At 42.7% G+C, this 57,899-nt stretch overlaps 2 protein-coding genes across 3 annotated transcripts; one reads left to right on the top strand and one right to left on the bottom strand.

The window, feature by feature from the left end:
* Positions 1–13,928: 13,928 nt before the first annotated feature.
* Positions 13,929–17,678, bottom strand: DYDC2 (DPY30 domain containing 2). The gene is given in 3 exon segments (XM_021699953.1): positions 13,929–14,189; positions 17,066–17,188; positions 17,532–17,678. Coding segments are annotated over 3 exon segments (531 nt in total).
* A 7,828-nt stretch (positions 17,679–25,506) lies between these two features.
* Positions 25,507–36,225, top strand: DYDC1 (DPY30 domain containing 1). 2 transcript variants are annotated; one of them, XM_021700079.1, is made up of 6 exons: positions 25,507–25,653; positions 26,330–26,431; positions 31,875–31,967; positions 33,026–33,082; positions 33,556–33,660; positions 36,196–36,225. In XM_021700079.1, exons 1-6 carry the CDS (start codon positions 25,507–25,509, stop codon positions 36,223–36,225), a joined length of 534 nt encoding a protein of 177 aa, XP_021555754.1. The 2 variants fall into 2 exon arrangements, with proteins under 2 accessions (XP_021555754.1, XP_044772438.1); XM_044916503.1 differs by lacking the exon at positions 33,556–33,660.
* The last annotated feature ends 21,674 nt before the right edge of the window (positions 36,226–57,899 follow it).

Genomic DNA, 57,899 nt, shown 5'->3' with positions numbered 1-57,899 from the left:
ACTTGTGGTTGGCAACAATGTGTTGGCACCTTAAAGCAATGTCATTACAGAGAAAATAACTACAATGTTAAGAAATAAAAGTGTCTTCACACTCCACATCTTGGGCGCATCTGTTCTAGGAGATCTCTATAGTTCTTCCCAGCTCTGCCTACCTTTCATCTAATTTTTAGTTATAATTTTAAAAACCATCTCCATTTTCACTGCAGAGGAGGAGGTACTCAGAGCTCCCAGACAAAGAGAGACCTGCCTCGTGAGACAGGTGGTTCCATTCATTAGTGGGCTTCCCAAGATGCTCTCAGTTTCGTTCTAAAAATGCTTAGAGGGAAAAGCATCCCAGAGAGAGTCTAGCTGTGCCTAACACAGTCCACAGTGTCTCTTTTCCTAGTGCCACCTTCAGTATAGCATGTGTCTCAGACAGAAGAACCGTGTTTGGGATGGGGAAAAAAAAAAAAAAAGCATTGTGTCCCAAACCACAGATACCCTGCTTTGGACAATAACACACTGCCACCAGCCAGTCCTTCTGAGAGGAGATGAAAGTCTCCTCCCCGCCTCCAGTCCCCTGGCCGCATGGACTCTTGGCAATCTCTCAAGGTATCAAGAGCACCCCCTCGTTGGCACACTGTCGGGATGCCCAGGGACCTGTTTGGAAGCTCTTTCTGCATCCCAGGGATGTTGGTGAGCTTTCGGGTCAGTGACAGGGGTGGCCAGGGCTACTTCCTGAAAAAGCAAAGGGATGGGTATTCTCCACACTTTCCTCAGCCTCACCGGAAGAAACATCAGCTCAAAGCTTTTGCCTGGCAAGGTCTCCTCTTCAGTAATTCAGTGTCTCCTCCCCCCAGGTGGCCATCAGAGTGGTGCCTGGGCCACCAGTTAGGCAATACCTATTCTCCATCCTTGGCCCTAGGCACTCAGGCCCACAGGGACAGCTGTGGCTTCTCTCTGGTCAGATGCTGTGGACACCCAGGGAGACCTGGAACTGGACTGGCTCCACAGCAGGCTCCTGGCGGGGGTCTCCGCGGGTCCCGAGGCTCTGTTCTGGAGTGCCCACACTTCATGAAAAGGACTTCACACGTCTTTACCTCACGTGCCATCTGTTATTCAGCCATACTGCTGTTCCTACATGTTTCCGAACATTAAGAGATCTTTGCACACATGCTGGGTCTCCAGCCTTGACAGCTTTTCTGCTGTCATACTCCTCTTCATCCTTCAATGCCCAGGGCAGGTATCATCTGCATTATGCTGCTCTTACAGTTGGCCTGAGTTAGTTCCCCTCCTCTGAGCTCCCACGGTTAGTTCCTTCTTCTGCTACCACAGCCCCTCCCTCTCTCTGCCTCCCCCATTGGACTAGCATATGCTCTTCATATCCACATTTCCAGACTGGGGCTTGGGACGGTTATTAAGAAGAATGGCTTGTGAGACAGGAATACCACCCTGAGACAGGAATTCTGATTGTGGAAGTGAACCCAGCCAGGAAAGGTTCAATGGATCAGCCAGGGTTCATGACAGTTTTCTCTAAAGAGAACTCTGTGATTAGTGATTTAAGTTACTTCGCCACTACAACCAGCAGGAACACTTTTGCTAAAGAATTAATCATCTAACAAACCTCCACCATCCCACTGAGTCATTGTGCTGGAGGGGCAGGTTCCAATACTTAGGAACATTCCTGCAAGCCTGATCCTTGGCCAGACCTTTCAACCATGCTACCTGGAAGAGTTTTTTCCTTTCTTTCAAAGGAAAATATATGGATTCGAAGTGTTTTTCCCTGGGGGTACAGTATACATGACTGAATTTGAAGGATGTTTTTCTGCACAACTGGCATAAAATCTTCCATATTTTCCAACAAGTCAATGCATGGCTCATCCAGCAAATGATTTATATTAATAGATACCCATTATCTGCTGAAAGGGTTTCTGGGATAATGTGACTGAAGTTCATAATTAAGCTACAGAATGCCAGGGCTCTCTCTTCAAGGCCCAGATCTAGAACTGTTCTCGTTCCTTTGTGTGGTGCAGCTTTAGGAATTTGTTGAATGTCAGAATATGAGTTTTGAGTGTCCAAATTTCCTAAAATAAACGTGCCCTGCAGCATCTGAAGTGTTCATTTCAATTTGTTCACTCTTCAGGAGGTTCCGTGTTTTTTGGTTTTTGTTTTAAATAAAACAATAATAAAACATGCAAACAAACTCACTGCATCTTAAACCGGGGAGTCAAGCAGGATCTCAGAAAGATATTTGCACACCCACATTTATAGCAGCATATTCTTCGGTCTTAAAATGGGAGGAAATCCTGTCACATACTACAACATGGATGAAACTTGAGGACATTGTACAAAGTGAAATAAGCCAGTCATGGAAAAACAAATATCGTATGACTCCACTTATATGAGGTATGCAAAGCAGTCAGACTTCTAAACAGAAAGTAAAGCGGGGGGCAAGGGAGGGGTGGACGTGGAGAGTTGTTTAATGGGTATGGAGTTTCAGTTGTACACGATGAAAAAGTTCTGAAGATCGGTTGTGCAATGAATGATGTGACTATCCTTAGCATATTGAACTGTATACTTAAAGATGGTTAAGATGGTAAATTTTATGTTTTGCAATTTTTTTTACCACAATAAAAAATGGAATGACAACAACAACAAAATAAACTCTGAAGGCCATTCAGGATCATCTGGTCTGTCCTACTATTTTGCCGATGACACAGAGATCTGCTCAAGATCTTCATCCATTTATTCAAGGTGACCCGACTCACAGCTGGCTACTCGTTGTGCTCCAGTAGCCTGTTTTTCCAGCAGCTCTGTTGAGTTTCCTTTCTCCTCCATTGGGGAAAGGAGGAACCCAAGGTCCTGTGGTGCTCCCAGGGTAGTGGGGAGAGGGCCTGCGAGGCACTAAATTCTCATGGCGATCACCCTGTTTTTTCTTATACCACCATCAGCCTCCTGGGTGGCTCATTTTTACTGGGTACAAGTATAGATAATTATGGAAACAAGTCACGTGCCCCTCTGGGTCCTGAAGATGACAGAAGCCCAGAGTGTTGCCAAAGAACGGCAGAGTGAGCATCCCCAGTACCTGGGAAGCCTTTTCCTGTGCTCTGGATCTGGAGCCACACTCCCAGCAGACACCATCCTATCTCAAACATTGGGTTGTTTGTTGGCTTGAGTCTGCAGGCACCTTTCTATTCAGGCTCAAGGAGACTCCACCGCATCCTTGCAGACCTCCAAAATGTTCTCACTACAGAGCTTTAGCATCACTGAATGTGACACTCTGCTAGGTATTCAAGGCCATACCTGACCTGACCCTAATGTACTTTTCCAGTCATATCTCACTGGAAGCTGACATTGCATAATGACTTTATCTAGGGATTGGGGTCAGGGTTGAATTAACGGTCTTTCTCTCTGAGACCATAGTCACTTATCTCACTAAACCTCTCTTAAAGAACAGAGATGATAGTATCTAGTGTGCGGAAGGTATGATGAGATAATGCATTCCAAACCTGAGCCTAGAGCCCTTAACAATGTAAGCAGTCTTCGAAGAACCTGGAACTGGAGCTCTTGTCAGTGGCACAGACGTCTTCTGCTCCAGCAGATTAGGCTCATTTAGCAGATCTAGACACGATCTGTGCATTCCGACCTCTGCCTCTGTCTTATTTGCTCTTCATCCTTTCTAGAATATCTACCCCAAATCCCACCAAGGCCCCGATGAATGCCACCCCCTTCTTGAAGACTTCACTGACCTTCCCAGGAGCAAAGTATCTGTACTCCTGGTTGACTTGTATGGTTCTGGGCTATAATTAGCCGTAAGGAAACTGTGTCACCCTGTGTGACAGGGTCTTGCTAAATGCAGGAAGTTCCAGTACCTGAGATAAGTGCTTAGTCTTTCTCTCGGCACTTTGGAAAGTTCTCAGAGCAAATTCCACAGTTCCAATCTCTTCAAAGGAATTCTGTGAGACCTCAGGGAGACACCTTTGTGACCCAGTTTGTCAGCTACCCCAAGCCTTAGGGAAGAATGAGGCTTTCTTGAGTATATTGCGTGGAACCTTATAGCAGGCTGCAGGCTGTGTTCTGATTTATTCAGCGAATGGAACCCTGGGTGGTGGGGTTGGCTTCCCTCTGCACCACCTTGTGTACATGGGGCTGCCCCTCCGTTCCCTACCAGTGTTTAGATCCAAAGGTCTAGGCTAATTTTCCTTTCCTACCTTCACAGCAACTTCTCCTGCTTTGGATTCTCTTGGGACTTGGGGTTCCTCTCTTGGGACATGATTCCAGCCAGTTTTGAGTAATTATTATCTGGCATGTGATTTGCTCCTTGATCAGATTAGAAGCTCCTTGGGGGCAAGGATTATGTTGGACCAATTTCTCTATGTGTGCAGAGCCAAGCATGGTACCGGCTCATGCTTGGTACCTAATGGTCTTGTGTTAACTGTTATCACAGTGAAAACAATAGCTACCAATTGCCATATACTCATGACCTGTCTGACCCTGTTCTGCGTTTCACATCCATGACTTTAGGAATCCTCACATCGGTTCTGTAAAGAAAGCATTACTATTCTCTTAGAGAAAAATATTAGGGGCACCTGGGTGGCTCAGTTGGTTAAGTGTCTGCCTTTGGCTCAGGTCATGATCTAAGGGTCCTGGGATTGAGCCCCGTAAAGGGCTCCATGCTTAGCGGGGGGGGTCTGCCTCTCCCTCTGCCACTCCCCCTACTTGTGTTCTCTCTTAAATAAATAAAATCTTTTTTTTTTTAAGACGAGGATTAAAAAGTTTCAATGACTTGGTTAAGGTCATAGTGGTGCAAGGAAAACGTAAAGATGGGGTTATAATTCATCTCCACATGATGGATAGATGCATGGATGGCCAAGTGAAACACAAATACAGACACATCATTGCATTTGCAAAATTTCCACCTCACACCTGAAACCAGCTACGCAAGCCTGAAGACAGCTGGCTTCCCCCAGACAAAGTGGCCCAGCACTGGGACATGGGCTGCCTGTTTGGGGGCTGCCGTTTGTCCAGACCCAGGCTGGGGCTGCCACATTCTCAAGCTGCCACACCTAACAAGACGATCTGCACAGGGGCTCCTGTGCCTTCTCTAGCTTCATCTTCACGGTTGGCCTCAGTTTACTCTGTAAACTCCAGGAGGGCAGGAACTTTCTCCCCTAGCACAGTGCCTGCACCAGCGAGGTGCTCAACAAACAGCCATTATTATTTGCAAGTTGCCCCTTATACCACGTCTACATACATTTTCTGAATGAGAAATACGGAGGCTGAAGCAGGGGTATTTTACACAAAATTAAGTGGTAAGTAAGCTTCTATGAAAGCAAACACAAAAAGGAAACCTGTCTGCCACCCATCAAAGGTCTCTCCCTCGGTGCCTGGTTCTTTGCATAAGCAGACACGTGAGCCTGGGGAGACTCCCCACAGAAAGGCCTTCTCAGAGGACAGTCTGTGAAGTGCTGGTGACACCCTATGGCTGTGAGAGGAAACAGTCCTGGGGCTTTCGTCAGTGTGGAGCGGGGTGGGGGAGGGCTGGGGTGGGGACCCACAGCCACCAACACCACGATTTAAATAACCAGAGGCTGACTTCCAGACAATGAGCCCCCAGACGGACTACACCCCGTCGGAGAGAGTTAGAGGCTTTAGCGAATGGTGGTTCTATTAGTGACCGTAATACTGGTTGTGAGCGATGGATAATGGCCATTGCAAAGGCCGTTCTAATAATTCTCATCTGAAGGGCAGCGTTATGCCAAGAGAACAGTTTCAGTGGGTCCTCCTTCTCCTATTTCAGTGGAGTAATGGTGTATTTCAGGTTAGGGAACCAGCTAAGCTGAAGAAGGTGGTCATGTCTCCCAGCTCCCTCCGCGGGACTGACTTGCCCACAAAAAACTGCAGGTAGAGAAGCCGAAACCCAGAGGAAGAAGACGGGCAGAGCTTCTGACAAGGACCGACAGGTTCTCGAGACCATAGGGGAGGAGACCAAACAGTGTGACCTTGAATGCACTTAGTCTGCCCAGCAGAGAAATAGGACCCCACGATGAGCAGGCATATGACAATCTCAACCACCAGAGAGGTCAGTTTTCCTCCCAGGGGAAGGACTGGTGGAGAAAGCAGTCAGAAGAATTGCTGTCCCATTCTGGAGGCTGGTGCAGAAGAATCCTGTTGAACCAGAAAGACCGGGGAATGAAGCAACCCACCTTGCAGTCAAAACGGAGAAGGCTAAGGCTATAGATGTATATTTCAGAATTCCTAAAGTAAAGAAATTGAGCTGCTTCAACTCATACGGATAAATTTTATTTCCCCAATGGAAACATTGCTTTACTTCTTTTTAATTTTACAGCATTCATGATCATTATAAAGAAGTTTAAGTAATACAGAAAAGTATTAACGACATAAAAATTCAGCAGCGATCCTATCACTCAAATGAGCATCTTTCTATATAGTTCTCTGTGCACAGACACGTGCACACATACATTAACATATGTCCTGAGATAATACATTTGCTACGTCCTCACATATCACTCTACATTATTGCTTTTAACGGCAGCATTATAATCATACCGGAATGTTTTCGTGATGAATTCCAGTAATGCCGCTTGTTCTATCTACCTATCTGAAATACACAAGACTTTAAATACCAAATCAAAGTTCTCTTTTTGTAATCCGCTCTTAAAATCATCAGTCTATGTTTATATGTTTTTGCTTTTGTTCTGTGAAGTTATTCAGGAAATGTTCCTATCTTTGTTTTAAGAAAAGGTCAGATGCTAAGCACAGTGGAACCTGGGATACAATACCGCAAGATTGTGGAGTTCGTTCTGCCAGTTATGTAAAACAAAACCGTTAGAGGAGAACGCGGGCAGGCAGGACTTGGAAAAGTTCCCTAAACCTGGAGCCCCTCCCGTGCACCTCTGTCCCGCTCCTCCAGCCTGTGATACTGCCCCCTGGTGGTGCTAGGGCCCAGCAACCTCCAGTCGTGTCTTTTCCTCCCTTTTCCCTTCACTGGGATACTAAAAGGGCACTACTTAGGGAGGAGGAAGAAATACTATGAGACAGAAAAGCTTTATTTTTAATTATGTGGATTCTGAGTCTTATAAAATAGTTTTGGAATAAGGTAAAAGAACCCGATCCCTTTTATAACATCTTTGCAAACCCCTCATCTTTCTCCCACCTCTCTCTCTCTCTCTCTCACTCACACACACACTCATACACATACACATATCAAAATCATATGATCACTCACACATACTACCACGTTCCCCCTATTTGTGGGCATTCTAATTGCTTTGGGTTTTTCATTACTATAAACATATTTTGCTGTGCAACTTTGTACATACATCTTTATACATCTTGATAAACAACGACTTTCTTGTGCCTCACTTCCTTTGTAGGAGCAAAGGGGCTGCAGGAGGCACAAAGTGGCAAGAGTTTCTTTTCCCTACTTGTACCAGAATGCCCCCAAAGGCTCAGAACTCTGCCTGGGGACTATGGTGAAGCTTCAGCCCTTGGAGGCAGACATGCAGGTGCAAAGGAGCAATGACTGATTGGCCGCAGGCACCTTCAAACCCCTCTTCAGAGAGCAGAGGGAGCAAATTCACTGAGCAGGAGAGACACTACATGGTATTGGATGTGCGCGCAGTGACATATCACTAGGGATGACACAAGTAATCTAGGGAGGAATCTGAACTAATAAGCAGAATAAGGTCACTAAAATATGGTCACTAAAATAATCACTCTTAGTGAATAGTTTTCAGAGGCCATATTGAGCTGGGAAAACATGACAAGTAGCTTCTGTTTATTGAGCACTTATACATGTTACCTCGTGGAAAGCCCAAAACAATTTTACATGGGAAATCCTACAAGTGTGTTAATTTTAGGGGAGGCAGGCATCTGGGGCACAGAGAGGTAAGCAACTTGCTTACAGCCATGTGGCTAGTTAAGTGCTACTTAACTAGCCACATGGATTTGTAAGCAGATCTTGCTGAACCCAAAATTCTTACTCTTAATCATTGTTATGCTTCTTTCCAATTAAAAAACAAATTACTTGGGGCACCTGGGTGGCTTAGTTGTTAAGCGTCTGCCTTCAGCTCAGGTCATGATCCCGGGGTCTTGGGATCGAACCCCGTGTCAGGCTCCCTGCTCGGTGGGAAGCCTGCTTCTCCCTCTCCCCACTCCCCCTGCTTGTGTTCCCTCTCTCACTGTGTCTCTCTGTCAAATAAATAAATAAATAAATTCTTTAAAAAAAAACAAACCAAATTACTTGAGGGGAAAATCAAGTAGAAATTGACCAACCTCATTATCAATTCTTTTTTTGTTTTGTTTTGTCTCCAATCCTCATTGAGCTAAGGGCCTACATGCCTCTCATTTCTTCATTAGGTACCCATATAGTCATTTACTTTTTCTTCTGGAGTTTCTGAAGTATTTGATGCACCTTTAGGCCTGATATTTTGTTACACTTCTTATTGATAATCTATTAAGAAAGTTTCTTAGATGATTTCACCATTATTCTTTTTTCTTTTCTTTCTTTCTTTTTTCTTTTCTTTTTTTTTAAAGATTTTATTTATTTATTTATTTATTTATTTTTTAAGATTTTATTTATTTATTTGAGAGAGAGAGAATGAGAGAGAGCACATGAGAGGGGGGAGGGTCAGAGGGAGAAGCAGACTCCCTGCCAAGCAGGGAGACCGATGCGGGACTCGGTCCAGGGACTCCAGGATCATGACCTGAGCCGAAGGCAGTCGCTTAACCAACTGAGCCACCCAGGCGCCCTAAAGATTTTATTTATTCATGAGAGATAGAGAGAGAGAGGCAGAGGCAGAGGGAGAAGCAGGCTCCCCGCGGAACAAGGAGCCCGATGTGGGACTCGATCCCAGGACCCTGGGATCATGACCTGAGCTGAAGGCAGACGCTTAACCGACTGAGCCACCCAGGCGTCCCTCTTTTTTCTTTTTTTAAGTAGGCTCCACGCCCAACGTGGGGCTTGAACTCACGACCTTGGGATAAAGAGTCAATGCTCTACCAACTGAGTCAGCCATGCGCCCTTCACCATTATTCTTCATGTCTAAGGAATATCACTTAAGCACAGTAGAAAGTTATAGTTACCTATAAAATAACCACTTTTGAGAAGGAATTTGAAGCAGAGTAGGGGGATATGAGGAGCAATTCGGTTTTGATTAACAGCCTCCAAGGAACTTATCTCTCATGATGAAACTTCCTCGTGAAGTGTGGCTGGGTTCTTTCATCTCTTCTCAGTGGTGTCTGTTCCCTGGCCTTACCTCCAACATCTATCTACTTCTGCTGGAGAAGCAATTCAGTAACATCCCCGCTCAGCTGCTGACTTGTTTCTGAAGGCTGTAACACTTTGGGAACTTCGTCTCTTTCTAAAGGGAAGTCTGTAGGAGTCATTCTTTGGGTGCTTCCTTCTGACTGACCTCATTCTATGGCACCATGACTTTCGATTTTGTTTGCTGAGATGTATCGTCTTTGTTAATCTGAGTCTGGAGTTCTCTCTTGTGAAAACTTTTAAAAAAGTTTTTACTTAAGTTCCAGTTAGTTAACATACAGTGTAATATTAGTTTTAGGTGTACAATGTAGTGATTCAATATTTCCATACATCACCCAGTGCTCATCATAGCAAGTGTCCTCCTTAATCCCCATCACCTATTTCACCATCCCTCACCCACCTCCCCTCTGATAACCAACAGTTTGTTCTCTGTAGTTAAGAGTGTTTCTTGGTCTCTCTCTCTCTCTTTCTTTTTTTCCTTTTGCATGTTTGTAATGTTTCTAAATTCCACATATGAGTGAAATTATATGGTATTTGTTTTTCTCTGACTGACTTATTTTCCTTAGCATAATACTCTCTAGCTCCATCCATGTTGTTGCAAATGGCAAGATTTCATTCTTTTTCTACGGCTGAGTAATATTCCATTGTGTGTGCATATCACATCTTCTTTAGCCTTTCATCAGTCAATGGAGAATTGGGCTGTTTCCATAAATTGGCAATTGTAGATCTTGTGAAAACTCTTGAAAAGATTGTCTTTGAAGGACGAAAGGTAAACAAATTAAACTTGAAGTGGAGAAAAACTTCATGCCTTCATGGCCATATAGGAAGGGGTCATAGAATACTGAGGAAGACCTTCCACTAAAGCTTTAGCTTGGGTAACACTGACTATGGAGTTTGCACTACAAGATGACATCTGTGGGAATACATGCCCTGGAACTTTTTTCGGGAGAGGTAATTTCCATGGGAGAGACAATGCTGAGCACTTCCTCCTGATGGGCCCAGGCAGATGGTATTGTAAGCTCAGTGGCAGGTCAGCCTTCCTCCAAACTACTCCCGATTCCTAAGACATTTGTCTTGGCTATCTTTCTCTAAAGATTTTTTTCCTTTGGTTAATGTTTGCCAGTGAACTTGAGTTGGATCCTCTCCATAGATTTGCTGACAGCATATGCTGGGGAGAATTGCCCTGGCTCAAAGTATTCATTACTTGCTCCTCTTCTAAAGAATCACTTGGAAAATTTTTATCCTGACTAATCTTATACCTGAAACTTTTAATCTCCAGATGGCATTATTTGACCAGACTTATATATTACTATTCGTGGTGACATTTGCTGAGAAAGTTGTTCTTTATTTAGGTTTTTTTACTTAGTTGCTTTACCCATGACAACGGTAATTCTTTTGATATTTTGTTTTGAAGGGATCTGGAGATGGACACTAATTTGTTTAAAGTCATGTTCTCTGGGCTATTGTCCTGCAGAACCTCTTGTCCTGCAGAACAACAGGTAAACCTGTTGTTCCTGAAGAGTAATCCCAAGAAACTCTGCCCAGGGGCTTGCCCTTATATGCATTGGTTTAATTCCTCCCCATTTCAAGATTTACTTAGTTTTGTCATTTCTCAGTGATTCAACAAACCATCCCTCAGAGCTGGCCTCTTTTGAGGTTTTGTTCTGAACATCTTGATCTTTGGGCATTATTTTTCTGCATGAATTTTCTGAATGTCTTCTTTTCTGGCCAATCCTATTGGTGGAAGCTTCTTTTTCTAATGCCATTTTCTCTGTAATTATGTCCTAAAGGGAACTCTTCTTTCAGACCAGAATTTTGGGGGGAATTTCCTTCCAGATTTCTGTTAATTGGATTTAATTGCTCCTGAATAGACTCGTGAGAGATCATATCTTTGTCATCATCTTTTCTACATAAGAGCCTCCCCAAGGGAGCAGCTTGGGGAACTGGTCCCCGTCACATTTGCCCACTGATGAGATATCCATTGATGTCACTTAAAGAATGTGCCCCAAGCATGTCTCTTTAAAAAAAATGAACTACACACACACGCACACACACGCACACACACTACTTTAAAAAAATTTTCTTAAGCAGGCTCCATGTCCAACATGGGGCTTGAACTCACGACCCTGAGATCAAGAGTCGCATGCTCTACCAACTGAGCCAACAAGGCACCCCTACATGCACTACTTTTTGAAGAGCCTTGTCTTGAATATGTTTCTCCAAGGATCTCAGGCCTCCAAGAGACCCTCCTGGGCTAATTATTTTCTGGCTAATTTTATTCATAGAATCTCTTTATTCAGAAACTGATTTTTGAGGAGTCCATAAACACTGATTTTACATACTGATTATGACAGTGATGACTATTGAGGAATTTTTCCTGGGCTATCTTTTCTCATAAAATTGGTTTCTATTGGTCATTATTCATGAAGGTTTTTCCTTGGTCAGGCTCATCTGTAGAATTTATCTCCCCTGGTGATAATTCTTGCAAAGTCTCTTCTCAGCTATTTGCATCCATGTAGTTAGTTTCTCCAGACAAATGATCTGGAGATAGTTCATTCTGGCCCATTCTGGTTCTGGAATATGTTCCTAGGAGTGACTTTTTGAGGGGAGGGGTGGGGAATGATTGCAGTCTGGCTGAAATAGCCATGGGTTTCATCATTAGGGGCAATGATTTCTCATGAATTTCTACCTTCTTGGCATTATATGTGGATTTTTCTTTTCTAGTGCCTCTTTTAAGAGCCTCCCTTTTTTTTTAAAGATTTTATTTATTCATTTGAGCCAGAGAGAATGAGAGAGAGAGAGAGAGCACATGAGAGGGGGGAGGGTCAGAGGGAGAAGCAGACTCCCTGCCGAGCAGGGAGCCCGATGCGGGACTCGATCCAGGGACTCCAGGATCATGACCTGAGCCGAAGGCAGTCGCTCAACCAACTGAGCCACCCAGGCGCCCTTCTAGTGCCTCTTATGGAGTAATTTTTGCCCCAACAACCCCTATCTATGAACCGTACATTTCTTGATATTGATATTTTTGATCATTCCATTTCACTTTGCCTAAACTTATCTATACGTGTGATATTTTCAGACAGTGATATCTTTGGACCCTGTCATTTTATTCCTGAAGGTTATCCTTTTGGACAATGGCAACCAAAGAATTGTTTCCTTTTATAATCATTTCTTTGAATGGGTATCTTTTGACCATGACTCTAGAGGACAGCAGACCCAAGAAACCCCATCTGGTCCCAGCATGACTTCTGACCATGGCTTCCAAAGATCTGCTTTCTGGGAATGCTAACTAAAATTTTCGTCTTTCTGTGACATTTGGACTTGCCTTTTGCTGAAGGACATCAGAATAAGTTTCTTCTTGACAAACAGAACTCAAACATGAAAGCAAAAAGACCAAGAGGACTTTCCCTTTACTAATATGAGACATGAAAGATGACTCAGCTGTAAGCCTCCTTGAGGAGTTGTTGGCTCAAGCATTGAACTACCTTCACACAAATCATAAATTTTAATCCTACCATGAAAATCATTCACCAGTTTTTCTTTGTTGACAAGCATCTTCTTAAAGCCACATTGTTGGTTAATATAAGCTATTTCATTTTCATATTCTGAACATATCTGGTTGTGAGAGCATAGCTTTTGTATTTGTTCTTCAAAAGTCATCCTTCTTATTTTCTTTCCAAAGATAGAAAAGGGGTATTTATTTCCCCATAGGATATTATTCCACCTTTTGAAAAATACTTACAATATACAGAAATATAAGAATGACATCAATCAGTACTAATTACCCAAAAGAATATTTTTACTAGAAGATGTTATTCTGTCACTGGGAAAAACTTTAATTTATGGACTTTATGACTTTCATGGTTATAACAGTATCTCAGAAGGATCTAAGATGAAGTTCTGAAGTATCCTGTTTGGGATCACAAATGCTTAGAGCATCAGTTAATTTTGGCTGATAATCAAGACAATAAAATATGCATGAGTGGGCTTAAATGCTTCTGGAGAGCGATGATCATTTGAAAGTTCTTTGAAGATTTCATTTCATCTAAGAGGTAAGAAAAAGACTGTAATTGACTTGGAGCAAAATGTCCATGGACAGGGGAATTAGACTTCCTTTATCAGTAAGCGTGAGGCAACACAGCCTAGCAGTCAAGTGTGTGAGCTCCTGACAGACCCGAATGCCACCTCCCATGACACCCTCCCTTTGAGCTTTACTGTCATCGGAGCTGTTTTTAAATACCTGTTGTCAGTGATGCAGGCACACTCTAGGACATGTGTAAACACTCTAGGCCAGACTGGAAAGTTCACCTAAAGTCAAGACTTGAACACATGATGAGATGGATGTGTTTTCACTGTCTAATACAAAAAAAAAAAAAGATAAATCAAGAGGAAAAAGTCTTTTGGTTACTTATTTGAAATCCTTATGAGTTTATTTTATCCTATCAGTAGTTCAAATGCTTACATGATTAAGGGATTTTCATAGCTACCAGAACAGAACCTCGGCTGGAGAGTCCATCCCCCGAGATACCTCCTTCCACAGCCCCTCCAATCTTGGTTTAATTCACATAGTTACCATCTTGAGGTCAGGGCCCTAGCTGGCCATTTTCTCAGTTTGTAGCTTTGAGAGAAGCGTCATGAGAATCATCCACCTTTTGATAACTTAAGAAGGAGATTTGGAGCCAGGATGCATTTGAGGAGCAATTTCATGCTGAAAAGCCTAGGAATTTATTTCTTGGGGAGTTTCGACACAGCAGTCAGTCTGGCCAGAAGACTCTCGAGAAGGAATCTACTGAGGCATTCCTGGAATCATATTGGAAGTACCTGGCAGAGATTCCTGCTTCAAGGCATCCTTCTCAAGGGGTTTTGTGTTCTCTTGTATGAATGCGGTCTTCTTTGTGGAACTAGCTAGAGATACCAGTGGCTAAACAAAACAAAAAAGCAAAAGTCATTAGCAGAGACTGAAACACACTCAGTATGCCAAGAACACAACACTGCCATTTTTGTGCCCAAGACTAATAACAAAATTGTAACAGATCTGCTCTAGCAAAGTATAAAACAAATCAAGGATTAAGGATCAAGATGATTCACCAATAATTCTACTGCCTGCCAGAACAGAACTCAACACCATCTAAAGGAAAGCTACATAATCTAGATTCCCTACAAAGTATCATCTACAATGTTTGGCACACAAGTAATAATTACTAGACATGCAAAACATATTCTAGAAAAAAAGTATTTAATAGAGACCCCAAAATGACAATGATCATGGAATCGGCGACAAGGACTTAAAATAGCTATGACAAATATTTTCAAACATTTAAAGGAGAAAAAATGGGCATAATGAGTGAAAAGTTAGGGTAGATAAGCAGAGAAAATGGAAATTATAGAAAGAAACCAGATAGAAATTATAAAATTGAAAAGTACAATATCTAAAATGAAAAAATTCACTGACTCCCTAAATAGCATGCTGGGCATTGTAGGAGAAGAGGTCAGTACACTTGAAGGCAGATCAATAGAAATGATCCTAACTAAAACAGAGAAAAAAGATTGAAAAAATAAATTCGGTCTCAGTGAGCTATAAGAGGATATCCCATAGTCTACATCTATGTGATTGCAGTCCCTGGTTAGGGAGGAATCTCTGGAGCTTAAGCTCTCCCAGCCACTTCTACTTCCATTTTGTGCACTGTCCAGTGGATACTATGTACAATGGATCCTGTGGGGCACTGCAGAGAGGTCTGTGAAATATTTGTCCATGTGATCTGTAAGACCCTTCTAACTATATGCAGCAAATCTATGTATTGACCCCATAAAAATGTATTTATAAAAATTTGTATGGCTACATCTTTGTAAACAAAGGGACTGTTTTCAAACTTAGAATCATGGCTGACTTACTCAAAACTGCCTCAGCTTAATAAAGAGAAACCAATACAAAGGCAACTTTCGCTAGCTTTCTCCTAGGTCTGACTCAAACGTTATCTCCTCTTCTTGAGTGCTATAATTGGATGTGATTTCTACCACACATAGAGCAGTTTCTACTCCTCTTTTTGACACATCCACTGGGGTACTGAAAGGCTTTCTAAGGTATATGCAAGCAATGATGGTTTTAAGATATGAAGGGAAATTTTGCAAAGCTTTGCATATGTGCATAAAAACCCATCAGCAGGCTGGCTGAAATCTTATGCAACCCATCCTGGGCCTATTTGAGACCAGGTTTCATAGCACTAGTGACTCAAAATCTGAAAATGACCAGGAGCAAGGAACAGTTTGCAATTTGCCTTGAGCCAAGGAGAAATGAAAACTTAGAATCTCATCTGATTTGAGGGATCTTCACTTCTTTGCCCTCTACCCAGTTCTTTCCATTTTCACTATGAGAGTAGCTCTCCCTGGTAAGTTTGTTTTAAGATCCCTGTTGGGCCTCTCTGTTTCCTTCTAACAAAGGGCATCAACTTCCATAATCACATTTTGTGGATGAGTTCTTTCTTAAAAGGGAGAACTTGTTCTTAGTCCAGGCATCCTGCTGGCTCTCATTCCCAACTTCCCTGACAATGGCCTTTGTCTCACACTTGGCGAAAGAACAGCATACCTTTTACTCATCTAAATCTTGCAAAGGAATATTGCTACAGGGTGTAAAACCTCCAGGGTGCACCTCAGTGGGACAATTCCAAACATTAATGTGAGCAAAGGTTTCTTTAATAAAGGCATCATGAAACCAGGGTGGAGTTTTGGAAGTCTTTCCCTGACTTATATATATTGATATTTCTGTTAACAGGGAAGCATGGTGTTAGGAAGGGGCAACAAGGGGATGACAACTTCCACGTCATGACCTCCCCTTTATCGTCTCCCGGCACCTGTTCAAAGAATGAACTATTCCTGAGTGAGAATTCCTTTAGACTAGTGACAAACAGTAGTATGAAACTACCTTTCTTTTGACTTAATTTACCCATAAAACATCCAGACTTGGAAAATAAGTGTATGAATTTTTGAGGAGAGTCGAGCATATTAGCGTGAGTATACATAAGCTAAGTGGTTTCATGTCTCTTCATCAGAGGCGGCTTTGGAAACTAGCAAAAACTAGTGAATTGTACGAAACTGCACTGAAGATTTTAATGCATAGAATATAGTGATAGTCGGAAAAATGTCAGATATCAAGCCCCCTGAGTCGATTCCCTGTCTGGTATCATGCGCTTTGTAGAAAGCACAACATCGGCATGAGGTGCTTTTCAGAAGATGGTGGCAAAAGTCGTGGGAGATAAAAGATACGCTTGTCAGGCTAATGAACACACAGCTGTTTCCAACTACAAGAAGGTAATAATTTACAGCCAGTATTACAGCATCACAGAGAAGACACAATCTGTGGCTTGATACATAAATAAATAGCACACAGTAACTAAAACACTGAGGTATATAGTAGATAATAAAATAATATACTTGAATTATACACTGATAACCATATTTGGTTTCTGAAATACTGAATAAGTTTTGAAAAGGGTTCAAAGGATCTTCCAAGGAAATATATTAGTTCCAAGTGACTTACGAGTTTTTAAAAATCTGATTTTTTTAAATGAGTAACATCTAAGGTATTTCCTGAAATCTAAAATGGAATTGCCTTTCGACATTTCCTTTTTTCCTTGACCAGGATTGTCAATAAGATTGGGGACATATAAACATAAGAAGACGGAGAGAAGCAAGCTCTGGAGCCTCAGTCCGCTGGGTGCTGCAGCCTCACTGGCCTGTGGATTTCCTGGTATCCAGCTCTGGGCTGTGCACCTGCCCGCTGCTGGGTTCCTTCCTCCCTACCTTGTGGCACTTTGCATACTGCTGTTGAATCTGACACTCTTCTTGCTTCAGCATTTCTGTCATTTTGGTTTCTTTGAGGCTATTGTCGTGTTCTTCCTTCAGCTGGATCATCTCTTGGCTCTCCTGAGGTGAGAGGGGAGCTGAGTCAAGTCGGCCCCTGGGAAGCCTGTACAAATGGGCTTGCTCTCACTGGCACAGACCACAGGCCTGGGGCCCTGTTTGCTCCTATGACCAGCTTTTGCCTGCTAGTAGCTCCAAACCTACCAATCCCTCAACTCCTCTGAGTTGGAGTCCTTCTTCAGCCCCCAGACTCCCCACTCTTCAGGAATATCTGGGCCTAAGGGATCTCGCAAGTCGAACAAACCAAGAAACTTTCTGGGCTAGCTCTGGAATCTTGCTTTGGATTTCAAATTACCGTGAGAAAGCTGGAAAGCCCTCCCCAAGATGGCTCTGAGCACACACACACCTCTTCTTTTGCTTTAGTGGTTTTCCTGTAATGATAAAGCCAGTGAGCCAGGTACTCGACGGGGTCACTGGGCCGAACTTTCCCCACCTCTGCCAGTGCCTGGCTCAGGCAATTGCCAAAGCACCTCTTCAGGTAGTCCGTTTCCATCCTGTGGGCCTGGCAAACAGCACAGCGGGGTCACACTATAAATCGAATCTGATTTTTAAAATAGACACATGCTAGTCAATTCGGATTCATTTCAGGATACATATGAGATACTTCTGGATGCCACCCTTCCCAAAAGAAACAGTAAATATATACTTGCCAATTGCTCTTACATTTAAATGGACTTTTTTTTTTTTAAAGCTCTCCGACTGTCTTAGGTCAGATAATAAATAGGTCCTGGGGGTCATGAGGCCAGAGGGGAGCTTGATATAGTTGTGGTTAGGGGTGGCTAAGGTCTCCACTTACCCACACATCTCTAGGGAAGAAATAATTTCGCAGGCAGGAGGTCCCAAGGGGGGCTCTAAGGACCCAGCAAGCTGTGCTATTGTGAAGTTGGAAGGTACAGTCATTAGTTATTTCAGAAGGGGCCACGGAGCAGCCCTGGGGAGCAGAGGGAGGGAGGATGGCAGGCACTGTAGCTACCTGTGTTCATGAGCTCTCCCAGTGCGTAACACACTATTCTACTCTAGTGCTCAAGCAAGAAACTACTTGAGGTTGAGCTGATGCCCCGGCATTTACTATTAATCAGATTTCCAGAGCTGGAGGCAATGTAGCCTGAGTCAGACCATAAGTTAGGGGTGGCCGTGTACAGCCGCGGTCTGAACACAGACTCCGGGAACAGACAGACCTAGTTCTGGTCCTGGTGCTGCCGCTTATAGCTGTGTGATCTTCAACAAGTCATCCGGTCTCTCTGAGCCTTGGTTTTCTCATCTGTAGAACAAAATAATAAAGATATGGGCCTCATAATTGTGGGGGTTAGAAGAGATAACAAATACATGTAAAGCACTTAGCCTGGCACATGGTGTTTAATAAATATATACGTATATATTTTAGATTTTTTACTTATTTGAGAGAGAGAGAGAGAGAGTGTGAGAGAGAGCATGAGCAGAGGGGAGGGGCAGAGGGAGAGGGAGAAGAAGGCTCTCCACTGAGCAGAGAGCCTGATGCAGGGCTTGATGTGGGGCTCCATCCCAGGACCCTGGGATCATGAGCTGAGCCGAAGGCAGACTCTTAACCGATTGAGCCACCCAGGTGCCCTGGTACGCGTTTAATAAATATTAGCTATTATAGTGGAAGACTGTGACATACAATGGACTAACACCTATTTCTGATCACCTCCATATTTCTGAAGTTTACACACTTTAAGTCCAAAAGAGTTAATAATAAAGTGAATGATAAAGGCTCGGTTCCAGTCTTAACATTTTCTGGAGGTGTTTTTCAGTTTAAGGAAGGAAAGATACATAGATATGTATATAGAAAAAAGTTATATATTTCCAAGCTCTTTTCATTGCAAAAGCCTAGAGGCAAAAACACTTAAGTAGCAATGAGCACACTGAGCATAGGGAACTTGTTTTGAAATAGCCTTCACCACTTAAGAGCAATCAGGGTTCCTTGGAGAAATGCTGAATTCTAAGGTTGGGGCAGGAAAGGTCCAAGAAGCCTGGAGCATTTTCTTGTCCCACAAAGTAGAAAAACGCTAGAAAATAAGTGGTTAAGGACACAGGAGCCAGCAGATTGGGCGGCTACTCGCCCAATCTAGCGCAATTAGACCATTGAAATAAGTATTGGCTATAATGGATTATAACTAATTGGGGAAAATAAAAAATCTGCGAATCAATATAAGAAAAAATTGGTAAGTGAGTGAATGGGAGAGAAGGCAAGTTCTTAAGGTAGAATGTCAACTAATAAACATGGGAAGAACAATGGAGTTTAAAAAAAAAAATCAACATTTTGTAACCATCATAGTATAACTGCATCAAGCCAGAATCAACAGTGAGTTCTAAAACTCAATGAATATTTGATAGAGAAGAGGATATTCATATAGCCTCAAAGTTTCTCCCCACAAATTATGTATTAATTCCAAAAGGAAATACAGGAACTTTACAGTGGTGAGACCCACCCGATACAACCTTTTTTTTTTTTTTTAAAGATTTTATTTATTTATTTGACAGACAGAGATAGCGAGAGCAGGAACACAAGCAGCGGGAGTGGGAGACGGAGAGCAGGCTTCCCGCCAAGCAGGGAGCCCGATGCGGGGCTCGATGCGGGGCTCGATGCGGGGCTCGATGCGGGGCTCGATGCGGGGCTCGATGCGGGGCTCGATGCGGGGCTCGATCCCAGGACCCTGGGATCATGACCTGAGCCGAAGGCAGACGCTTAACGACTGAGCCACCCAGGCGCCCCCACCCGATACAACCTTAATCAAGCGATCTAAGGAAACATCACTAAGAAAGCGACAAAGTGACATCATGTGTCTCCTGATGGGATGCACTTCTTAGGGGGATGAAATATATTTCTGTGGATTCTTGCCCAAATGCAAAACTGGAATCTAACTGAGGAGATACGAACAAAGCCAAATTGAGACAGTCTGGAACTGGCCTGTGCTCTTACAAATGTCAAGATCGTGAAAGACAAAAAAAGAGGAGGAACCATTCCAGATCAAAGGAGCCTAAACAGGCCTAACAAATGCATGGAACACATGGTTCTGGATTGAGTCTGAACTAGAAAAAAGAATTTTATAAAGTGTTGTTGGGGAAACTGAATGTGAATTGTACATGACATAATAGAAGTGTATCAAGGTTGGGGCACCTGGTGGCTCAGTCGGTTAAGTGTCTGACTCTTGATTTTGGCTCAGGTCATGATCTCAGGGTCGTGAGATTGAGCCCCACGTCAGGCTCTGTGCTGAGTGTGAAGTCTGCTTAGGATTCTATCTCTCTTCCTCTGCCCCTCTCCCTGCTTGCCCTCATGTCCTTTCCCCCCCCCCCCCCCCCCCCCCAAAAAGTGTATCAAGGTTAAATATCCTGGGTTGGGTCACTGAAATATGAGTAAGAAAATGTAATTTTTCTTTGGAAATACACAGTATGGTTGGACTGAGTAATGGCTTCCCAAAGTGTCTGAATACCTGGAACCTAAGAAATCTGTTACCTTGTCTGGCAAAAGGGACTTTGCAGATGTGATGAAGGATTTTTATATGGGAAGATGATACTGGATTATCCTTGGAGGCACACTGTAATCCCAAGGGTCTTTATAATCGGGACACAGTAAGGTCAGACAGGGAACAAGGAGATGTGATGGTGGAAGTTGAGAGAGACAAGGTGATGTGATTCAGGGCCTTGAGCCAAGGATTGTGGGTAGCCTGTGAAGCTGGAAAAGGCAAGGACATGGATTCTCCCCTAGAGCCTGTGGAAGGAATCAGCCCTGCTGACACTTTGGTTTTAGCCCTGTAAGACTCATTTTTGATTCTGGCTTCAAAAACTGCCAAGAGAATAAATGCGTGTTTAAAGCCACTAAATTTGGGGGGCACCTGGATGGCTCAGTTGGTTAAGTGTCTGCCTTCGGCTCAGGTCATGATCTCAGGGTCCTGGGATTGAGTCCCCTTTCACTCCAAGTGTGGTCCATGATCTGCAGCATTGCATCCCCCGGAGGCTTGTCAAAATGCAGATTCTCAGGTCCCACCCCACACCTACATATTCAGATTCTGCATTCTAACAAAATCCCTGGGTGATTCAGTTACAGATCTACAGATCACCAACTCTGCATTCCAGAAAAGCTCTCCACTTCCCAACCCTCGAATGCCTGCTTCTCTGTGTAGGTATGGCAAACGCTTTCTGGAGTAAGCCTCTGCTCTAAATTGCACGTTTTCAACAATGGTCTCAATGAAATAGGGGACCTGACAGTTACTAAAACTTGATGCAAAGACAGTAGAGACAGAATAACAGAGCCACAGTGTGAGGCCAGGAGAGGGAGGGGGCCAAAGGGATGCCTTTTACAGTCATCTCTCCACAAACACCAGGCACACTTACCAAGGCGGACCGACGGGCCTATTCTTCCCAGAGCTCCTCTGGGAGTCAGCTTAACACTGCCCCTCCTTGTTCATGGCCTTGCAACTCGGTAGGCAAGGCAACAAGCATAGAGATGGTCTTTGTTCACACTATATCCCCAGTGCTAGGCACACAGTAGTTGCTCAGGACATATTTTTTGACTTAATCCAGTGAAGGCTCTTGCTAACCCAGGCAAGAGCCCAAGCTCCCGTCCATCTGTCAGTGCCCACTCTGGTACTTACTGTCTCAACCAACGTTTAAGGAGGCTTCTCCTGCCCAGCATTGCCCAACGTAAATTAAAACAGAACGTGGGAAATGCTAGCAGAGTGCTGTACACAAAACACTAGGTCAGGGAAGACTGCAATGGCTCTGGCTTGGTGGAGGTTGGACAGCTTCCCGGAGGTGGGGGCGCCTGAGCTGGTTCTGAAAGGAACCAAGCGGAGGTCACCAGCAATCTCAAAGGTGCGAAGCCGTGAAAATCCCGGGCCGTCGAACTCCGGGGATCGTCTCCTCCGGCCGGGGGGCTGTGGGGGTTTCCCGCCTGGGTGAGCAGGTGGCCCGCCTGCGGCTCCTCCCCTCGAGCCCGCCGCCCCTCTGTCTCTCCCAGTGCGCGCCGGCCTGCCAGCCGGCTCGACTCTTCTTCTCGGCCGCCCCCTCCTCCCAGCCTCCAGGTGGCGAGTCTCTGCTCACCCACCCCGGCGCTCCCTCCTCTGTGGGGCGCCCCCGCCACACCCCGCGCGCGCCGTCTGCCCGCGACTGTCGCGCCCCCTCCTCTCCGCCGCGCGTTCTCCACCCCTCACCACCTCCCGGCGCCCCACCCCGCGCTCACCCCTCCGCGCGCCCTGCCCTCGTGCAGTGCGCCGTCTCGGGTTCTGAGGCGCGCGCGCTCGTTGCCTAGCGACGGGACGCGACTCGCGGGGCGAGGGTAGGCGCATGCGTCGGGTGTGCGCGTCCAGAGCGCTGGCGTCCTTCGCCCAGGCAGGTACTTGGCGGGGTTCCCGCCGGGGCGGCGGTTTGGGCTGTTGGACCTTGTGAGCGGTGTGGGGCTCAGGCTTCTCCGGACGGAGAGAGGTTTTAGTGCAGCGCCTGGGGAGCGCCTCCTCCTCTTCCTCCTCCTCCCCCCCACCCCTCTCCTCCGCTGGCCTCGCCGCTCCGGATGGAGGGGACGGGGAAGGCGGGAGTCCCTTCGGTAGACCCAGGATAGGAAAATGAACCCAAGCGCCCCCAATCGAGGGTTGCCAGATAAAACACGGGACACCCAGTTCATTGTGAATTTCAGATAAACAACGAATGATTTTGTATTATTCTACACTGTACTAACACGTCATTCCTTCTTTCTCTGAAATTTATGTTGAACTGGGCATCCCGTATTTTTATGTGCTACGTCTGGCAATCCCGAATCCCGAATCCCCTCTTGTCCCACTAGGCTGGCGGGCTTTCTCCTAGGCATGGGTAAAGGATCTCTTTCTATTACTTGTGACAACCTCTCCAGGCTTGAGGTAGCTGTTTCTCTGGGAAAGGGCTTTCTTATATTGAGCCGAGATGCCTGTTGGTGTATATGAAAATTAACATTCCTTACAACAACCTGTGAGCTGGGTATTACCTCCATTTCATGGACAGGAAATATGAGAAGTCAAGTAACGAGCTTACCTGGGTTCGTCTAATCTATGCATAGATCTCAGACAGACCCTCGATCGGATCGGATGCTACTCTCAGGCCAGAGGTTTCTCCCTTGGGGACATGGTCCCTTTCCCATGTATTATCTTTCTGGAACAGCAGCAGGAAACCTGTTTTACATTTCAGATGACATTGAGATGTCACTGCAGTTATTTTTGTCTTGAGAGTATATCCCGTTGAAGAAACACAGTGTAGATACTGTGTCTCAAACTCGTTTGTAATACTCTAATCCTTCTCTCTGTATGGTTAGACACCAATGCCAGCTTGAAAGGAAATTCAGTTCATTCGTGCCAGTTTGTAGAGTTTAAGTTTTTATGACTACATTTATGTACACACATACACATTCCTTTCCCCACTGCTGTTAATACAAAAGGTGGCATACTATCTACAATTTCTGCATCTTGCTTTTTTTTCACTTCACCCTATGTCCTAGAGATCACTCCCTGTTTTAGAGATCTTCTTCATGTCTTTTATATAATATACATGCACAGTAATCCATTGTGTGGCTGTATCTCATCAGTCCCTTAAGGATGAACTTTTGGATGGGGTTCCAGTTTGACTATTTTAAGTAACGGTGCAAAATAACTATGTGCATATATTATCACTCTGTATTTTTGCAAGTTAACATGTGAGAAGTGAGATCGATGGTTCAAAGGGTAAATACCTATGTAATTTTCTAGATACTGCCAAATTCCTCTCTGTGGGGGCTATACCAATTTATACGCTCACCACCATCAAGTGAGAAAGAGCACTATTGGGGTTCATGAACCTCAGGAGGTTGTTGTTTCTGAAATTTTATGCAGAATGTTCAGTGCATTTATTTGTACAGGGACAGGACTAGACCTCCTGGCATTCTATTCCTTCATATTCAGCTCATGCCTGACCTATAGCAGGTACTCAGTATATATTTGTTGAATAATGAATACATTTCATTAGATTCTTAGACATGACTGGATACCATAAGGGTAATTTGAGGATGATCAGTTTTTTCAAAGCACCTGAAGTACAGTGGTTGCTACATTTCCCCTTCCTTTCTTCCTGCCTTCCTTCCTTCCTTCTTTCCTTCCTTCAAATCTGGTCTAAGATTATTCCTGTCCATCTTCATAACTGAATATACTGGAACATTACTGGGAGAGTGGAGAAACTCACTCACTTGCCTCCATGGGAAGCCAGTGTGCCCACCCTGTGATTAAAACACACTCCTTGAGGAGCTGGAGGAACTTGTCTTGGGAGAACAGATGTGTGTGTACACAGATGATTCTCAGGCTGGATGACAGGTGCTGTGTGAGTTGCTTGGAGAAGGATTTCCTTTGCATTGCTTGGGAAGGCTCAGGGAATGAGAGATGACCTACATTTTGCAGATGAGGAGATAAATCTAAGCTGGGAGATAGTGAGGAATAATTATGTGCAAAAGTCTTGGAGATGGAAGTGTGCAAGGTATGACTGGCAGAATGGCAGAATGTTCAGTGTAGTTAGAGCCCAGGATATGCTGGAGGCAGAAGAGATGTCTGGAGGTGAGCCTGAGAAGAAATTGGGGCCAAAGTGTGAGGAGCTTCATATGCTATTCTTTGATGGTTGATTTTTTTTTTTTTTAATCCCTTGTCCTTGGAGATTCATGGACTTTTGTGTTTTTTTGAGGTGGAGTATTGTGATGTTTTCTAAAACTGACCCTCGTGGCTTGGGAGGAACATCTGAATCATTAAGATAATGACTCTGGAATCACGAGTTGGATATGCATCCCATGTTCACCATGTTGACTTATAAGCTCTTTGTGCCTGGGCTTCCTCATCTACACAGCAGGGGTAATGACAGTGATTTATTACCCACGTTGTGAGGATCGAGTGAGACATGCACTGCTTGGCATGTAGCCATCTCACAATAATGACGGTATCCCTTTTTCTGACTCTTTTCTTTTTCATTGTTTTTTGTTTGTTTAGTTCCTGTATCATTTATTTCTGCTCTAATCTTTGTTATTTCCTTCCCTTTGCTGGTTTGGGGTTTTGTTTGTTGTTCTTTTCTGACTCTTGGCCTTGAGAGCCATCAGGATTTTGAAAGTACATCTTAGTGGTAGCTGTTGTGACATCTGTGGAGTCTTTTTGGAAACCGTTAGAAGCTTCATGGAGCCAGCTTGCTTGTGTCATCCCTGATGGGAGGTGCCCATGACAGGGTGCAATGCTTTGTTGGCCTCATTGGACTCTACTTTTATTGTGCTTTATTGAACATTCCCTGCATTAATGCAAAAACATTTACCTTTTAGAAGTCAGAGGTGAGAAATGGAGTCGATAAATCTTCAGAAGTGCCTTGGGACATGTCTAACTCAAGGTCTTGCAGAAGTGGCAAGAATTCGCCCAGTGGATCCAATAGAATATTTAGCATTGTGGATTTTCAAATATAAGGAAAATGTGACCATGGAGCAACTGGTAAGTAGGGATCTTGTTTTAGAAAATTAGAAGTGTAGGGGCGCCTGGGTGGCTCAGTCGTTAAGCATCTGCCTTCAGCTCAGGTCATGATCCCAGGGTCCTGAGATCGAGCCCCGCATCAGGCTCTCTGCTCCGCGGGAAGCCTGCTTCTCCCTCTCCCACTCCCCCTGCTTGTGTTCCCTCTCTCGCTTTGTTTCTCTCTGTTAAATAAATAAATAAAATCTTAAAAAAAAAAAAATTAGAAGCGTAAAATAATTGTTTCCATTTGTCTGCTTTTTTAAGAAGTTCAATGTTATTTCTATTATAAAAGTAATACATTTATTATGAAAAACTTGGACAATATGAAAAAACAGAAAGAAGAAAAAAATACTTCACAGAAGACCTCTTTTTAGATTTTTAGGTATTTTCTTCTAATCTTTTTTCTATAGATTTTCATTTGTAGACTTTTTTTTTTACACAATTGTGATCATACCCAGGGTATAATTTTAATTTTATGCTCTTTGTTCAAATAAAACACACATTTCCCCAAATTATTACACATTTTCTAAATGGGGTAGAGTAAAATTTGCTTCCCCTTTCCCTCTTGTTGGTGATTAACATGTTTTCAAGATTGTTTTTATTATAAAATTGTTCTAGCTCAAATTAGTCACGTGACATTGTTTTTAAACACTGCTAGAGACAGAAGGAAATGGTCGACTTGGAGCGTGAGAGAGAACTAGCTGTGATAGAGCAGGAAATGATGGAGAGGCTCAAAGCAGAGGAGCTCCTGTTCCAGCAGGTGAGACAAGCACGGGAGTTCAGGGGTGACTGGAGTTAGCGGTGTCCGCCTCAGTGTGGTGCAACCCAAATGTTGAAAAACTCCCTATCTCTAATGAGTTAGGAATGGCTCTCTTACATCTTCTTGTTTCTGTATTTATGTATCTGTGTCTTCTTTGCTGGAGAAACAGCAGCAGTGGGGTGGAAGGAATACCCAGGGAGTGTGCTCTCATGGAGGCCATGGGGAGAGACCCAAGGGGTCAACCATGCCTACTGCTGGTTGAGTGAGAGCAAGACAGCAAAGTGCTCATTCAAGACCACTGGTGACCTTGGAGGGAGCAGTGTGCATGGGGTGGGGTGGAACAGGGGAGATGGTGAGTGCAGGTAATGCTTTCAAGGAGATTTTCAGGGAAGGAGGTTGGTATTTTTTGGGGGGTGGAGCAGAGGCCAGAGGATGATTGATGTTAAGAGATAGGGAGAGGATGGTCTAGGTACATGTGGATGTATAGGTTTTGTGGCACAAGGTTTAAAACAGTTTCTGTATGACTCTTTCTTCTTTATGAAGTAGGGACCGTGATCATCTTCCAAGAATGAGGTGATAAAGTGGCAGGTATGAGGAGAGTGGGGAGGGTTTGAAATGGTAACTTTGAAGAATGGTAGAGTTGACCGGGAAACTTAGCTTTACTTGGTAGCATTGAGTACCCTGTCAGAGTTAGAGACCAGACATTTATAATGTTGCCATTTGGTCTGGTTTTACGATTCTGTGATTTTTCTCCACTTAGGCCTAGAGATTTGAGTGACGATGTGGAAGGGGCAGAACTTTTGATTGAAGTAGGTTTGGGGTAGCAGGATTGGAGAGCTGAAGATATTGGTAAGAGAATGGTTTCAGGGATGAGTCATGGATTGTAAACTAGATAGGGAAAGTTCCAGAGTGGCTTTTGGACTAATTTATTTTATGGAGAGCTTCTGAAATTTGTTATCCCTTTCATTCTACCACATAGTCTCGACTCAAATCTATACACTTGTAAAAGGGAAAGAAGCCTGTTATTTGAGTGTGTGGATAAAAAGGAAAATATAGACATGGCAAATAGCTTCTCTGCCTAACCTCTCGTCCCTGACACTGGGGTAGAACTTTCTAGGCACCCGAGATGGATATGGCTGTTGAAAACTTTACTGCTCCTGAATCTTCATTTTTCAATTGTTTGGTTTATTCTTATGGGGAGGTTGCAGAGTATTGAGTTGGGTGTCAAACAATCATCCAAATGGGTGAGCGTCTGCTGCAGAATTGCCCCAGCTTTGAGTGAGAATCTGCCCTTCCTCTTATAGCTTCTACAGCTGGTATCTGTCCCCTGTCAGAATGAGGAGAACTCAGCAGTTCTTCCCTAAGACAGTTCCATCACAAATGTGGGGGTACTTGACTTTCTTTGGCTCATCTACTTTATCTCACTTAGGTAAAATTTGGCAATAGTAGAAATCAAGCACTTCTCTGGCTGTATTGTGTTGATCAGTATGAAGGGATCCCCTGGGCACTGAACCCTGAGCATTGGCTCCAGAGTGGAAGATGGCAATAACAGGCTGCAGAAGATTTTATGACCCATTAAAGAAATAGTGTAGTGGCCAGAAATAGATGAGAGAAGGAGAAAGGGACCTGTGGAGAGAAGGTCCACTGGAGAAGAACTTAAGAGAGAGTGAGCCAGAGATGCAAAGAGACAGGTGTTCTGAGCCCACCATTGAGTCAAGTGAGCTGGGGTGTCAGGACTCTGGTCCCCTCCCTGTTGTTCTCACAGTCAGTACCATTGACTTGAAATTCCTTGAAAGTTTAGGCACTCTCTAGTAAGCCCAGGGCCCTGTGAACAGAGAAGTACTTTGACTGCCATTTTCTACCTAAGAGCTCACTGAGGAAGTAAAAGCTTTTTGGTTTGTTTGTTTGACTTGTTGGAGTATACTTCTAATGGTTTTACTCCTGTGTGAAGAAAGGAATTGAGCTTTGAAATTTTCCTGAAAATGTTAAGAAACTGGTTCTGTTGACCAGTGTGGTTGGTATTTAACAACTGCATTTTGCAGTGCTGTTGAGAGATTAGTCATTTCACTTCCTCCACCAGTTTCTGAAAGTGGATCGAATGCTATGTTCTTGCACTTCAACGATCTACCCCATCACTTTTATCCCAGTGTGGATAATACAGGGTTACCAAGAAATTCCCTTTAACAACCTTCTGTAAATAAATAGTAACCACTGTTTATTATCTCTTTATTTATAAAAATATATTATTTTTTAAAAATGCATTTGCAAGACATACTGGGACATGTATGTATTATGGTATATTATAGAGCAAGAGAGAACAAATTTCCACAAAAGTTTACATCGATGAAATAAAAATTTTTTAAAAATAATAATTGAATACAATTTTCCTTTTAGAATATAGGCTTACTGCTGAGGAGAATTAAATTATTTTTTTAGAGATAACATTTCATTTAGTTGGAGTTCAAAACGTTCCCTATCATCAAAATTGATTGAAAACATTTATCTGTTAATGCTGATCTGTAATGAGATTTTAGTATTTCCTCTTTGAAAATAGCTGAGAGGTTAGTCCTGCCAAATGCTGGTATCAGTCCATGTGCATATAATTTTGACCATATTTATCTCTTGGAATGCATATGTAGAATTCTATTAGATTTTTATCTTGTTTTGCCTTTTGGCATGTCATTACCTTGTAGATTAATTACTTCCAGTTGAAGGTTGGTAAAAGCTTCTCAATTACCCAGTTAACTGGATTTGGGGATATGGAAATTTCATTTGCGCTGAAATCAAGGCCACAAAATACTCTGGGCCTATAGTTTGAGCTCGGGAAATATACCTGCTGCAGATTTGTGTGGGAATGGGGGGGGATCTAGTTTCTTGTTTTAGGTTTTAACCACATGGGAAGTGTATAAAGCAGCTTGACATTGTGATTCAAACATTGGTTGTTGAAATGGCTTTCCCCAGGTGTTAAGTTTTACGTTTAAGTGCTATTTGCCTTGTAAGTTTAGTTTGAATTGACTTAAAAATATTATTAAGTCTGCAGCAGCAAAGCTTATTTCCAAAGCCATTTAAGGTTTGATAATAGTGATTGAGAATGATTCTTCTCATTCCGAAAAATTTCAGTCTTGGTCCTGAGCCCCACAATGCACAGTAACATGTCAGCACTGTGAAGCCATAGGCAACGGCTGTGTGCTGGGGTAAGCCAAGATTTATGCAGTTTCTATTTCTGACGAAAATCCACAGAACTGATGATGGTTGCATTCATAAGAATGAATGAAGGACACTGTCAGGACTGCTGGCTCAATAGCACATGATAGATTCAAGCATTTTCTGCAGAGCACCTGCTGTTGAATAATACAATGAATACCCTCAGGCTTTCAAAACTGCATTTTCACAAGCTTTGTAAATTTGTCCAACTAAGCCTCTTTCTATTCCACACACATTTTTTATCACCATTGGTTGTAACACATCTTAGCAGGTTTCACTGCTGGTTGTACTGAATTAATGTTTCTCAACTTCTTTGGAAATATTTCTTGGGGCGCCTTGGTGGTTCAGTCCGACTTTTGATTTCATTCATCTCAGGTCATGATGTCAGGGTTGTGGGATCAAGCCTTGGGTTGGACTCCACGCTGAGCATGGAGCCAGCATAAGATTCTCTCCCTCCTTCCCCTCCACAGTGCATGCAGGCACTCCCTCTGTTAAAAAAAAAAGGAAAGAAAGGGGCGCCTGGGTGGCTCCGTCCTTAAGCGTCTGCCTACGGCTCAGGTCATGATCCCAGAGTCCTGGGATCAAGCCCCGCATCGGGCTCCCTGCTCAGCCGGAAGCCTGCTTCTCCCTCTCCCACTCCCCCTGCTTGTGTTCCCTCTCTCGCTGTCTCTCTCTCTGTCAAATAAATAAATAAATAAATAATCTTTAAAAAAAAAAAAAAGGAAAGAAAAAAGAAAGAAAGAAGTTAAAGAAAATATCTCTTGCCTGTAGTTGTCCCATGAAGACTATTCATAGAGGCAGATCTTTCAGTCACTTCAAACTCAGCATTAATACCAGTAAACAACAACAACTGAACAGTGTTGGGAACATTTGTCTACCCATCAAGAGCCAAGGAAAATTGCTCAAAATAATTTGCCTTGTTTTTAATTGACTGTTGATGTTGCTCCCAGTGTCATCAACTCTTTGAGCAACTGTTTTCGCCAAAAGGCTAATAATCTTAATTTAAGTTTATTTTTTTCGGGAACACTGAAATCAAACATGTTTTAATTAAATCACCATTGGGAAATGAACTTCTTTGCTTGGCTAACAAATGAGCCACTTGGAAACTTGCTTTCGTTGCAGCCTCATTTTTATTTTTAATTTTTGTGAAAAAATTTTACTATGATGAAATAATTCTGTTTAAAATATTCTAATATGTCTGACCTTTGTTTTCATGTGAGTTGAGAATACTGTGATGGTAAGTGTTTAGTCTGGTAATATTGATGTTTATTGCATTCTTTTAGTAAAATATTCTTGCTTAATAAACACCATACTTTGCCGTTTAATTTGGTAATAAAATACTCTCCACTGTATCTTAAAGGGGCACCATTCAAAGTCCACTTCTCTTGTTATGGCATGATGGGTACGCACCAATTTAAAAACTGTCATGGTGTAGGGATACCGTGGCACTCCAAGAACTACTGAGATAAAACAGTGTCACTGTGATTTGTAGCACGCTGAGCAACAAAGTGATGAGAGCACCATCTATGGTCCCTGTTGCAACCACTCAGCTGTACTATTGTGCAAAAACAGTCACAGGCAATAAATAAGCAAATGAACATGATGGTGTTTCTATGAGACTTCATTTATAGGCACCGAAATTTGAATTTTTTATAGTGTCAGGAATACTATTATTCTTTCAATATTTTTCAACCATTTGAAAAAGTAATACCTCTCCTAGCTCATGGGCTGTACAAATACCAGATTGGGTCAGATTTGGCCCACAGAATTTAGTTTGCTGACCCTTATTCTAGTGTGGCATGTATGTTGAATTGGGACCAGTATATTTTTGATTATCTATAGTTTCGCATAATATACTTAAGATTTTCTCATGCACTCTTCTGCAACTAAGGTTTGGCTCTTTGAACACCCATCTATGCTTGAAAGGATTTTATCTAAAAAAAAAAAAGTACTGCAATCTCATTTGTTGCTTCAAGAAGAACAGAGAAAATAACTTGATTTTATACAAATTGTGCTTTGCTACCAATTAGCGGTTAAAGAAGCTTCCTTTTTTATGTTAGACTTCAGGAAATATTTGTAAAAGCTAAAGTATTAGGCGGCTGTGATCATTTATTCTTGTAAGCTTCTGAAATTTAGGTAGGTATAAACTTGATTATCCGGGGACATTTCAGAGTGATTAGAGTTAATTCCTTGCAATTGATCTGATGCTAATATGACTTATTTATTTCTGAATATTCAGCAACAGCTGGAGTTCCAGCTGGAGTTGGAAATGCAAGAGAAAGAGAGACAAAGAATAGAAGAACTACAGACAGCTCAAGAACAATTAGAGACGGTAATTTGAAGTTTTATGAAAAAGTCTGTTTTATTTAAAACCTCATAGAACCCTCAAAGTATTTCTTGCAGCTGTTATAACGTGGGATTCAGAGACGTGCCACCCACTAGCTGCGTGGCTGAGACAAGTCTTACAACTTTTTCAACCTCAGTTTGCCTTTTTGAAAAAGAGGGATAACAGTGTAATATATTACTAACAGTCTCTCACTGGTTTGTTGTAAGGATCAGCTACGGTCATATGTGTGAAACTGCTCTGCAACCTTCCAGTCCAGGCACAGCTGTTTGTAACTGGGGTAACAGGTGTGCAAGGTTAAGTTCTTTGCAATAGTGAGGGTATTTGGCTTAACCGGCCGAGCCACCCAGGCGCCCCCCAGCCGGTCGGTCTCTCTTGTTCATATGTGACTCCTCTATTTATTCCATAATTAAGATTAAAAACAGAAGTAGGTTTTATAAAATATGGGTATTCATGGCTTAGACGAGAACATCATTATGTAAAGCACTTTTTTAAAAGTTGGAAGGACGAATTGAATTAAAAAAACGAGATTCTTAAAAAGAGAAATTCAAAGCTGTATACATAGTTTAAAAAAACATGTAGTTAACAAAAACAGGGATGTCGAGCTTATCTTAGTCAGAGTGCGGTAGGGTGTGCTAAGATATACACGCATGCGCATATGCCCATAAATCCATGGAGCTATAGACCCCCTTTCTCTTCAGCGAAGATTCAGTGATGTAAAATGAGAGAAGAAAGGTTTCTGTTTTGTCACTTGTCACATTGGCTAATAATTTGGCTTCAGGTTTAATGTTTCAGATCATTTCATTTTTTAAGGCGTTGTGTTTAATTATAAATAAAACATAGCTTTCTATTAGTAGCGAGTGTTAAATGAGACTGCGAGTTGCAGTTTTGTACTAAATGTATCACATCACCCCTTTAAGAGTGATGACCTATTTGCTGTTAAATTGATCATAGCATTATGTAAAAATAAGACTTCTTGAAAATAAAACATGGAATCAAAACAGAAAGTGTGTTCAAATATTTTTCTTCATTTTTATGTATTATAGGAGATGAGAATGAATATAGAAAATATAGCTAAGAGTGAAGATAGTTCACATTCAGAGGTGAGAAGGAAAAGTTATTCTGTGTTAAGTGAAATGAATGAGTGTCCTAGAAGGCAAAGCTTAACATTGATGCATTAGTAGCTAAACTTTTTATAAGGAAATTATCAGAAATGATAGTCCAAGTGTGTGTTCTAGTAACAAAAATTCACAAGTACGATGTGCTTTAAAGCAATATCTCAAAGTGGATAAAAATGAGACATTCGGTTTCTGTTTGTATTTTTAAAAACCAGAATGTCATGAGATATTCATTGACCATATGTTTACTTACAATGATATATCTTAGATTTCTTAATGTACTTTTTAATTAAGTTTTAGCATTTATTTCTGGAATTCTCTATTAACAGGTAGTGGTGCATTCCGTTAACGTTGAATTTTGATGTTATAATTCAGACATTTCTTAGCGAAATCAAAAGAAAATTAATGTCTTACTTTTGAACTTGTTTAAAATTAGAAATGAATTTTAACAATTGTAGGATGTAACATCAGACTCAGGCAAAACACTAGCTGAAATTAGTGATCGATATGGGGCACCTAACCTGAGCAGAGTGGAAGAACTTGATGAGCCGATACTATCTGATGTAAGTATCTTCAAGAAAGTGGTTGGCGAAAAACAGATTTTCTTTTGGACTTTGGAAAAGCCTAGTGCATAGGAGGCCAGGGTTGGTTGGCAAATGGGCCCTTAGTGTCAGAGAAAGAAAATCAGTTCCCTGGGTGCTGACCATCTATTCCTGATGGGCCTTCTGCCCTTTGGTGAGCGTGTGCTGCCAGCCACAAGGGTCAGGGTGGGTACATATCTGGCTCCTTGCAAATGTGTCAGCACTGATGGGAGAGGAGCTGGTCACAGTGTGCCCTTGGGCAGAAGGTGATTTATATAGTTTGGGCTTAGGCTTTGAAAATCTCAAAATTTCTTCAAAATATATATTTAAAATCCTTTGGTGAAATACATAATCTTTAAGTTAAATTTCCGGGGGGGGGGTGGGACAGCTAATTGATTCTTGGTGGCAAACACTAGAACCAGATAAGTATCCTAATGAAAGTGCATGCTTTTACAGTATACAAGTACATTTGCTTGATTAATAAACATACAGTGTTTTCTATGTACCAGGCACCGTGCCTGATGCTGTTGTGGATAAAACACATAGTTATTTACCTTGTCTGGGGGACGGGGGGAGGGGGGGCAGACAATCGGACAAGCAATTAATAGTCATTGCTAGAGTGATCAAGTGATTTATCAGCCAGAGAAGTAGGTTTTGAGAGTGAACAGGGGAGCTGTTAATAACTAAGCCAGATCTGCGGGTATAGACCAGGACTGTCTGGGCTGAGGGTATATTTAGTGACCTAACCATGTGCACTGACAAAGTGGGGTAGCCAGCCCAGTGGAGGAGCCCTATCAGGGAAGCCTTCCCGTAGGAAGCTGGTGACTGGTTGCTGGGGGTGGGAGGGGGAGGGTCTGAGAGCACAGCCAGTATGAGATCTCCTACCCAGGGCAGAGTGGGGGGGTGTGAGGCAGTGAGGGAGGGGAGGCCAGGCAGGGGAGGGAGCAGGAACAGGCCATAAAATGCTTGGTAATTTGTGCCCAGATGAGTATGTAGATTTTATCCTAAAGCAGTGGAGGCTGATGCAATCAGCAATCAGCATTTTAGAAAGGCCAGCACAGAGGGAAGGATGGAGAGAGAGATGTGAGGACACCGGTTAGGAGGCCAGTGCAGTAATCCAGATTGAGATGGCATTGGCGGCCTGTCTAGAAGGGGGAGCTGAAAGGGCTTGGTGCTAATCAGTGAGTAGAGACGTTTTTATTAAAAGTTGGTGTTTTGGTACCAGGCAGGGAGCTAGCGAATAGCAGTGAACAGAACAGATGGGGTCCCTGCCCTCTGGGGGCTCGGGCTGGGGGACAGGTGCACTGAGAGGAGGGGCCTGGCCTGGATGAGTCTTCCTGAGGAAACAATGCTTGAGGAGTTAGCCTGAGCTAAGCGCAGCAGATGGAAGAGAGCAAGATGCTGTCAAGGAGCTGGCGTAGTTGAGCTCTATGGCTGGGTTGCACGAGCTGGGAGGTTGTGTGGCTCGAAGCTGGAGAGGTGGCTATAGGCCACATTACACTGTGCTCTGTATGTCAAGGGCAACAAGAGTTACTGAAAGGGTCTATGTAAGGACTGGAGAGGTGATTTTAGAGGAGGGAGAGAGGATTTGAGTGGGCAGGTGTGGAAAGGGGAGACCCCTTAGGAGGTTTTATGGTGGTCCAGCTGCAGGATGACCGACCAGGGCTAGGACCAGGGTATAGACAGCAGAGATGGGGAGAACCAGGTGGATTCGATATTGGCTGGGAGGATGAGGGACAGAAGGAAGTCAAGGGGAATGCCCAGATTTCTGCCGTGGGCAACTGGACTAAGAGCTTAATGATTTGTTGAGTTGAGGAAAGTAAGAAGAGGAAGTAGGTTTTATGAAAATGATGGCTTCATTTGTGGACATGTTGAATTTCAGGAGACCCTGAGACAAGCAGATATAATTGGCTAAAGACCAGTTGATGTGGGATACCAGTCCAGACAACAGGAGAAAGGTCCAGGCAGGAGATGGGAAGGCAGCAGTTAGGGGCTATGTGCTACATGGGGCTGGGAGAGGCAGGGAGTAAGGTACCTAGGAGAGCGTGCAGCCTGTGCAGGATGAGGTTCCAGCGAATGCATTAGAAATTCCATCATTTAAGGGGTGGATCCAGGAAGAAGACCCCGTGCCAGAAGGATAACAATAAGAAAGGGGAGCAAGAGAAGTAGAAGAAAGGATGGGTTAATAAATGCTTGAGAAGGGCTCCTGGGTGGCTCAGTCAGTTAAGCGGCTGCCTTCAACCCAGGTCATGATTCCAGGGTCCTGGGATTGAGCCCCACGTCGGGCTCCCTGCTCCGCGGGGAGCCTGCTTCTCCCTCTCCCTCTACCTGCCGCTCTCCCTGCTTGTACTCTCTTTCTCTAATAAAAAATAAAAAATCTTTTAAAAAAATAAATAAACGCTTAACAACATTTGCTTGGATCTTACTTGAAATAACTTAAAACTATCAAAAAGCTTCATTTACATAGTCACAGCTCTGACTGTATTAAATCATATTTACTTTTTATTTTGCTTTTAGGTTGCATTAAACATTGATCAAGATTTGTAGGATCAACAAACCTAAGAGCAATAAATCTTTCTGCTTGTTTCAAGTTTCAAAACATGAGGTTCCCAATTGTATTTTTTTTCCCTCTAGAGTCAGCTTTATAAATGGGCTTCATGGGTAGCCTTAAAAGGTTGTTTTGGATTCGCCAATGCAACTGGTTATTCGTAGGATTCCTCTGAGGCAGGAGAGAGAGTTGGCCCAAACAACGGAAAGGGGCAAATGAGAGATGAGCTGAAAAGAATGTGTGCGTCTGCGTGAGAACGAAATTGTTGAGGTGAAAGTTCTGGTCTGGGAGGAGTGAAAGGGGCTGCCACTGTGCAGGGCTCAGGAGTGTTCAACTTGCTTTAAATCCCGCCTCCCCCCCCCTCCACCCGGAAGTGGACCACAAAGATTTCCCCAGGTTGCTAGGCAGCGATACTTTGTAGGACCATTAATCCATGCTTAGTAATGGGGCTGGATGGGGAAGGATGCAAAGTGCTGGGGTAGAGAGAAGCAGCCTCTCTTTTGGAGCAGCCAGTGGGCAAAAGTACTGGTGCTGCTATTGAGGGGAGCTCTCGCTGGACACAGGCCATGCAGGGGGCTTCCTTGAGTGGGCGCTGGGTCATCCGTGGGCCCTGGCAGCTCTCCTGGCTCCTCAGAAGTTTCAGGCCCAGCCTTAAACTTTAGGGAGAACATTGCTTCCTTTATAAAATTCTTCCAAATCTAAATCTCTATTATGAATCCTTTCTGTTCTTTAAGAAATGGTATAGACATGGAGACATAAATGCCAGGAAGAGACTTCTTAAAAAAATAATAATAATTTGCTTCTGGTTATGACATACCTTTCCTGAGGCAATGAGAATAGAGCAGCCTAGTTGCTTAAACCAGAAGAGAAAAAGGGGGGGGAAATATTGGTTTCATTAAAAAGAAATGTTATCTTGCCTATCAGTTCTGTATGTTTTTTAGAAAAAAGTCCCAGGTGCCCTGGAGAGATGGTTTCTGGGTCAGTCAAGCTATCAGGCACTGTGCCTCCCAGCATGGTTGACCTGTATCCGTCCACCCGGGCAGGTGTGTCTAAGGGAGCAAGAGAGCACAGTGTCCCTCAGGCCCTAGGCTATGAGGGCGCCCTCATAGAGGGCTGGGGCTGGAAGGGCAGGCTCAGAGGACCCTTGAGCTCAGCATAGCCCAGGCCAGTCCCATGTTGGGGCTTGACAGCAAGAGTCTGTATCGGCTAGTCACAGGGGGGAGTGCTGTGGTTCTGGGGTAGGGGGTAGTCTTGTTGGAAGTGCTTCCAGCCAGATCTGGGCACAAGAGAGAGGAGGTAGAACGGGGTGAAAAAGGAGATGAAACTTTTTTTCTCAACTTTTCTCTATACCTGGTAATTTTTGATTAGATGTGAATTCTATCTTCTTGGGTGTTGGATATTTTTATTCCTATGAATATTTTTGTGCTTTGTTTCTGGATGTCATTAAGGTACTCATAAATAGTTTGATCCTTTCCGGTCTTGCTTTTAAGAAGCTCTGTTGAGTGGTACCAGAAGAGAATGGAGTCTGGGGCTGGTTTTGCCCCACCATCAAGGCAACACTCTCTGGGTGTACTACCCAATGTTGAGTGAACTATGAGAATTTTCACTTCAGTTGTGGAAAGATACACTTTTTTTTTTTTAATTTTATTTTTGAACCAGTTTATTGAGGTAGAATTGACAGCGAGGGAAATTATTCCCAGCTCTCTTCAAGCCATGGGTACACCCTCTAATTGTTTCAGAGGTTCTTAGCTTATCCTTTCCTCATACCCATGTGTTTGTTACTCAGCTGATGACTCGGGGTGGGGGAGGTGGGGACCCTCCGGAGGTATCCCTGGACTCCCAGCTCTTTCTCCTTATTCAAGGAGACCACCGGTCTTCCTGTATGTTCTCCTCCCCTGTGATATAACTTGGCAACACTCGCAAGGCTGTGCACTGCCCCAGCTATAGGGAACACTCTGTTTCCCATTCCTCAGAGCTCACTGTCATTTGCTGTCTTAGGTTTGCTGTCCTAAGAGCTGTTGTCTCATGTGTTTGTGCTGGTTTTTCATTGTTTCACATGTGAGGGCAAGTCCTGCCCCTGTTAGTCCACCTTTGCCTGAAACCAAAGTTCAAATGCCACAGAATTTTTCTCATAAAAATAACTGTTCGTCTTTGCTTTCTCCACTTTCCTAATTTGGTGAAATGTAACATGATTACTTTCTGAGAAGAATTTGGGGGTATATAATGACCTCTATCTCTTAACTTGTTTGGAACCAGGCAGAACGGGCCAAATGGGAATCAAAGAATCAACTTTACAAACGCTAAAACTACATCAGAGGATGTACTTCAGACACCAGGCCGAAGCTCAGTATCCTATTCCTTCTGGCTAGTTTGAAGAAAAGCAGCTGGAGAAATATCATTCTCTCTGGGTCAGCTGGAGAGCCCGCCCGATCTGCTTCTCACATGGGGGATAGGAGCACGGTGGGGCTGTGGCCAGTTCTGACCCCTGAGGCTTTCAGGAGCAAGAGTTCAGAGGCCAGGTTTACCCCTGACCCATTCATCCTTCTCTTGGGAGAAGGAAGAAAAGGTGCAGCAGGCGCCTGGCTTCCTCTTCGGCCACACACTTCTCTCCTGGGAAATGACACCATATCAGTATTATTTTGGCTGAACTAAGTGACGGAAAACCCTGGCTGGAAACAGGCTGATAACAATGATCCATTGTCTCCCATGAGAAGTCCAGAGAATGGGCAGGCCCGGCTCCCTCTCTCTTGGTTCTGCCTTTCTGCTCTCTATTGGTTTCATCCCCAGGCTGTTCCTAGTGCGGCTGCAGTAAATAATTCCAGGTGCCATATTCAGACATGATGGCATCTTGTGGAAGAAGAGGGGAGAGTCTTCCTGGTGTTTTTATTTATATTCCTAGACACTCCCTGGCAGCCTTGCCTTCCTGTCTCACTGATTATGATTGCATTCTACACTTATCCCCACTTTCATTGACATTGAAGATAAGGAATCACCTTCTGAAGTACTTACACTGTCATCATCTTACTGATTCATTGGTTTATGATTCATTTATTTTCAATCCATGTCAAAGAGTCACATGTAGTTACCAGCGTGGGGCTAGTGAGGCACCTAGGGTACCAAATGTAAGTGCTGACTCTGTAGTTAATCCAAACCTGAGGATGAGTGCCTCTTAATTTTTGCTGCCGAGGCACCCTGTTTGCCTTACCCTAGTCTTGGCACTGCCATTTACTATGGGAAATAGGATACAGCGTGACCTTTGCCTTGCAGAGTTTTTGTGTACTTGGCAAGCACAGCTTGTGTGCACATCTAATAGGCACTAAATAGAAGTACAAATAGAAGCTAAGAATTTAGAGACCGTTATGATTTGAGCAAGCTCCATGAAAGGGAGAGCATTTCAAAAGGAACTTTGAAGGAGAGGTGAGTTTTGAATGTGTGAAAACCCAAGGAAATGTGAAGGAAACCAGGCCAAAGAGAGATGGCTAGGAACCAGACTGGGGAGGGCCTGGACACCAGCCTCCAAGGTCTGGACTTGAGACCAGGGAGCGATGTGGGGGAAGAGACCCAGGATGGCTTTGAGAACTTTTCACAAGTTTCCATTAAGGATCTGGAGGTGAAATTCCGATCGTGTGGTTAAGGGCGTGGATTTTGGTAATGAAGAGAAGGAGACTGAGGTTATCTTTTGGAGAAATTTGGTGATGGAGAGAGAGTGACCTGAGGATGTAGCAGGGTTGAGCAGGGATTCTCTTCATGGGAGAGGTGAGGTTCTGCTTGTGCTCTGGCAATAGGAGAATTGATGAACCAAGAAGTAGAGAATGAAGGTGTGGCTCAGGAGGGTTCGAGCAGGGGTCCAAGGAGTACTAGGCGTGAGACAAAACTCACATGGGGAGGAGAGCACTTTCAAAATGATGTCTTCTTCCAGGAGGGAGAAAATGTAGAGAAAGACATTTTAAGCGAAAAGGATGAACATTTGAGATAGCCAAACAGTGCAGAGTTTACATGCTCTCTGTCTGATCCTTTTCGTAAAGAAGGAGAGAAGGGCAGAGGTTGGTCAGGGAGTTGAGTGAGGATGCATTGAAAACTTATGCTAGGGGAATGGACCACTAAAATGACTGTCGGACAACTCTGTGGGCCCACTGCAAGCTCACTCATTCCACAAACACTTGATGGATGCGTACTGTGTGTCAGTTTCCTAATCTGGACAATAAGTACTAGTGCCTGCCTCTTAGCATCGTTCTGCAGATGAAATGACGTAATTCATGGAAAGCTTCTTCAGCAGTGCCTTGCACTTAGTAAGCACTCAACAGGGAGGGAAGTGATTGCTCTGCTGTCTTATGTGCCAGGTACTGTGATGGTAAGTGGAATCTTCATCAGAGTTCTTCAGTCCTGTTCTCTAGTGGCCCATAACAAACTCAGAGGGAGAGTGGGATCCGTAGGTAACAGGAGCACCTTAGAATTGAGGATTGGTAGACCATCACAGGACCACGGGGTCTGGGGTCAAGTGCGAGCAGCAGTGCAGTGTATGGCTCCCGTGCTCGCCATCAGCTGGGTGACAGCACTTGGCTCTAGGCAAGGAGGTGAGCGACCTTGTTCAAAGAGCCGATTCCCAGCCAGGGAACGGTGGGGGGAGGGGAGGCTCAAGGTAGGAGAGGAGACAGCAGAGGGGGATAACTCACGGGAGAGGAGTCTGCAAGAGTTTGGCCCAGCCAAGCAGTCAGTCTTTATGAAGGGCTGTGGCCCTAACAAGGAACTTGACTATAAATTAGGAATAGGGTCGATGCCCATTGTCTAGCATAGATACCTACTGTAAGGACTGGGACAAGACAGAAGGGGGTTTGTGACTGGATGGGAAGGGATCAGGCTCAAAACTGGTGGAGAGGGGAGGGGACCAACGGTGAGCACTTCTTCGTGCCAGAGACTCTACCGAGATTTCATGGGATTGTGGGTATGAGCCTGGGTTTGAATGTGTGGAGAAACGAAGTTTCAGAAAGGAACTGTTCAGAGTTGTTTGCTAATGAGTCTTGGAGCTGGCTTTGTGGCCCAGGGCTGTTTGACATAACTGCTGAATGTATTTGGGTATACTAAGAGCATTGGAAAACAGCCATGTCTAAAATAGACTTGACTTTATTTTTACTTATGTATTTATTCATTTATTTATTTTTGAGAGAGAGAGCATGCTCAAGCAGAGGGAGGGGCAGAAAGAGATTCCCAAGCAGGCCCCATGCTCAGCACAGAGCCTGACGTGGGGCTCAATCCCACAACCCTGAAATCATGACCTGAGCCAAAATCAAGAGTCGGACGCTCAGCTGACTGAGCCATCCAGGCACCTGATTTTAATTTTTTAGAAGCTTTTCCCCCTCCTCAGTTCTTTAGTATGATAGGTATCTTCATTATTGTCCAAGTGCCCAATCTATGGTGTGGGAGTCATCCTTGACCCTTCTGTGGTTATCATACTTCGAGCCCAGTACAGGGAGCCTGGTATTTGCTCCTTTTTCTCTCATATTCCAAAGCCACAGGTAGTAGGTTTCTTAGCTAGTCACTTTGCTGGTGTCACTGTTTCCACTAACTTGTCAAAATATAAGAGATCATCTTATATAACACATTATTCAGAATCATACACCAGCTACCTCCATACTAAAGATTATAAGGGCTTATCCCAACTGCAATCAATGGCCACTCACCCTTTACCTAATTCTTCTCATTTCAACAAATCCCTCTGAGCTGGCTTCCCTCTGAGGACTTAGCTAGTTTCTGAGAGCACAACCCAGACTGAGAGGTGGTCAATGCCTTTGAGAATCACTCTTGCAGGTGGTGAGCAAGGATACAGGCAAGAGGGTAAATAAGGATGGAAGTTTGGTAGGTAGTGCTATTCACTTTTTACATAGAAGTCACTTAGAGCTTCATGGAAGTGAAAGACTCAGAACAAAATGCACCCACAAAAGAGCAAATGTATAGAATTGATGGTGGGTGGGGAGGGCAAATGGGAGCAGATCAATGAAGATGGGAATGCCTGCAGGAAGCTTAAAGAAGAGTAGGTCTGGGCAGGGATACAGTGAGAGGGAGGTTCAGGAAAGTCCGTCTGGATGGGGTCATGAAGCACATTAAATCCCAAGCTCAGAAGTCTCGACCGTGTCTGCTGATGACAGGAATGGAAATGAGATCTGTGTGTGGAACAGCTTTGCCGGGAACGGGGGAGAGGAAGTGGCGTTCTGTCACAAAGAGAGGTCTTAAGATGATTTAATTGATGGGATTTAGGATGCTTTAGGCTTAGGACGCTCTTGTCCTAGTCTAGGGCTAAGGTAATGAAGGTCTGAGCCTGGGTTGTGGCAGTGGAAAATCATTCTGTGAACATTTATTATGTATCTACTATGTTTCAAGAACTGTACTAGGTTCTGACAGGGAACACGAGTGTGAGCAATGGTTCTGCTCTAAATCATTCACAGTTTAGTAGGGGATGTCGGGAAAATTAATGATGGGTGGAGCACATTCCAGAGGGGGACTTGGAAGCTGATTGGATGGGTGTGGGGGGCGTAGGAAGAGCCTGGATCTGGAACCTTGGTGGCGCCATTGACGGCTGGGGTCATCAGGCAGAGGTGCAGGTGTGTTCTAGGGACGGGCGCCTGGCCAGCTGGGTGTGTAGCTTGGAGCTCCTTTCTGCTGGCGTCACTGACCCAGAGTGTGGTGGCAGGGTGGGGACCCTTGTTTGGAAGACACTAGAAGTGACATAATTGATACATTTTTCAAGAGACCAGAGTCTGAGCCACATAACTAACATGTACACTATAGTGTCATGTTCCAAAGTGTCATTAAAAATATTTAAGTGTGAAAAAAAATATTCAAGTGTGGACCCCTGAGAACACAAATCAAAACAAAAGCACAAACTTTTAAAATTGTGTGAAAGCTTAATTAAACCAAGAATTCAGAGATTAGTAGTACACTGAATCAAGTTTGTTTCTAATTGTGTTTTGTAACTTTCTGCTACCACTAGATGTCACAAAGATTCAGTTTTTAAAAGCCCTACCCCTTGAGGCTTTAAAAGACTTCTTTTTGTACAGAAATAAGATTTTCTAGTATTCACAAGTATAGTGAACTTCAAACTTTAAAATTAGTATTATGAAATACTCTAAATATGCACAAGAGTACACAGAATAATATAAGCAATATCTTTTACTCCAACTCAGATTTAATAAATATTAACCCTTTACCCTATTTGACGGCTTTTTTTTTAAAAAAATAAAATCTTACTGGGGCACCTCCCTGCCCCTCCTCCCCCCACCCCACTCATGCTTGCTTACGCGTGCTCTCTCTCTGTCTCACAAAATAAATAAATGAAATCTTTAAAAAAAATAATGGAATCTTACAGTTAATGTTCTGTTTGTACTCCTCCACCCCATCCCTCCTATTTCTTATGCCCACAGATAACCATTATCATAAGATCAGCAGATGTACTTTCCAGATACACATCCCTGACGTTTTCCTACAAATGTTTATGTATATCTCCAAAAATAGTGTAGATTTTTTGTGAGATTTTAACTTAATGTTAAATGGTGTCCTATTATAGGTGTCATTCTGCAACTTGCTTTTTCTCTGTCAGCATTATATTTTCAGGATTTATCCCTGCTGATTCATGTATATTTCATTTATTTTAGCTGCTGTATAATGTACCATTGTATGTATTGTTCTATTGGCAACTATTTATACTGTTTTAATTTATATTTATGTGTACATCCTGTACGTATCTCTTTGGGCAAATGTGTACCTTTGAGGCAATCTGTATGGTCTGCACACTGTCCCTGAACTATCAGTGACACTCTGTCCTAGTAAAAGCCAAGATGTGTCAGACCACCTTCATAGAAGATGTATCAAGAACCACGTCCCTAGTATTCTGACAACAGTGTCCTGTTGAAATAGGTGAAAAGTAATGTGTGAGAGTTTCTCTGGGGCAATGGTTCTGAATGTGAGCGTGCCTCAGAATCTGCTGGAGGGCTTCTTAAAACGCACTCCCAGGAAGGCTGGGGCTGGAGTATTCCCTTTCCAGCAAGCTCCCTGGCAGTGCTTCTTCTCAGCAATCCCACACATACTCTCGGGTGGCTAAGGCTGCCCTGTGTTCTTCCCGGTGCCCGTTCTCCAGCTACTGGACGATGCCAGATTGCTTTCCAAAGTGCTCACGTGAGCTTACTAGATATGCTTACTGGCAGGGCATGGGGGCTTCTGTGGTGCCGTTTCCTTTCTGGGTAGTTGGTCATGGCACACACTGACATTTTTGGCCATCACAGCCCTGTAATGTGGTAGCTGCTTTGGTGGTGAATTTGTACTTCCCCCGATTATTTAGTGAGGTTTCAAATCTTTTCATGTTTGCTCTTCTGGGAATTGTGTGTTCATATTATTGCTTACATTCACAATTGATTTATCTGTCTTTTTCTTATTGACTTTCTTTGTTGGTTATATGTGTTGGGAAATCTCTCAGGTGGTGGGTTGTCTTTTAACTTGGTTTATGGTGTTTATTGTTGGGCAAAAATGTTACGTTTTATTTTAGTTAAATGAACCACTTTTTTCCGTTTATATTTTGTGCTTTTTTAATATCCTAACAAACTAATGAAACATTATTAGTTTCAGGCTGATTTAAAGATTATCCTTAAAAAATATTTTCTTTTTTTTAAAGTTTTTTTTTTAAGATTTTATTTATTTATTTGAGAGAGAGAGCACAAGCAGGGGGAGCAGCAGAGGGAGAGGAAGAAGCAGACTCCCCACTGAATGGGGAGCCCGATGCGGGGCTCGATCCCGGGACACTAGGATCATGACCTGAGCTGAATACCAACTGAGCCACTCAAGCACCCCTAAAAATTATTTTCTTTTTATTTTTTTTTTAAGATTTTATTTATTTATTTGAGAGAGAGAGAATGAGAGACAGAGAGCACGAGAGGGAGGAGGGTCAGAGGGAGAAGCAGACTCCCTGCCGAGCAGGGAGCCCGATGCGGGACTCGATCCCGGGACTCCAGGATCATGACCTGAGCCGAAGGCAGTCGCTTAACCAACTGAGCCACCCAGGTGCCCCTAAAAATTATTTTCATTTAGAGTTTTCAAATTAATTTCTTTCAAGCATAGTCAATAAGCAAACTGGCAATTTAAAAATCAGGTAAAGCGTACTTTTACCAGTTATATTGAATAAAAACAATTGTAATTTTCATTACTTGTACATTGGTGATAATGCTGAAATGATATTTTAAGTGCTAAAAACGAAACTACTGCAACCTAAACATCACAACATACTGCTCCCCCAGCTAATATTTTTGGCCTTTTAATTTGATGATTAAACACTTCCTTCAAGGAGATAGGAAGAAGAGCTTTTGGTCAGAAGATTCCAAAGTCTAAGTTAGTACAGGAGAAGTTACCAAGTGGGAGATGTGCAGTGAGTGACTTCCAGCATAACGAGGCTGAAGATGATGGGCAGATGAGATTTTATGAGTGGTGAGAAATGCTGACCCACTTCAAAATGTCTCCCTGTGCTCACACTGGCTGGAGCAATACCAACTAGATATTTATTTGCATCAACACTATTTTGAAATTCAGTTAACTGCGACATTATTGTTCATTCATTCAGAAGGAAGAGAGAGCCATGCATGGTGTGCAAAAACTACTTTCCTTTATGTCTAATCCCTTTGTGAGGCAGATATTATCTCCATTTTGCAGAAACAGAAGTTCAGAGAGTTATTTAAGCTTCCAAGGTTCTCATAGTTGATCATTGAGAGAGCTGATAAACAAACCCAGATTTTTCTGGCTTTAAAATTTTCTTGTTACCACTGCGTTCTCTCAGTAACATTCACCAGAGCCTACTATTTGTAGGTATTATTAGTTATTGATATTTTAGTTAAAGTAGACTAAGCCATTTTGCTAAACCACAAAATTAGTTGAATTGGATATGCTAGGAGAGTAGCAGGTGGGCTGGTGCTGGAGGGTTTGAACTTGGCCAAACACCTTCTGAGAGCCTGAAGAGCTGGTACCTCCAGACAGCCCCAGGGCGGGGGTGTTGGGCAAGCAGACAAGAGGAAGTTCACTTGCTTTGCCCTTTTTCCTAGGGTAGGGCTTCCCCCAAATTTTAATTTCCTATAAATCACTGGGCAACTTTGTTAAAGTGTAAATTCTAATTCCTGAGTCTAGGGCAGAGCCCCAGATACTGCATCTCTAACAAGTGGGCGGATGATGCTGAGGCTGCTAGTTAGGAGACCACACTGAATAACAAGGGCCCAGACTGTACTTAGGAGTGTATGGTGGAGAATGTGCTGGAGAGAAAAGGAAAAGTGTTTAGACACTTGGGTCGCTGGAGGAGTTTGAGGGCAGAACTGCGCCGCAGTTCTAAGGAGGGTGGTGGAGGGCTGCCTGGGTGATAGGGGTGGGTGGGTGGTGGGCACAGTGCTGGCAGTGCCTTTGGCTCATGCTGTAGATTCTGAGCCCAACCAGAAAGTGAGCAATGTCACCTTCTCCTGTATGGCGTCTGTTGATTCACTGGACACAGAGCTGCGGTGCTCGTGATCCTAATGGCTTCAAAGCCAGTGGAAGCAGATTACGTTGAACAGTGGAATGAGGGATGTGTTTGCTGCATCATCCAAGGACCCTTTGGGAATAGTTCTGGAGCATTCGATAGCAAGCTTTCTGCTAATGAAGCTATGAGAAGCTCTTGTTCTAAGCTCTGGCAGCAGGAAGAATTAGAGTAGCTAGCAGCAGATAAGTAACCACAATTTGTTGGTAATTACTTTTTCTTATCTTGAATTCAGAAAAAATTGAAGCAGATTTAATGGGTATCATGTTGTAGGAAAAGGAGAGAGTTCTTGGAAGAGTCAAGTTTGAGTGTGGTGTCACTTATCAGCTGTGATGAATCTTTCTGGGCCTCAGCTTCCTCTTCTGTTAAATGGGACCAGCACCCCGCCCGAGTCATTGTGAGAGCTGAGTGACACTTGTAGGAGTGCTTTGTAAACGGCAAGACTGTCTAATTGGAAAATTGGTATCAGAGATAAAGTAGGGATGGGAGGCTGCTTCTACATAGGTTTTTAATATCTGCTCTCAACCCCCCAAATGAGATAATTATATAGACATTTCCCAACATGAAATGCTTCTGACCAAATTTTATTTTTGGATGGGAGGCTCCATTTGGCCTAATGGCATAATCATTAAAATTCATTATTTTAGTTTCTTATTTCCCTTAAAATATTTAGACCCCAATAATTTTCATATGAAAATATTTTCTAGGGCAAATAAGGGAAGACAACGTATCAAGAGAAAACTAAAGCCAGATTAGTTCACAACTGTAGTTTTATTTCTCTACAATTTTTACCTCTAAAATGTTCTACCTCCCTGTTTAGTTATTTGGGATGGAGATTTGTTTAGTAAAGAAATTATATTCTGGGGAAAAGGCAACTTGACTTCTGTCTCTGCCATACCTTTGGCTGTATTGTGAAACCTTAGGTCAGTGATTTAACCCCATTAAGTCAAATGTGGAGTGACGTCACATGGTTCTCTGTCAATCCCAAATCCCTGATTTCCCCCTGTGTTGTTGAATTGATGGCACGAGTTGACTTAGAGGGAGAGACATGATATTTTAAATTTCTGTAAATTAAAAAAAGTCAATTGATATCACCTTCAGTTTTTAAAATAAACTGAGTAAATAAATTTACACTGACTGGCTATGGCCATTATGATTTTATTTCAAAATGGAAGGTATGTGCTTACATGTAGTCTTTAGGGATGCTGACGAATGTCCAAATGCATCCCAGCTGTGTTCTAAGTTTAGAGTGGAGGGGTGATAGATTCTTTGGATTCCTTGAAGCCATGTATGATATAGTTAACATTCATATTGCTGATTATGAGTTGACTCATATATTTGACTCAGTGTTTTTCTACTTTAAAAATACTAGAAGTCATTCTACAACAAAGCTATTAACTGAGTAGAGGATAAGATGTATTCACAGTTGAAGATCTCCCATCTAAGGACAATTGGGCTTGTGTAATCCACCCCTGCCCTACCCCCCTTCTCCCCATCCCAAGGTAATTTTGTGTTGGGAGATCAACTGACCAATCATATGCCGCCCTTCCATGCCACCCAACTTTCTGCTTTGTCCTCTGAAATTACTGGCTAATTTTAAACACACCCGTGTTGGCTCCATTTTTACTTCAGTTGGATATTTACCTTGGTGAGTGTGTTTGCTTATGTAAAATGAGTGCTGTTTATTTAGTGACAACGACCTTCAGAATATGCATATTTAACATAGAATCCCACAATTATAGAAATTCTCATAGAAATTGCTATATTTATAAGGGTCTGGGACGCTCTTCATATTTTTATATTTATAAAGAATGTTTACTTTAAACTTTTTGGATGCTCATTGAATACATCCTGACCTGTTGAGTAAAACGTTTACTTGGAGGAAGGCCTGGGGAATGCGGGTAAAAGGCAGGACTAGTATTTGCAGGGTGAGGGACCGGTGCGGGACACTGAGAGCGCCCAGTTCTCCCGAGGGCACCAGCACCCATTCAGCTCCTGGCAGTGTCCCAACACATCCTGGGCACACACAGTGTTCCCTGTCGTCATTACGCTGGCCTGGCACCTCACCTCCTCACCCGGGGCCAGAAACTTGGAGGTCACCCCAGAGTCCTCCCGCTGCCCTGCTTCCTACCTCCAGCGCCAGTATCAGATCCCGCCTCTGCTTCGGACTGTGCCTTGTACTCCCCGACGGCAGGGCGGCTCAGCCTCGTCTGGTCTCTGCATGACAGCAGCAGCTGCTGGCAAAATGGCTTTGGTGAAAGTCCACATCCTGATCACATGCCCCAACGATGCACATCTTTAGCTTGAAATGCTCCCTTGGCTTCCCCGGGCCATCAGGAAGACATCTGAACTCCTTCTAGGAGCCACAGAGAGCCTCCCTCTTGCTGTCCTTTGGACCACACTCCATGCCCCAGCCTCACTAACCACTTGAAATGTCATGAAGTTTTCCTGCTCTCTCTAGCTTGCGGGCTTCGGTGAATGTTCTTCCTGTTGCCTGGGACGTTTTCTCCCAGGGTCACCTGGCATATCTGTTTCTGTTATGACTGGAGGGCCTCCCCTGTTCCTGGCGTGCAGTAGGTCCACCTTCAGAGAATGAATGAGTGGAATGTGAAGATGGGAGGGTAGGTGGGTGTGTGGATGCCTGTGTGACTAGGGAACAGCCTGTCCTACCTGCACAGCCACCCCGAGACAGCACCCAGCAGGACACCATGCTTCCTTCCTAGCCACACCTCGTCCCCCAGCACAGATCTGCTTACAGAGAGCCAACAGGTAGCCTGGGCCTCTGGCGTAAGCAAGACTCAGGGTATTGTTCTTGCTCTGACCAGAAGCCTGGGCCTCCTGCTAGGAATTGGCCTTATTTGGCTCCAGAGCCAAGCCTTTTGCCCCTCTTTGGATAGCCTGCTCCTTCGTCGTCAAATTGCCAGATTGTATAGTCTTCAGCTTAGGCCTTTAACTTCTCAAAGATTTTTCTTCTATAGTGAAGACTCAAGAAGAGCATTTTTAACTTAGAAAGTATGGACTTCTTCCTTCTATGGCTTAACAACCTCTCTCAACAAACTGTAGTTTGTTTTATTTTCCACTGCACTGTAAGCTCCTTGATGGCAAGAATCATAGTGGGTTTTGTTTGCTCTCAGCATTTCCTGAGACTAGAGCAGTGCCTGGGGCATAGTAGGTGCTCAGTAAATATTTCAGTGAGTAACATGAATGAATATAAGAATGAAGGAGCTAAGGCAAATATTTCATTTTTTAAAAGAAAAAAATTTAGGGGACACCTGGGTGGCTCAGTCGTTAAGCATCTGCCTTCGGCTCAGGTCATGATCCCAGGGTCCTGGGATTGAGCCCCGCATCGGGCTCCCTGCTTGGCAGGAAGCCTCCTTTTCCCTCTCCCACTCCCCCTGCTTGTGTTCCTTCTCTCTCTGTGTCTCTCTCTGTCAAATAAATAAATAAAGTCTTTAAAAAAAATGCAAGAAAAATTTAGAACAGCTTTACATTTACAGAATTATTACCAAGATCATATGGAGTTTCTGTATACCCTGAACTCAGTTTCCCGTATGATTAACATCTGACATTAGTACGGTACAACGTCATGGGATCTTTTTCCTGAGCTCTCTCTTTCTTTGGTCTTCCCAGTCTTCCACTCCCAGACTCCCCTTTTTGGTCCTTTGTCCAGGCAGCTGGGTTTCAGTTACCCCACTCTGCTGCACACCTTCCATGACTATGCCTGCCTCTGGGGCCAGGTGGCAGGAGACACAGAGAAAAAGAGCAGCAGGGATGGTCCCCACTTTCTGGGGAATCACAGCTCCTCCAATCAGAGACAGTTGCCCTCCCTCAGAAATTTAGGTGCTTGCAGGCTCCCACTGCCCATTTTGTCACCACGGAATTATCTGGGAGCCGGGGATCGAGAGAATAGAAGAAAGAAAACGACAGAGGATTTCCCTCCACCCTCTCACAGTGCTCTGTAGTCAGAGAAGGGGAGCCTCTCCTGGAGCTTTCTCTGTGTGCCCAGGTGCCCAATGCTGGGTTTGCATGCCCTTGCGTCCAGGATATGGGAGGGAAAAAATGGGAACCTCACTGCCTTTTCAGTGGTACTTTGAATTCTGGTCTTCCCCTATTTGCCTATTACTGTTTACTTTTCAAAGTCTTCAAACAGCTACTCCATGCATTCTGTCCAGGTTTTATGGCGGCACTCAATGGCAGCACTCAATGGCAGCACTCCATGGCGGGCAGAGTCAGGGTGGAGTACCCTGTGATTATTCCATGGGACCCCACATGTCTAATTAACTTTAAGATATTTATCTGAATAATACATACAGGGACTATACCTGCATAAACATATGGATATATTTCCTCCCAGAGAAAACACACCATGTTAATTATGTTTACCAATCTATGAATAGAAGGATCATAGTATTTTTTTCTCTATTTTCTAAAATTTTCCCACAGTCACCATAAATTACACCAGAAGTAAATCCAATAAATGTTATTTTTAAATTTTTTTTAAGATTTATTTACTTATTTTATAAAGAGAGAGTGGGGAGTTAAGGGAGGGAGAGGGAGAGAGAATCTCCAGCAGACCCCCTGCTGAGCCCAGAGCCCAAGTGGGGCTCAATCTCACAACCCTGAGATCATGACCTGAGCTGAAATCAAGAGTCAGACACTTAACCAACTGAGCCACCCAGGCGCCCCTAAATGTTTTGTTTTTTTTTTAAAGAAGCCTAATATAATTGAACGTTGTGATTAGATGTTTACAGCACCATTTAACACAAAACATTTTGCTTTCATTTCTATATTAGAAACTAGCCCCAGAAAACCCAGAGGTTTGGGGATATTGCATTGCTTTCCCACTTGGGAAACATTTTGTTTATGCCAGTATCATATACTATTTTGATGACTACAGCTTCCTAGTAAGTTTTGAGGTTGGAAAATATGAGTCCTCCAACTTTATTTTTCCTTTTCAAGATTGTTCTGGGTAATAAGAGACTCCTAATCTTAGGAAACAAACTGAGGGTTGCTGGAGGGGAGGGGAATGGGGTGATGGACATTGGGGAGGGTATGTGTTATGGTGAGAGCTAGATGTTGTGTAAGACTAATGAATCACTTACCTCTACCTCTGAAACAAATAATACAGTATATGGTTAATTAAAAAAATTTTTTTAATTAAAAAAATATAAAGCCACTCCATTTTTTAAAAAAAGATTTTTCTGGTTATTTGAGATCCTTTGTAATTCCATATTAATTTTAGGATAAATTTTTACATTTTTGGAAAAGAGGCCACTGGGATTTTCATAGAGATTGCATTGAATCTGCAGATTGCTTTCAGCAGTATGACATTTTAACAATATTGTCTTCCAATCCATGAATATGAGACATCTTTTCATTTACTTTGGTTTTCTTCATTTCAGCAATGTTTTGTAGTTTCCAGTGTATGAGGCTTGAACCTCCTTAGTTAAATTTTTCCTAAGTATTTTTTTCTTTCTGATGCCATTGTAAATGGAATTTTAATTTCCTTCTCAAATTGTTCACCAATAGTGTATAGAAATCAACTTATTTTTGTGTGTTGGTTATGTACCCTGAAAATTTACTGAATTAGCTTACAAGCTCTAATAGTTTATTTTGTGTGGATTCCTTAGGATTCCTTGTATACAAGATCATGTTATCTGCAAATAGATAATTTTACTTCTTCCTTTTTAATTTCAGTGCCTTTTATTTCTTTTTCTTGCTGATTTGCTTTGGCTAGAACTTACAGTACAGTGTTGAATAGAAGTGGTGAAAATAGGCATCCTTGACTTGTTCCTGATGTTAGGAGAAAAGCTTTCAGTTAATTACCAGGAGTATGATGTTAGCTGTGCATTTTTCATAAAAGCCCTTTATCATGTTGGGCACGTTTCCTTTTAGTCTAAATTTATTGAGTATTTTTATCATACAAGAGAATTGGATTTTTCAAATGCTTTTTCTGCATCAAATTAGATGTGTGTCTTCCCTCCATCATTCTATCATTATGTTATATTACATTGATTTTCATATTTTTAACCATCCTTGCATTCCTGGGATAAATCCTCTTTAGTCATGATGCATAATCTTTTTAAGATGTTGCTGAAATTTATTTGCTAGCATTTCATGGAGGATTATTTCATCTATATTCATAAGGAGTACAGGCCTATAGTTTTCTTCTGATATCTTTGTCTGACTTTGGTATCATTATACTTATAGTTGGCCAAATAGAATGAATTACAAAGTGTAGCTTCCTCTTTTATTTTTTGGAAGAGTTTGAGAAGGACTAGTGTTAATTCTTCTTTAAATATTTGGGGGAATTCATCAGTGAAGCCATCTGGTCCTGAGCTTTTTGTTGGAAGGTTTTTGATTGCTGATTCAATCTTTTGATCTGTTATACTTCTTTTCAGATTTTCTATTGATTCTTGAGTCATTCATAGTTTGTGTGCTCCTAGAAATTTGTTCATTCCATATAGGTTATCTAATTGGTATGCAGTTGTTCATAATATTCTCTTATAATCCCTTTTATTTCTGTAAGGTCTGTAGTAATGTCATCACTTCTATTTCTGATTTTAATTAAGTCTTCTTTCTTTGGTATCTTTTGGTCCATTGAGCTAAATGTTTATCAGTTTTATTGACATTTTTTTTTCAAAGAACCAAGCCTTCATTTTGTTGATCCTTTTGTTTTTCTGTTCTCTGTCTCAATTGTCTCTGCTCTGTTATTTATTATTTCCTTCCTCTGCTAGCTTTGGGTTTAGCATGTCCTTTTTCTCAGTTATTTAGGTATAAAACAGATTTAACATGTTCTTTTTTGTCTCAGTTATTTTTTTTTTAAGATTTTATTTATTTATTTGAGAGAGAGAGAATGAGAGAGAGCACATGAGAGGGGGGAGGGTCAGAGGGAGAAGCAGACTCCCTGCCGAGCAGGGAGCCCGATGCGGGACTCGATCCTGGGACTCCAGGATCATGACCTGAGCCGAAGGCAGTCACTTAACCAACTGAGCCACCCAGGTGCCCTTGTCTCAGTTATTTAGGTATAAAACTGAGTTACTGATTTGGGATCTTTTTTTAAATACAAACATTTACAGTTTTATAAATTTCCCTCTGAGCACTGCTTTTGCTGCATGCCATAAGTTTTGATGTGTTGTGTTTTAATTTTCCTTCATATCAATGTATTTTCTAATATCATTTTTGATTTCTTTTTGATCCATTTTTGTCCAAGGTTGTGTAGGGTAAGTTTTTTATATTGTAAATTTTCTAGTTTTTCTTCTGTTACTGATTTCTAGCTTCATTCCATCAGGGTCAAATAAGATACTTTGTATGATATCAATCTTTTCAAATTTATTGAGAGTTTGTCACATAATACATAGTCTATCCTGGAGAATGTTCCACGTGCACTTGAGAAGAATGTATACTCTGTTGTTGTTTGGTGGACTTTTCTGTATACATCAGGTAGGTCTAGTTGGTGATTAGTGTTTTTCAAGTCCTCTGTTTCCTTTTTGATCTTCTGTATATTTGTTAAATCTGTTATTGAAAATAGGATATCGAAATCTCCAGCTATTTCTACCATTAGTTCTGTGAGTTTTAACTTCATATATTTTGGAACTTTGTTGTTAGGTGTGTTTATAACGGTTACATCTTCTCAGTTGATTGTTTTATCAACATGTAAAGACTTTGGGCGCCTGGGTGGCTCAGTCGTTGGGCGTCTGCCTTCTGCTCAGTTCATGATCCCAGGGTCCTGGGATTGAGCCCTGCATCGGGCTCCCCGCTCAGCAGGAAGCCTGCTTCTCCCTCTCCCACTCCCCCTGCTTGTGTTCCCTCTCTCACTGTGTCTCTCTCTGTCAAATAAATAAATAAAATCTTAAAAAAAAAAAAAACATGTAAAGCCTTTATTTGTATCTTGTAACAGCTTTTGATTTAAATTCTATCTTGTCTGATATTAGGGTTAGCCACCCTAGGTCTGGTTACTATTTGATTGGAATATCTTTTTCCATCCCTTCACTTTCAACCTATTTGCATATTTGGTTCTAAAGTGAGTCTCCTGTAACAGTATTTTGTTGGATTTTGCTTTATTTTTAATCCATTCTACTTTTTAATTGGAGAGCTTAATCCATTTGAATTTAAAATAATTGTGGATGAGAAAGGACCTCTGCCATTTTGCTCTTTGTTTTCTGTATGTCAAATCTTTTTTGTTCCTCTGATTCTCCATTACTGCCTTTCTTATGATTGATTTTTTTCCCCTATTGTACCATTTTTATTCTTTTCTTGTTTCTTTTTCTGTATATATTTTAGTTTCTTTTTCTTAGTGGTTACCCTTTGGATTACAATTAGCATCTTAAAAACTATCAAACTTGAATTAAAACCAACATAGTTTCAGTAGCATATGAAGGCACTGATCCTTTATAACTCTGCCTCCCCTATCCTGTTGTTATTGTCCCAAATTACAAATTATATGTAGTGTGTCCATTAACAAAGATTTATAATTCGTTTATACATTTGTCTTTTAAATAAAAAAGAGGAGTTATAAATGAAAAAAAACACAATAATACTTTTATATTTATCTATGTACCTGTGCATGTACCACTGTTCTTTCTTTGTATGGCTTTGAGTCACTGTCCAGCGTTCTTTCATTTCAGCCTGAAGGCTTTCCTTTAGCATTCTGCACAGGGCATGTCTACTGGGACAGACTCCCTTAGTTTTTATTTATCTGTGAGTGTCTTAATTTCTCATTCATTTTTGAAGGATAGTTTTGTTGGATACAGAATTCTTGATTGACAGGGTTTCCCCCCTCCCTTTCAATACTTTAAATATGTCATCCCATTGCTTTCTAGCATCCACAGTTTCTGAAGAGAAATCTCTGTTAATATCATTAAGGATTCCTTGTTTGTGATAAGATGCTTCTCTCTTGCTGCTTTCAAGATTCTTTCTTTGTCTTTGTCTTTCAACAGTTTCACTATAATGTGTTTCCTTGTGGATCTCTTTGATTCTATTCTGCTTGGAGTTTGTTGAGCACCTTGAATGTGTAAACTGATGTCTCACCAAATTTGTAAAGCTTTTAGGTATTATTTCTTCAGGTATTCTTTCTGCTCTGAGTTGGGCAAAATAAAAGCCAGCCGTTACACCGGTCCTTCTGGGAACTGCTAGACAGGTAAAAAAACAAACAAACAAATATAACCGCAGTTATTTGAGAATAAGGTTTTGTTTTGCTCACTCTGCACTAACAACCTGCACTGGGAACATGAATTACCATCTTCATGGATACCATCGACCTAGGGAGTGCAGGATGAGGTGTGCAACAGCATTCTCTTACTGCAGGGTGACAGCAATAAGTATCACAGTAAGTGTGACAGCCTCTTTTCTATAAATTCTTGACTAGATTCCAGAGTTTTGTAAAAGTTGATATAAACAGGATTTTTTCTAGGTTATTAGTTGATTTTTACAGCTGGATGGAAGCTTTTGAGTTCTCTACTCCACCATTTTCAGTGATCTCACTTCCTTCTTTTCTTTTTTGAATCCTTTACTGGATCTTTATATATTCCCAAAAAGTACATGTTATAAATCCTATTTTATTTTTATTAAAAGGGGCTTGTATATTATCTTTTGGCCCCCTTTTCACTGAATACTGTTTCAAGTCATCCGTATTTTTGTGTGTGATATTGTGGTTCATGTTTTGACTCCTGAATGGTATTCTAGCATAGGAGTATTTCCAGGAGATTGTTTAGCTCTTACTGTGTAAATATTTTGTTTGCACGCCTTGAGGTGAGGTAGTGTAAGAGATAGCTTGTTTTTCCAGGTACCAACTAGCAGGCCATTTTAAGGCACCTAGTATGTGCAGCATGGTACCAGCCTCTGAAGGGTATGTTGGTATGGGAGGGTGGGCCCAGCTGGTGCCTAATTCAAATGTGAGATGACAAGGATGGGCTCAGGGGGCAACTATTTGTGGACGCGAAAATGGAGGGGGAGAATTCCAAGGCACCACTGAGGAAGAATTGCTGACAAGCTTTGTGGAAAATTGGATACAGATGGTAAAGGATCAGAAATTGAAATAACCTCTCAGGATCTCAAGTCTCAGAAGCTGGGGTAGATGTGTTTGGGGGAAGGGATGATTCTAGGAAGAGAAGCAATGGAATTTTGAAAAACAACAAGGCAGAGCAGGACTTACATCATATGAATGTCTCAGCGTCTGTTGCTCTTCAGGCTACTCCTGGGTCAAGGCAGGAGTTTTACCTCTTGACTCTGATTTTGGAATGTTTTTCCTCTCTAATCTAGCTTGCATTTTCCTGTCAGATAGAAAACCACCATTTGCTTGACTCCCAGCATGGCTCCTCGCCTGCCTTCCCAGCCTTCCACCTCCCTGCCCATGTACCCCACAGCTCCCAGTAAAGTTGGGGCAATGCTCCTCTGCACCAGCTCTAAGCCACACTGGAACTTCCTGGCTGGTAAAGCCCCCACAGCCTTACTGTCTCCCTGCTGCCTCTAAAATGCTGTAATTCCTTTGGGGGTCCAGCTCAGATCCTGCTTTTTTTTCCGTGAAATCTTTCCACACTTTCTTTCTTCCTTTCCAGAATAGCCATTGTATATGGAGTGCTTATTTGGAGTTTTTTTTTTACTGAACCAAAGTCACATTGTTGACATAACCTAAAATTTTAAAAGAATGTGTAATATGAATCTATTTATCTTTCTTTTATAAATAAGTTATTCATGTTCTAGAATGATATATGTGGGAAGGGCTTGTGCTTCAATTAATGAAGACAAAAGTAGTAAATCTTTTGAAAATATTCCATGGGGTTATTATGCCATTTAGGTTAAGGGAGTTTCTCACCAAAGATGAGAACTGTTTGCACCTAAACAGCATTTAAGAAGTGACTGTGCACTCCACTTCTGTATCCAGAGTTTTGGGGTCATCAAGACTGCGTTCTCTCTTGCCTGTGGCATAGCCATCAGGCGTGGCAGGTGCAGGAGCTGGTCAAGGGCACCCTCCGGCCAGGTGCTTTCCACTAGGTACCTGGGGTCAGGTGCCCTCAAACCCCCTTCATAAAACTGGCCAGTCCTTTCATACACTGCTTACTGGAAACATGGCCATTTGCTTGGTATTTTATATTCATTTGGTATTTTATGTTTTAATATCACAGGCAAATCTGACCAAAA

This window comes from Neomonachus schauinslandi, chromosome 6 (genome assembly GCF_002201575.2).
Source record: "Neomonachus schauinslandi chromosome 6, ASM220157v2, whole genome shotgun sequence".
Classification (NCBI taxonomy): domain Eukaryota; kingdom Metazoa; phylum Chordata; class Mammalia; order Carnivora; family Phocidae; genus Neomonachus; species Neomonachus schauinslandi.
The sequence above is the reverse complement of the archived record's forward strand: the minus strand, read 5'-3'. Positions and strand labels throughout refer to the sequence as shown.

Bases quoted from the DNA above. Each gene is read 5' to 3' on its own strand.
- DYDC1 (XM_021700079.1), top strand. From the start codon at position 25,507: ATGGAGTCGATAAATCTTCAGAAGTGCCTTGGGACATGTCTAACTCAA. The intron at 26,432-31,874 runs GTGAGACAAGCA...CTGAATATTCAG, and splicing joins AGGAGCTCCTGTTCCAGCAG to CAACAGCTGGAGTTCCAGCT. The intron at 33,661-36,195 runs GTAAGTATCTTC...TTTTGCTTTTAG, and splicing joins ATGAGCCGATACTATCTGAT to GTTGCATTAAACATTGATCA.